Below are 72,089 nucleotides of genomic sequence, written 5' to 3' on the forward strand. Positions count from 1 at the left end.
GATATCTGTAAGGACCATGTCTTAACAAACAGGGCAAAATTACAAAGTTCTAAGCCCAGACCAAAAGAACCCATTTGGTTTACTGTTCCCCCAATGAAACTTGGGTACTTACCCCATTTTCATCGGAAGAACAGGTACGGGTCCAAGGCCCTAACCTAGGTGTCGACTCTGAATTTCTCTTCCTTGCGGAATCAGGATCAGGGTCTTGAGTTCGCAAGAAACGCAGAAAACCTAACACTCTTAGAGAACCCAATGTGGTGATCCCCTGCCCGCTCGCGAGCGTGGGAAAAAACCGGCTCATGAAAAAAAATTTCTGTTAAAAAATATTTTTCTTGCAATCTAAATAGAAATCCGAGTCCTCTTAATAAAATTGTCCAATTGGTACGGGACCATATCTAGGGATGATCTCCCAATAACCCATAAGATGAACGGTTTGGGTCACTTGCCCTTGTGCCTTATTCTCACACTAGTGAGACCAACCGTGAGATGCACGGTATTGACGTAAATTAAGATGTAAAGATTGAAAGCTGATTAAATAACAAAAATGTTTGGAGCAAAATGAGTTTTGTATTTGGATAGGGTAATTGTAAGCGAAAAATAAAGAAGAAAATTTTTTCTACCATATAATTAGATTAAATATAACAATTTATCGAGATGAAGAAGAAAAAGAATAAATATTAACCACTTCAAAACAAAACAAAACAAAACAACACTTACAACACTTGAGCAAGAGAAAATGTCAAAAAATCTGCATCAAGATTTTCAGTACAACTTAACCAGAATTGTTGCCCCAAAACACAAAACACAGGAAGAACCTGCAAAAACCAAATCAATATATCACAATCAGTAGGGTTGAGAAGATATTTGTGGGTTTTACACACAATGAAGCATGCAGTATATAACAGATAATAGGTTCACCGGAAATTGCAAAATGATTATTTGCAACTTAGAAAAAATATCCATTATAAAACGCTGAGGTTATAACATAAAATTAAAGAATCCCTTTGACTTAGAACCACCATGAAATCCCCTCGACTGAAACACACGAAGCAAGGCTCATTTCATCAGTCAAGCGATAGAGACCACAGAAACCATATATAACTTAACCAATCGGAAGAGAATTTTTTCCCATGATGACTAGCGCCTTCTCTACTTCTTGCATGACTGCTCCCCATGGGTTTTTTATTGGTATGCCAATTCCAACTTGAAGCCGAATGTTAGTGATCAGGAGTTGATCGATCATATATATCATCAACTTTGCATAATCCTTTGAAGCCCCTAAATCTATTTTGATGTCTACAACACATTTTTTTTTATCAGACAATTGTTTTTTATTGAAATGGTAATAGACATTTGTAATTCCAATGCTTCCTAACACCTCCTTAGAATGGATATAGATCGGAAATGAATCCACATCTTCATACACAAACACTAAGATGACAAATTGGAAGTGGGAGAGTGAGGGAAAAACAATGTGGTGCCAGTGTATTTTTTATTTTTCTATGATGTGGCTTAGAATCACACCTTAGTAAATAGGTTGAGAAGAACCACCTGAGAAATATCACATAGGACTCGTTGAAATTGAGGTGTCAATGAGGTGGCATTATATTAAAATCCATTGTATAATTTTTTTGATTTCTCCTCTTATTTTTTGTAATTCATATTCATCATCAGGATAAATTAACATTGGTTCTTTTTCTATGTTAACTTTTGCACATTTGAAAATCAACTTATGGATTTATGTTGTCCATTTTTTTATTAATTGAGTTAGTAGTTTTTTCTCCATGCAGTGGGATGAAGATTCGATTGAGTCCTCGTCAAAAAATTCACCAAATCGTTCGAGGGAAATTTGTTTGCCTAGTCCAAAGAACAATGCAATTTCTCCATTGAAGAAGGGAGGTGGGACGAGATATAGGAGAAAAAATAAGAGGTGGAGTTTACAAGAAGAAGAGGCTTTAAGAGATGCTGTGCAAAAGTAGGTAGCTGTTTGGGCTAGGAAAAATAGTATCCTAAAATTCCAGTTTATTTTCTATTATTTTTTAATAATTATTGTTAATTATAGTTTTTGTGTCCATTATAAAGTCATTTCGGAAGTTTACCATCCCTACCTTGACATGATTGTGTCTATTATTAGAACACAACAAATAAAAAGAGGGGTTGGGCATCTAGCTCACTGGGTAAGGCTTTGTTCTTTAACTTTGAGGTCGGAGGTTCAATCTCAGCTTACCTACCAAAAAAAAAAGTGATTGTGTCTATTATGTTCAATTGTCTCAAGTTCTCTATCTATTGCTTTGTCTTCTCATTTTCCTGAATAGATTGATGAGGGTAAACCTTTGTACGCACTCATGTTATCTTTATTCCTGTGAAGGCATGGCACGGGAAGATGGGCATTCATTTTGAATCGCTATACTGAAAACTTCGAGGGGAGAACACCGGTAATTATGATGTCATATGCTCATTTAAAATCTCTTATGCTGTTTTGTATTCTCGATGGAGGTGGATTTGATAATCAAAGCTCGCATTGCACAAATTGATTTGAAGGACAAGTGGTGAAATATGGTGCATTAGCTTATTTGATATGCATTTTGTGGTCCTTCAACTTATGAGGTACATTGTCTATTTGTCGTATTCATTTGTGCATTCTCACTTTTCGTATGCTGGCTGTATGCTAAAGTCCTATTATTGCTAAAAAAGTTATTATAAGTATTTTTGGAATTGGCCAAACTTCTTATTATCTTTTGGAATCTTTTGCTCTGTAAATGCTCACTTCCTCATTTTTGATTGGTTAACATGCAATCCCTTAAATGCATCTGTAATTTAGGAAGTTACCAAGACATCAATTTGTTAGTCCTACGTAAATCGGTGAGGTTAATCTATTAGTCTTGCTTTTGGTTCTCTTGGTTGCGTCTTTGTGTGTTGATGCAATTGTTTAACACCTTGAAGAAGTAAGCGTTGACATCTCTCTCTTTTCCTTTTTGTTCTTAAGGGGGTGGGGTGGGGGTGTTTCTTTTAGTTTCGTGGGTTTTGGATTTTTCTTCATGTTGGTTTTGGGTTTTTCATCATGTTTCTGACATTTTCGTTTGTAATGACTTAAGATGGTGGGGACCATGCACTTCAGTCAACACCTTATAACTTAAGTGATGCATTAAGTTATATGTGGTGGCGACCATCATTTTAAGTAGTTTTATTATGTTAGTCACTTAAGAAGGATTGTACAGTTATATTAGAATAGGTTGAAGGTTATTTGAGTATTAGAAGGGGTTTCGTGTTGTAAACTGATTAATTTTTTACAGTATTGAAATTTGTGAATGAGCTTTTTCTGCACTAAGATGCTGCACAAACAGTAGCAACGACACTCTTGGTGATTTCAATCTCTCTCTCTCTCTCTCTCTCTCTCTCTCTCTCTCTCTCTCTCTCTCTCTCTCTCTCGCTATTGCCCTTGCAAAGCTTGAGGAGAGCTCTCGATTCGCTCAGTCGAACTACTCGAAAGAGTAGTTCTGACTTAGCTTTGCTCAAGAGACACTTCCCTTTGAGCCATAAATATTCACTTTTTCCTTCTAGTTGGATCGTCCTTTATGCCTGCCCCTGCGTTGTTGGCCCCACAATACTTCCTTCGCTCGGCAAATGAATGAATTATTTATTAGTGGTGCGCCCACTTAGAGCTGATTCCGTTTCGTGGACTTTTCTTTTGGGTTTTTTCCTATTAATCTTTTTGATCGGATTTGTTCAGATCTATTCCTTTTGCCTTTTTCGGCATCAAGTTAGTATTGTAACCTTAATAGATATGAGATTTGTGATGGCAATCTGGCATCCACAAATGCCAAGGCAAAGCCATGTCGAACGACGTGAGATGTTGGAGATGCGAATAATGATTGAGGTACTGAATCTAAGGCTAGAACTGAGGAAGAGTCTATCGGTCATTATCGAACACCTAGGTGTCTTTAATAAAGGGACCCTACAAGTGTTTGAGTTGTGAGTTTTGACACCAAATTGGTGCAAACCTTGGGTTCGCAGGTTGATTTCTGAGAATCTAGGTGCACGAATATGGTGTTCTAATTTAATATGGCAGCAAATTATATTTTCAAAAATAGATTAAACATCATATAAAAACTAATTACAACTAGGTATCGTAGGAAAGCAGAGCCTTGGAAATTCTTTCATCAAATAGTAAATAATTCAACCCCATTGTACATCAAATCTATAAACATAACAACGAGCTACCGGAAATACGGAAGATATCAAATAATGTATGATAAGATTCAGATATATGAAATATTCTAATATATATATATTTAAATGAATATGAAATAATCCAATATATGCCTCAAATAATACCTAAGGGTGGCTAGGTTCTGGCAATAAGCAATGAGTCAGGGGAAGGTGAGGGGAAAAGTAATCGGATCTGGGAGGGGGATGTAAGAAAAAGATGAGAACGGTTCAAGGGGTAGAGAATGTAGGGTTGGTTTATTGAAAATAAATTGAATGTGATATGTACCTTGTCGGTCTTCGTGCCTCGATCGTCCGCTGCAAGTAATGTCCAAGAGGAGGAAGAGAGAGCTAGAGAGAGAGAGAGGAGGTAAGAAGAGAAAGAAAAGAATCAGTTGCACGAGGCCAATAGGGATAGAAGAGGAGAGGAGGAAATAAAGAAGAAAAAGGGGGCAAAAAAGAGGGGAGGTGCTCTATGCAAGGGTGCATTTTCTTTCCTCAATTCAAAATTAGGGTTTATAGGAAGGAGTTGGCTTTTAAATAGAGCGGTAAGGATAAGTGGTGGGATGAAGGATGCAAGACTAAACGCTGAAGTTGAGGATCCCAGAGGGAGACTCTTGGCCTCGGAAGGGGAGGGACCATTGAGGTGGTTCCTTCACACTTGGCCAGTGAGGCAGGTGCTTTGCTGAGCGAACTCTTTAAATAGCCGAAGCTAGCTTGAGTAGAGCTGAGGCAAGACATAGGAAATTGAGGCGAATCTAGCTCTCCAAAGAGCTAGGACACGAGTAGAGGCTATCAATGTTATTTCATACTATTTGTTGCATCAGAATAATCAAAAGAAGTTCTGTTTATACACCATATTTGGATTCCGCCAATTGGATGCAATCAAGTGTAATCTGGTGCAACGGAAAAAAAAAATCAAATCTGCTCTCATTTTCTGTTGAGTAGTAGTTCGAGTAAGTCTTGAATGAGCCCCTCGAAAGGTTGATGCAAATAAACGAATTTTTGGTCGACGTCTCTGAGCTATATATCCTCGCCTAACACTGGTCATTGAATCAAATGAAACTTTGATGAATAACTAATTGATTTCTTTTCTTTCAGTCATTCTTTCCCCCTCCCCAAGTTTATTAGTAACAAAACGGATTCTTCTGATGTATAAAATAAAAATTCCAATGGCTTTTGCTATATGACCTTCCCAACCACGATTTTTTTAATCTCTTTTTTAGTTCCTATCCATGGAGTCTTTGTAAAGTCATACGATTCTAGTCCTTCCATTTCTTTGTTCCGAACCATTCTTTCAATTCTTCGCTCTTTCTCTTCTATATCCTTAACTTCATATGTTTATTCATTCAATCCACAGCCAAAGATGAAACAGAAGGACTTCCATTGGAATCCATCTAACTTCAGTGGGATGAGAAATAATATATATGGATAGTCCATATATAACTCGTGAATATCTAATATCACATATACATATGTTTCTTCCATAAAGGAAGAAAATACACGGCAAGAAATAAATGAAAGTAACAAATGTTCTAGGAGGGATTACTCGTCTTACTAATCTTCCACACAAGAAAAGGAATTTTTCACCATTTTCTTGTGTGGAAATAGAGTAATAATAAGTAATACAATTATTTCTAACTATCCATTATTTCTAATCCAAGTCAGTACTTCATTTACTATCTTGTATGCTCTTGAACAGCCTGTCCTAGACCCACATTTCTATTTCTGTTCTCCCTCTATTAATTCTCTGTCCTGGCCCCTGTGAACATCTTTCCTTAATGTATTAAAGAGGGCCTCTCTAACCGGTGAAAAGTGGTGGGTGTCCACCAACGGTCATTCATGTCTCGGCTTCGATAACGCAATTCCGGGAGAAGCCGGATGATGAAAAATTATCATGTCTGATTCCCTCGGGGGATGGGTCCATAAGAATTCACCTATCCCAATAACAAAGAAACCTAACTTGAATGATCCTGTATTAAGAGTTTAATTGGCTAAAGGGATGGTGCATAATTATTACGGTGAACCTGCATGGCCCAATGATCTTTTATATATTTTTCCAACCACTATCACCCCCAAAAAACTTAACTCTGCCTTACATAAAGTTGCCAGAGTACGATTAACCTCTGGATTTGAAATCACCGCTTATATACCTGGTATTGACCATAATTTACAAGAACATTCTGGAGTCTTAGTAAGAGGAGGAAGGGTTAAGGATTTATCTGGTGTGAGTTATCACATTGTTAGAGGAACCCTAGATGCTATCGGAGTAAAGGATCGCCACCAAGGGCCCGCCAATGAGTTTTTTTTATTTGAGAAAAAGAAGAAGACTATGCCTTCGCCATATGGAATACGAATAATAAGTAATAATAGCATGGCACTTCGAGTTCGATATGAGCAAATTATGATTGTTTTTTTTTTTCATAACATAACATGAAATTATATATCGAGATAGTAGTATGAAACAAAGGTTATTTCCGATCTGATTTTATGTATCAGGGGTCCATTTCAGCGTCACGAACCTTTTTTTTTTACTTTCACACCAGAAGCCTCTTTTCGATATTTATGTTATGAAAGAGTACGTAAATGAAGAAAAAAAAGGATCATTTTTCCTTATTTGATCGGATCATAAAGAAACTTTGGGATTGCTGAAACACAGACGAGATAAATATATAAAGCAACGGAACCATCGTAGTATTTTTTGAGTCCTCCGAAAGGAAGGATGGTAAATGGATCATTCAACGGTTTGGGTTTGATGGATTCTATTTCTCTTTCTTCGATGGAAGGGAAAAGGAAACGGTGCCTTACGTAAAGTTGCCAGAGTACGATTAACCTCTGGATTTGAAATCATTGCTTATATACCTGGTATTGGCCATAATTTACAGAATATTCTGTAGTCTTAGTAAGAGGAGGAAGGGTTAAGGATTTACCCTGTGTGAGATATCACATTGTTCGAGGAACCCTAGATGCTGTCGAAGTAAAGGATCATCAACAAGGGCGTTCTAGTGCGTTGTAGATTCTTATCCAAGACTTGCATCATTTGGTGATGCATTGTGAATCGCTAGAAACATGTGAAATGTATGGCTAACCTAATCACGAAAGTTTCATAAGGGGACTGGAGCAGGCTACCATGGAGAATGTGGTTAGAAGTCCATAATAGAGTCCGACCACAATGACCGAATTGATTATCTTCATGCATAAGGATAATAGATTACCTAGTCGTAGACCACCTGAAAAGGAATATTTATTATTCGATTCATATCCTAACATAAGAAGTCCAATAGGAGCAATACTGGAAATGGCGATCCATAAAAAAGCACCTATACTGAGATTGGCTAGTACAGGAGATAGCCAAAAGGAATTACTGAATAACTTAGTAGAATTTGATATGACCCCTATGGATGGCCCGATACTGAATAAACGAATATCTCCTCCAGTAAAACGGAAGAATTATAAATCTCCAAAATAATAGATAGGAATATCCCATCTAGGGGCTACTTTACCATATTCCGAATTGAATGGTTTCAATAAATTCCCTGTAATAGTTTGTCTTGGCCTAGATCTAGAACCCATCGACCCTAACAAGAGGAAGGGGGCCTTGGACTTTATGGCATTCCGTATGAAGCTGGAATGGAAACGTCTTTATAGAGCCAAAGGGAAGGAGTCTCTGTCTGGAGGGGCTCATTTTTTCCTAAGAAAGTATGCTAATAATCTGCACTTATGCTTGGCCCATGAAGTTTATGGGAGCCATAGGTTGATGTGGACACCCTCCCACGTCTAGGACTAATAAAACATGAATTAAAGTACTAAATAATTATTACATAAAGGAAAAATAAAGAAGCTGTATTACTATTCTAAATCACATCACTTAGACTTGAAATAACTAGTAAAAAAGGCACGTGCATTTGCACGTGCGACTAAGAGTCTTAGCAAACAAGATAATACTGCATATGAATTTTAATTCATACTATGCTAACATAACAATCACTATGGAGCCCACTTGGCAACTTCTGAAAAGCAAGACAGAAAGAAAAGCAAGATGAAGATGCTCCGAGCATGAGGTACCACAAATGCGTAGTTGCATATCAATTGATTGATGAAGTGGTAGAAGAGCAATGACTAATAGCCAGGCTCCCTAAAATGAGCATAAAATTTGTTTTACAAACCTTAAAAATGGGCATAAAATTTGTTTTACGTACAATTTTGCGTGGAAAGAAAAGGTAAAAAGATAAAAGTTTTTTTATTATCAGTTTGGTTAAAAAAAGCACAGTGAATAAGGAAAAGTAATTTGACCTTTTCATGAAAAAAAAGTGTCTTTCGTTGTTTATTTCAATTTGTTTATTTCATCGTATTAACAAGAAGTTTGTACAAAGACTTTGAAATCCATTTTCTATTCGACGAGCACTTTGGCAATTCATTTTTTTAAAATGATAGCCAACTTTATTGCAAAAAAAAAGGGGATGAGATGGTCCGAATACAGAAAACAAATCACAAGGTGGAGAGCCACATAGTCTTCAAAGCTTTCAACTATATGGGATTGAATCTACTTGTCTAGAATAGGAGAGATAGTTGTGAATTTTAAGGTAAAACAAGAAGTTTGTACAAAAACTTCGGAATCCATTTTCTATTCGACGGGCACTTTAGCAATTCATTTTTTTTGTCCTTCTAACTCCTCCATGAAAAGTAATGGAATAGATAGGTCATCCCTTATGAAATGTCAAGTGGTGAGTAATAATTATTTTTTGTTGGTATCGTATGCATGTGGCATTATAAATGGTTTCAGACATTGCCTAACGTGATTGATCTTCTTAGAGGGAAGATCAATCCTCTTGGTTCCTAAGTGTCTTTCGTTGTTTCGTAAGGGCTGACCTACTCTAATCCATTACTTTTATGACCAGTTTTTTTCGTTGTTTGGAAAAAAAGTGTCTTTCGTAATATCAAACTTTTTGTAATTTGACCCTCACATACTGAATAAGGAAAAGTAGTTTTTTTCGTCATCGTTAGGGGTGTAACTCGGGTCGGGTTGGGTCGGGTTGAGGTCAACCCTACCCAACCCGAGGAACCCATTTTTCTAACCCAACCCGACCCAACCCGATGTCCAACCCGGCTGGGTTCAACCCAACCCAACCCGATTTGTAATTTCCTCAACCCGAACCAACCTGATTTCCAATTCGGGCTGGGTTGGGTCGGGTTGACCCGATTTGATATGGTACCAATTGTTGACCACCTCAACTCAACAATTTAGGGGCATTTTGGTAATACTTTCAAAGCCCAAAATCTAGCCGTTTTAACTCCAACGGATAGAAATCTAGCCGTTGGCAGTCAAATGGGCTCGACCAGTCGGCTGGCCCATAGGGTCTGGTGGCTATATATAAAAAATCTTATATAGCCAATCCAGTCGACTGGGGTGACTAGTCGGCTAGCCCAAACCTGGACCGAACCTGTTTTCCAAACAGAACCTTATCGGCAGTCGGCTGGAGACCTCCAGTCGGCTGGCCCGAAATGAAAAACAATATGTTTGAAAAACAGCTCAAATGGGCAGTCGACTGGGGAGCTCCAGTCGGCTGGCCCTGCCAATATTGCACTTTTTAAGGCTAAATGATATTCAATTTTGGGGTGTGTTCTCTTGGTCTTGTCCCACTTAGTTTATCATGTTTAGGAATTATTTTAACCTATGATTAGTGCCTCAAACAACCATAACAAGAATGGACAAATACATTCTAATTTTGACTTCAACTAGATCTTCACTTTATCTTCAAGTCCACCATGCTTCTTGGATCTTCCTAGCTTTGGGGCACACCAAAATCTCTCCAATTTAGCTTCAATGCCTTGATCCAAGATTCCTTGATTGCACACTAATGAGATCTACAACTTAGACAACCAAAAGCACATTAGTAATATTAAATCACTTGTGTATGGAATCATCAAAACAAGAAGGTAATGCCAAGGTGGGAACCATTTGGGCTTACATAAATCTTGTGTGCTTTTCTTGTGGTGTGGCTTGCACTTTATTTATTTGTTCTTGCAAATCTACTTTTGGAACGTTGCATAGAATTTATACACAATACCGGAAACACACTTTCGTATTTCGACTGTTAACTTGTCACTACGGAGGGGTATTTTGAGCCCCAATTCCGCAACAGAATTTTCATTATTCTATTTAAGTGTTTTATTTTTTCACTTTGAAGATTTATCCTGAAAGTCGTTAAATATATACTTTAGAGCTCCTTGGTGGTAACTTTGTAACTTTGTACTGAAATTAGGGCCCGTTTGGATACCTTATATTTCGTATTTGGATTTGGAATTGAGTTTTGAATACAAAATGAATAGATCCGCCAATTCATGTTGAGGGAGACAGAGAGGGAAGGGGGTACTTTCTACTGGAGGGGAGAGGTTGAGGAGCAAAGAGGGTGAAGGAAACTGCCAGATCTGTAGATCTCCGATTACTTATTCCCACAGCATATTTGGAGATCTAGTTTTTTTCACTGTCAGACGCTGATTTGGAAATCCAAGGATTTGATCCAGATCCAAATCACAACGCCAAAAAGGCTCCAAATGTGAGAAATCCAAATCAAAATATTTTCGGCATCCAAACGGTGGTAGGTTTTTAATCATTGAACGCCTCTGAGCTACGAATGCAACAGAACAATTAGACATCTCTTTGCAGGAATGTTTCCTATCTAATGTGGACTTTTTGGCATTTATTCCTTTGCCATCATTTGTTAGGGAGACTTTAGGCCGTGGTCCACTACAGTAAGGCCCATGTGGACCTGATTGGGTTAGTAGATCCAGTCATTTCCGGCCCCACCTTCATCGGGATTATCTTTACATCTTGATCTGTAGGTTTCTATGAAACAGTTTTCAGTGAATAAAATCCTAAAAATTGTGGCTGTTGAGCTTATTCCTAATTGTCAATCTCTGGCTGAAATTATTGTGAGGACACGATTAAAAATAATATATTATTTCCTATAAGGAAACAATGCTATATAATTAAAAATTTTGAGATTTCTGGGTTTAATTTCTCGCAATTTTGGATGAAATTACAAAAAACCAAAATTTCGGCCGAAATCCAGTACCGTTTCGGGTTTAGGCAATTTAGGTTTCGGTGTTGACCGAAATCCGAAATTTAAAACCTTGGTCTTATCTATGTGATCAGATCCGTTGGACTGGAGATCATAACTTCAACCATATGATCCCCAGAACTCTTTGATCGGACAATTCTAGGTTCTTGATCCATCTGCCATCCTCTATCATCAAAATGTTCTACAAGATCAACTGTCATGGTTGAACATTTATGTCACCATCGACATTGGGTCCCACTGGATTGACATGGTGAAACATCCATACCACACAGCCATTAAGTTTGATTCATGTTCGATCACTTCCCTTGATCTGCTCCCATTCCCATATTGATTGGATGATCTGATCAAGGTATTGATCAATGGCTCACAATCAACCACTAGATCGACGGAACAATTAATATAAAACTTTTCCATTATATATGAGGCCCTTACATATTTAATGTTAGTTGAGAAAGGGTGATTATCCAAAATTTAGGAGATTTCTTGTTGATATGTTTTAGCAGATTTTGCTAATCATCTAAACTTTAGGAGATTTCTTCTTAATGAACTACATTAAAGATGGCTTTTAATACAAATAAAAAATTGCAACCAATAATGTCTTATTTCTACAATTTAAAAAAAATAAAAATTGGTGTCTAAAAAATTAAAACCTTTATTATATTGTTTAAAGGTTCGAGTCACGTAAACATCCTCTCTGCAAAGCATGGGTAAGGTTGCGTACATCTAGCCCTCCCCAAACCCTGCAATGGCGGGAGCCTCGTGCACTGGGCTGACCTTATTATACTGTTTAAAAGGGAGATTGTAGTAACATTTATTATCTCGGTTGTATTAATGCTTTTTTTTTAAACCGTAAAAAACCATATTTTAATTAGGAAATGATATCAGCACAGCCATTCTTTCATAATTGCACAAACACAGCTTGTTTGTTTCTTTTTAATTGCTTTGTAAGATCTTGTTGGGAAATGTAATAACCCCTTGACAAGATTTATTTTAATCAATTTAAAAAAAAAGAGAGAACAGAGAAGAAAAAAGAACTATTGCTTCCTTGTCCTTTTTTATTCTCCTATATATGCTCCTTGGCCCACCCATAAACTCTATAGAATTGATTTGGAAAATTGGAAGAGAGACATTAAAGAACATTCAACGAAGAATTATTGATTCTTTGTCTTCCTTTCTTTCTTTTTAAATTTTATTTTGTCTTATTCTCCTTGGCCGTCCATAATAGGATTGATTTGAAAAATTGGAAGAGAGATTAAGGGACGTTCGAAGAAGAATTATTGATGCTTTATATATTTTTTGGCTTGTCCTTGGCCGGCCATAAACTGTATAGAATTGATTTGGAAAATTGAAATAGAGATCAATGAATATCCAAAGAAGAATTGTTGATTCTTTATATATATTTTTTGTCTTGATGCTCCTTGGCCGGCCATATATCATATAGAATTGATTTGGAAGATTGGAATCTAGAGATCAAACAAAATCTGAAGAAGAATTATTGATTTTTTGTCTTATGCTCCTTGGCTTGCCATAAACTGTACAGAATTGATTTGGGAAATTGTTACAGATATCAAAGAGCATTCGAAGAAGCACTATTTTCTGCAATCAAACTTGATTTTCTTGCTGCGGAGCAAAAATTGAGTCTTAAGAAAAAAACATCTCTGCAACTGTTGCCGGTTCTTCACTTTTATACAGAAAGAACGTATGAGTAAGATGGAACTATTACTATCTCCCATTGTTGATAAACTTGTCGGAAACTTGAAGGGAGTAATAAAAGAGATTAAATTACTGTGGGGTGTTGATGAGGAGATAAAAAAAACTCTCAAGCACATTATTTACCATTCAAGCTGTGCTTCTGTAACTACCCGAAATACGCTCCCTCCAAAATTCGTTCCCCTCTTTAAGTAAGGGGCTTTTTTGCCTTTTCAAGGTTAGAATTAGATTAGGGTTTTGAAGAAAGCCTATAAATACATCATTATGGGAGATTAAGAAATCCTAAACCATCTTTGCAGCCCCAAGAGGAGATCTTCGTGGAGAAAGCGAGGAAGAGCGCGATTCAGGAAGAGAGATCGCGAACCGAGGTAAGATTAATAATCTCTATTGATGAATCGAATAAAAAGAACCATAAGCTAAGGATTTGATGTGAAAAGAGATGTGATTAGAGTTTTGATTTTTAATCTATGGCGGACTTCACGGTAGATATTGGATTCCTTGTGAATCGTTTTGTGTTGAATTCGCAAGGAACTTAAGATCAATCATTCATGTTCATAGAAACCTTGATGTTGGAGGTTTTGACCTATAGTTCGGTGGTAATTTTGATAATTGAGAAAAGTGAGCCGGATCGCGAAATTGAATCCATTGGATTCCTCTGGATTATACGATTCTAATGGATTTGACCTCGTGTATTTCGGAGTTCGGATGGAAAAGTCATGGAGCATTAAAGATATGAGAAAATCGGGAAGAAGGCAAGTTTCTCAAGGGGCAGCCGACAGGCACGACCAGTCGACTAGCTCGCCCTGGGTTTGGCTTCTGTTTTGAAACAGTTGTTCGGGGCAGTCGACTGGCCTAGACCAGTCGACTGGCGTTCCCCAAAATTTGGTACTCTTTTGGGACAGTAGTTTTGGGGAGTCGACTGGCTTTTTTTCCAGTCGATTGGAGATGGATCCGCCGAAAAATTTGTCTTTGCGGACCAGCCGACTGGGGACACCAGTCGAGTGGAGCGCCTAAGAGGAATTTTTTAAAAATGAGGACAGTAGCCTTTGGTCAACCGACTGGTGGGTCCCAGTCAACTTGCAATGACATGAAATTTGTAATTTTAATTGGGAATTTCCAATTCATTTTGGTATGTTTTGCCTTAACTCTTAGACCCTTCTGAGACGTTAATGAACTATTTGAATTAGGAATTTGACCTCCGAACAAAGGAAAAAAGAAAGTGATTCGGTATTGAGGTACATAATTTCGTACTACCTTAGTGTTGGAATTGCCTTTTAATACTATGACATTGTTGACTGTGAACCCCAACTTTCTGAATTGTGAAGCTATTGATAAACTCTAGATCTTTATTTGGATCTTTCATGCTCACCCCTTTTGTTTTCTCAAATATATGAACCTTTAGAATATTGATTTATCTTTATTGTGAAACTATTTTGGAATTCAATGGAAACACTTGCCTTGAACTTTGAACACCTTCTTTCGAACTATGTGAACTTTGAACGCCAATGGGGGATATATGTTGGCCCTATCGACAGGTATGTGAACTTAGGAACTAGTTTCGGCACCGTGGGCGGTCGGTGTAAGCAATAACTCGCTTTTTGGACCCATTAGCAGTCGAGGTGACAATAGCTTGCTTTTTGAACTAAGCCGATGATCTCAGGGTGGTTACGAATCCATATTGATCCCCTCCAGTGATCCCTTGAACAATGTGACCTTTGATGTGACATTTGACCTATGCTCCTGTATACCTTTGTTCCCTATTGAACTTGTGACAATTGCTTCATTTGTGACTGATACCTTTCACTCTCCTTTTTAGCATGCAATGATCCCGCTTTTGTAGTATGTTATTATGTACTGAGCTTTTCAGCTGACAGTGGTTTATCATTTTCAGAGTTTGACCCTCGTGGAATCGGCGAGGAGGCGCAAGAGTGATACTAGTTTTTGTCTATCGTTATTTTTAGTACTTTTACATTTATTAGACGGTGAGTATTGTTGGGACTTACTGAGAATATGTTATTTGATTTCGTTACTTTGATTATTATTGGGATAATGGGTTAGAAGAGAGGATTTGAGATATGATTATTGGATTAATGTAAGACCTTTGAATTTAGTTATTTAGATTATTTAGATTATTGCAGATGGTTTGATTATTGCTTGGCTAGCCTTGTATACATGTGAAGCTTGCTTTGCAGGTGTACGGCGTTGTCGCACCCCTAAGCCTTGTCTTAAGAATATGATTATGTGTGTGTGGCTTGGGGGCGTGACAGAAAAGTGGCATCAGAGCCTAGGCTTTAGGTCCTAGGTAGAATATTTGAACAAAGAACCTTGATTGTGAGATTTGGGGATTTAGGCAAGGAGCAAATTAGGAAGCGCTTGATAGATTTATGTGTTCCAGGGACGCCTGGGAACACATAAGTCAGTCGCGCAACCAGGGTCTACATATAAATTCAAATGCATCTGAGGACGCTTGGGAAGCATGCGAGTTTGTAATTGGATAAGAATTGTGAGAAGCTCAATTGATAGATAATAGCTCCATGGGGTATTTTGATATATAGTGTGAATATTTATGAAATATGTAACATATGACAAATGACTAATTGAGTGTTATATGAAATTTTAGAATGGCAAGAGGAAGAACTCGTAGGAATCAAATTCGGCCATAAATGATATCATTGGAGGGAATCAGAATGAAGCTCATGACGAGCCTATTAATCAAGAACCTCAGAATTTAGGTGATCAAGTTCAGAATGAGAATCAAGAACAGAATGTGAATCAAGCTCAAGATGTGAATTTGGGTCAGAATGTGAATCCTCAAGTTCCCCCACCTGTGGCCCCTCAAAATGATATCGAACAAGAGCGGACTGAAATGAGAAACTTTATGAGAGCCTTTGTTGGGATGGCAAACCAATATCAGCAACAGCCTCAGGGGGCAGGGGAACAACATCAGATGAATGGCATATCAGAATTCATGAGATTGGCATCGAAACCTTTCAAGGAATCCACTTCGGCGGATGACGCCGAGTCGTGGTTAGAAAATGTAGAGAAGGCCTTCACGGCAATGAGATGCAACGGAGATGATGACAAGGTCGCTTTCGCGACATACATGTTAGAAGGGGGAGCCCTCCATTGGTGGAAGGGGATCAAGCGTAAGTATGAGCACCATCAAGGCCCTATTACTTGGGTTATGTTCCGTACCGAATTTCTTACCAAGTATTTTCCGTGGAGTACCTTATACAGAATGCAAAGGGATTTCTCTAACTTGGTGCAAGGAAATATGGCCGTCGATGAATATGAAACATAATTTGATAGACTTGCTCGGCATGTCCCGACGATGGTACCCGATGAAAATGCTAAGAGGGACAAGTTTGAACATGGGTTTGCCATGTATATCCAGAAGGGCATTGCTGGCTCTAATACCCCAGAGACCTATGCTGAGTTAGTAGATCGAGCTAAGAAGCTCGAGGCAGTGCATGCTGAAGCTAGAGAGCTCACCCAAGCAAACCAAAGGAAAAGAGGAAGAGATGATAATGTTAGAGGAGCACAAACTTCCAAGGGATCAGCCACATATAAGCCATCAGGGAAGCAACAGTCATTCCAAGAATCCCGTGGCCAGCCAAGAAATTTTGGAACTCAGAAGAATCAAGATAACCGTCAGACAAAGTCAGAACCTAGTAAGACTTCGGTAATCAGATGTGAATGTTATGGGAAGAATCACCCTACTGAGACATGTAGGTGGACATTAGGTGCATGCTTTAGACGTGGTGAGAAATGCCACAAGATGCGGAGTGCCCCATGATGGTGGGCAACTCTCAATCAGTTTAGTGAACTCCAGCTCAGACCAGACTAGCTCAGTCCCAGACCATCCAGAATCGTGTAGCTCCTGTTTTTCCTGCAGCACAACCGAGGACTGATCGACCTCGCATTCCTGGCTTGGCCTCTTGCACGCCCTTACTCACCAGGATGCTTAGAATGCTGGCACCATGGTTTCAAGTACCTTGCCAGTTGCCTCTTCATATGCTTACGTGTTATTTGACTCTGGAGCTACTTATTCGTTTGTTTCTTCATCGTACGCTATGCTGCATTCGTTATCTGTTATGCCTATGAATCATGACTTGTGTGTTAGTACACCAGTAGGAAGTGATCTTGTAGCCAATAGTGTTAGCAAGATCTGTCCTATCAGGATTCACGATAAGGAGTTAGTGGCAGACTTGATACTCTTAGACCTTTATGACTTTGATGTGATCCTGGGTATGTATTGGCTATCAGCCCATCATGCCCTTGTGGATTGTAATAAGAAAATAGTGAACTTTGAAATCCCTGGAGAGGAAAGATTCTATTTTGAAGGGAGTGGAGCTCGCTCTACCCCTATGTTCTTGTCTGCAATGCAGGCATGTCGGTTGCTTAGACAAGGCTGTGAAGCCTTTCTAGCATCAGTAGAGGAAGTTGGAAGTAATGATGTAAGAATTGAAGATATCCCTGTGGTCAGTAAATTTGGAGACATTTTTCCTGAAGACCTTCCGGGTCTACTCCCAGGCAGAGAGGTAGATTTACTGTGGATTTGGCACCGGGATCGGCACCTATTTCTAAGGCCCCGTACCTGATGGCCCCTGTGGAAATAGGGAGTTGAAAGATCAGTTAGAAGAGCTTCTAGAGAAAGGTTTTGTGCAACCCACTGTTTTGTCATGGGGAGCACCAGTCTTGTTTGTTAAAAAGAAAGATGGTAGTATGCGTCTTTGCATATACTATCGAGAGTTGGCTAAGAGAATCCGATCAAGGTGGGCTCAAAATGTGTTTGTCACAAAATAGCCTCACAGTCACCGTCATAATTATTCTTCCAAGAGAAGTTAAACCGTTGTTATTTTTTTTAAGGCCGTAATTGTGTGGATTGGATGTTTGTTGGGTGGACCATCTAATAATGGCCAACCAAATCAACGGTCTTGATTACAAAAACATGTTATGGTTACACTTTAGATTTCAATCCTCGGGAGCCTATCTCTTGTGGCAAAAGAAAAGACCCGTATTTCAACATCCTTGATTTGGAAAATTGTCAGCGAGATCAAAGAATATTGAAAGAAGAATTATTAATTCTTTAAGTTTCTTGTTTTGTCTTATGCTCTTGGCCTGCCATAAACCATACTAGTAAAAAAAACCCGTGCTACGCACGGCAGGGAAACACGTGCATCAGGGTGATAAAAAAATATCTAAGTCTCAAGAACAAAGACAATACAAAAATGAAAACGTACAAACTATAAGACTGGAAAGAAAAAAAAATATAAACATAACAAAGCAAATAAAAAGAAGCACCATTGGTATCTTGGTATCAAAGTACAAAATATTACAACATTTGCAACCGCTATTGTAATTTTCACTACCTTGTGTGCAGGTTTTTAGAGATTGTAAAGGAAAAAATGTGTTTTCAATGTATAGAAGTAAAACCCTTAAAAAGGAATCATAATGAGAAGTAGGGGATGGAATATTCATAGGTCAAGTGTCCTGATGAAGGCACTATGAAAGTAACCAAAAAGCATGGATGTAGATTTGTACGTATCACAGGAAATCAAAAGAAAACATATAAAAACCACAAACATGCATGTGTAGGGAGATGAAATTTTCATCACATCACCGATATTTCCACTAACCTTTATTTGTCTTTTCATGAAAATAAAACTATTTCTAGAAAAAAGGTCAATAGTAGGGGGTGGAATGGAAGTCACTTTTAAGAAAATGATGGCATAGAGCCCTCAGTTCACTGCATAAGGCCCTGTTCGATTATGATTATGACAGCAAATTGTGAATTCCAAAATAATAATTGGACTCATGATTATGTATACATTTGAGTCCATCAATCTGTCTGGCACTCACAATCGGTTTGTCATAATATTTTACGAACCGGGCATAAGGCATATAGCAATCACCAATGTGAAAGTAAAAACCTAAAGAAATACATTTCTTCCAGCCATGAGTTCTCTGAGTTCCATTTACATTATTAACTTCATAAAAAGCAAGCAGAACATCGTGGTTACGACAACCAAAATCATAGCAGCCCAAATTTGAAACCCAGGAACTGTGTTTTCCCACAAAATGAAAGAAAACAATTGTCATGTCCTTAGCTGATGCATCAATACATCCAAGAAATTGGTTGAATTCAATATAAACTTAGTACAGATAGATAAATTGACACAATGCGCGCTGGAAAGAACACAGTTGTCACAGGCTTCTAATAAAGAAAATGTAATACAAAGCTTTGAAATTATATCTTGGAAATTCAGGGATGGCACAACTATCATAAATTTCTTAAGCATGAAGGTACCAAACAAATAGTTACAAAGGTTAAGAGATTCCTCATGTGTAGAAGATCTAGTCAGCCTAAAAGTATCAAGGACCAAGAATTTAACAGTTCGAATGAGTTGAACCTGTGGTTTTCTATAATAAGGCGCACCCAAATGTGACCATTGCCGGCAGCTTCTCCTACTATGAGCACATGGAATAAATACATACCGATATTGAAAAAGATAGAGAAAACAATGAAGAAGAATACACAAAGATTAAAGAAGAAGAAGAAGCGTACGCAGTTCGCTATCTTCATATCCAAGAAATTCCAAATGAACTGCAGACCACCAAAAGCAACTCTATGTCATCATAAAATCATTATAAGCGTCAAAGAACAAAAAAAAACAATAGTAAATATTATGAAGAATAAAACTGATTATTTGACTCAAATTTTTGTTTGATTTTGAGTCCAATAATCAGTTTCGAAGTCTTCAACAACTAAGAATGAATGCAATGTAAATGCGTACCCTAGGCTAAAAACTTAAAATAAAATTGTGTAACAAAATTTTAAGTACATACAGTAGAAAGAGTAGATAGGAGTATGGAGAATTTTCAAACCCCATATAAGTTACATTTACTTCTCTGCTAATTTCAGAGTCCAAGGAGCCCAGTTGGAAACATGCAATAAAACTCATGAATTTCACCTAGTGTTGAAGCAGAATTGATGAGATTAGCCTGGAAAATAACCATCGAAAGCCGATCCAAATAAAGACGGAGATCCATTGGGCCAATATCGAAGAAGGGTTAAAATCGGATAATCCGCATCAGAAAAATCAAGATTCGAAGGGTTTTCAACTCAAAATTACAATATTCAAAAGTTCTTTTGAATGACGAATGTTTATATGGGAAGAAAATGATTAGGTGACTCAGGGTGATTGAAACACCGAGTCATTTCACAGTTATAGCATTGATTTAAATACAGGAATTGTTTCAGATTTAAATAAATGTTATGCATGCAAAACTGTTTCAAAATTAAAAGAATGCTGTAAAAAGATGCGTTGTCATAGGCCTGTGACACGTAAAATTTGATTATAGTGTGTTTGATGAAATTCCTATGAATCGTGATGCAAAGACTATGCTTTAAACAAAATGCCCATAAAATGAAATCAAAAGGCCCATAAAACGAAATGTGATTTTGGATCCTTCACCTGGTGAATAAAGTACAGACACTAACATTGGAAAGGACTGATGGAAGCAATCCAAGGACAATTGGTGCACCATCAGAAATTGATTTTTTGGAAAACATGCAACACAAAATAGTTTATAAAGTATCATAGTAAAATTAAACGGAGGAGAAATACTCCTAAATTAGAACCCCAAATGAAACCTGGAAAGAACATCAAATGAAAGGGAAAACCCTAAATCAGAACCCCAAGTAGGTTTTGTATTTACGTTTTAGAATTGAGGAAAGATTAAAAAAACCGCTCCGTTTGGTTGCCGGATTTTTTTTGGTTCTTGGGACTTTTGTGGGAAAAAGGTAGGAGACAAGGGAGGGGAAAAGCATTAATTAGACATCTTTGTTATTATGAGTGGAGAGAGAAAGAAGAGAGAGAAATAGAGAGCACCATTCCCTAGAAAGGAAAAGCTGATGTCACCAAGGAAAAGCTGATGTGACCACTAAATATTCTCCCACAAGAATCCTAGGGATTTTTTTACTAGCAACCAAACGGAGATCTGTTGAGGTACCTACAAATAACATCAAAATAAAAAACACGGATAATACCAATGAAAGAAAATATGGAATCCAGTTAAGAGAAAAAAAACTAATACATACCATGTAAAGAGAAAAGGCCTGGAAGATCTCTCTAAAATTCTTCTGCATGTAGTGCAAAAAAGGATCGAACAGAAGCCCTAAATCCCTAGAACATTATACCTGGTTTAGAGAAAATCCTGAAACACCAAAGAATGAAGAAAAAAGTAATCTGTGAAATCCATTTCTGGAAAGGAAAAGCAGAGGAAGAAGAAGAAGAGAACTGCATACCTGGTAGAGACAAAAGGGTTGGAAGATTGAAAAAACTGTGGTTCACGAAATCAAACAAAAACCCTAAAAATAATACTACACAAAACCCACATCCAATCGAAATAAAATGATTAGAAAATCAATCCTTGAAAACAGAATAAAGATTAGATCTTCCTTTAAGATCCGAAACCAAAACCTGAGAAAGGAAATAGCTAAAGCCCTAAGAACCAAAACCAAATCTCTAGAAAACTGGAAAACCCTATTGAAATATAATGAAAAAACATGAGGGAAATATAAAGGAAATAGCTGACACCAAAAGACCCAAAGAAAAATCTCCAGGAAACTGTAAAACCCTCATGAAATCTCATGAAAAAACCAAAAAAACCTGGGGAAGCCCAGAAAAGTATAGGAGATTCCGGTTAGAGTGAGATTTTTTACCAATGTTGCCAAGGTCGGCAATATCGGTGCTTGAGATGCAATCGCTCCTTTTCTCCTCTAGTTGAGAGAGAGGGAGAGGATACATAGACCGAGAGAGAGGGAGAGGATACATAGACCGAGAGAGAGGACTACCAGATACATATTTGATGAATCCTTCTCAACAATGTAGATTAGAAAGAGGAGACGTATTATTTTTTTTCTAATGGGTTAAAGAGGAGACGTATTAGAAACAACTTCGTTAGAGAATATAGAAATGGGGATGCCGATCTTACATGAGAGAGATATGTTACCGAAAGAGGTGACCCAAAAGTCAGCTAAAAAATCTCTGATAGATAACTACGGAAGGACCATCTTACCCTTGCATATTGCATGGTTAGATAGAGCAGCTAAGGTTTTAAGGGTGAAATTGTAGAGCTTTTCTGGTCGGAGACGTGAGAGATAGAGAGAGAGAGAGAGAGAGAGAGAGAGAGAGAGAGAGAGAGAGAGTTTAAAAGAGTCTTAAAGAAAAGGTATCTAATGTCAAAAATATCTGACGCCAAAAAAATATCTCTGACCCGTGTTAAATGGGGAACAGAAGGAAATATGAATTTTTTTTAGGGTTCGGCTGGAAAGAAGTGACCAAAAAAGCCCACAAAATTACACGTAGGAAATTAAAAAAAAAAAAAAGAAGCCTGACTTTCATCCCGGCTTATTATAGTAGATAGAATTGATTTGCAAAATTGGAAGAGAGCCAAGAATATCCATAGAAGAAAACACACACATATATAGGGAAATGATATGAGCACTGCAATGTTATAATAACATGCACGAAGTATGCTGTCGTTTAGTATTTAAAGGGCTTGAAAGAGCTTTTTTGAGAACCGTAATATTGTTCTGATTGCCCTTTAAAATAATACTTCCACCCTACTTCTTTGTCTTTTTGTTGGAAATAATGTTTGATGAGTTTTTATTTGATGTTTGCAGCGTGTTTTTATTTGTTTGATCAAAACAATTCATTTGTTTGGCTCAACTTATGTGGGCCTCACCTAAAACTCATCTCCATTAGATGATCCAAACTCTCGAATCGGTATTAATTTAATATGGCCAACATAAAATAGGATCCTCGAAGGTTAGGATCATCTTTTTACGAGTATGATTTTTTGGGAAGGGCCTATTTAATTCATGCCCAACAAATGAATGGTTTGGCCCAACCAATGGGTCCCAAAACTTTTTGGGGGCACTGATCACGTTTCTTTGCTCTATCTTTCATTTTCTTTCCATGAAAAAATTATTGGAAAACAATTTTTTTATCCCTCATGTTCTATTTTCATAGGTTGGGGCCAAATTTGTCCTATGGAGAAGTTATGAAATGAGTTGTTTTGGGTAATCATATGATCATTGTGGGAATGTATGTGCTATTGCAGTTTTTGCCCGGCCTTTTGAGTTATTCATGGAAATGATGGCCGAAATGATATTTCCACTGTCACGCCCCAAACCCCATCCTGGACGTAGGATGTGGCAGCACCATACACCCACAAGATAAATCCCACAAGCATAGAAGGCTACAAAGCAATAACAGACACAAACATGGCATTTCATAACTAGAATATCAAATTCTCAAATAATGTGGACCCAACATAGCCAAATCAAATCTCAACTCTCCCATAAATCAAAATAGATAAGCATAGGCGTAGTCTTGCACATTTGTTTACTAATACTCACTGTCTGAAACAAAAGCAATTAAGTTAAATAAAATCTCCAAGCTCCTACGGTTCCAAAACTAAGCTTCTTCTTCCTCGTTCACCTCACGAGGATCAAACTCTAAAATTGTTAATATAACCACAGTCAGCTAAAAAGCTCAGTACATAATAACGCACTACAAAAGTGGAGTCAAAGCATGTTTCAAAGAGGGAATCAAGAGGTAAACGAAGATGGCAAAAGCTACACATGAAGTGCTTGGTACAAATACAATACTTGAGAAACAAAGTCCACAAAGTCGTATTTCAAAGAGTCACATAAAAGAGAGTCACAATAAAGGGAAACTACAAAGTCTCAAAAGCTAATTGAAAGCAATCGAAAAAGTTCAAAACCACCCAAAGGTCATCGGCTTAGCCCAAAAAGCAAGTTATTTTACCCGACTGTCCGCGGTTCGAAACTAGTTTCTAAGTTCATATGCCTGTCGACAGGGTCAGCGAATAGCACCCACTAGCGGGACACAAAAAGCCAACGAACAATCCCCATTGGTACGGGCCCTTATAGTTCACATATAACCTAAGCCTCCACAAAAGGTATTCACATATACAAAAATTCCAAATAATGCGGGTGCTTAAGAGGGAAGAAGAAGAGAAATTAGAAATCAAGAACACAACTTAGAGAAGAATAAAATGGGAGTAAAGCTCAACCCAATTGATATTCCATCAATTACATAAGTTAATCAACATCCAAAATCCACTTCAAAGATGGTTTCTAACTCTTTAAATAAAAGAAAACCAAAGCAAATTCGTTCAACCTCCTCCACTAGCTAGCTTAGGGACTAACATAACATAAATTGCATTGAAACTAATTAACTTTGACTGTTTTGGGAACCCACAAACACAGTCCACAAAAACTGCCATAACTTTCTACTCTCTTGTCTAATTTTCGAGCACAAATACTTGTTGGAAAGATCTCAAAGAGACCTACAACTTTGTAGTTTAGCACTTTCTATGATTCTTTCATTTAAAAGCCCAAAAATCAGGTTCAAAATGGTCCAGCAACATTAATGCGGGAATGCACCTTGGAACTCCACCAAAACCACCTAAGCATGACTTGGCTGCCATGTTGGCACTGCATCATTATCTCCGGGTGAGAAAGAACTCGCCCACGAGTTCTTATCAAACTTTCCATGATAAGTTGTCAAGTCTTTAACATTGAAGTTGGGAGAGTGTTGATATTTGGAGGGAGCTCAATCTTGTGTGTATTGTCACTAATTTTCTTAAGCACTCGAAAAGGGTCATCCACGCGATCTTGAAATTTGCCAAACTTCCTTGGTTTCAGAAAACTCTACCTCGAGTTTTGAAGTATAGAAGAATGCTCATCATTTGAAACTTCCGAAGATAAAACTCTGCTCCATAATCTCTACGACGAAGTGATAATTTGTCTAGATTTTGAACATGTTTGAATACGTAAATATCCACTATGAGCTTCAATGTCGGATCGAATAAAAACGGATCGATGTAATTGGATGAATAAATTGATGTAATATTATTCCATTCACCCATCACTTCAACATCAATCGGTTCACCTAATATGCAATTGGATCCAATTTCTTTGGTGCCGAATTCATTCAATTGTTGTTGAAGTTCCCCGTGTTCCTCATTAGATTCAACAATAAGTAGAGCATCGATATACCATTATCCTTGGTCTCTTGATCAAATTTGTTATTGGAAAGAAAAAAATTACTCACCTTCCCTTGAACCATGTGATCCGATAGGGCTTTGGATGTGGTTCGATTTTGAGCTTGAGCTTGTTCACCATTTCATGAGATACGATGTTCTCACAACTCCCACCATCGATCACAATGGAGCAAACCTTGTCATGAGATTCGCATCGAGTCTTGAAAATATCGGAACAAAGCCAATCATCATCGGATTCAACCTTTGGTGTAGCAAGTGCTCTTTGGATCACCAAGCTTTCTCCTTCTTTGGGTTCGATTCTTCATGTTGTATGTCATCTTCCTCATCATATATGGGCTGATTTGAATCATCAACAAAATTATCATCATTTTCTTCTTCACTGAAGGCCACTACTTGCCTCTTTGGACAATCTTTGAAAAGATGGCCAACTTGACCACACTTGAAACAAGCATTTGAATTATTGGGGCGATTGGACTGATTTCCAACTTGATGTGTAGGGGCTGATTTTGTAGAATTTTTGTTGAAATATTCGGACCTTGACTTTGGATCTCCACCATGTGAAGATTCACCTTTAGAAGAAGGATAGAGACTACGAACATCCACATACTTTTTAGCACCACGACGAGAAAACTTAGCCTCCACCTTCAAGGCTAGTTGATAAGCATCATTGACGCTCAATGATCGGTGCATTTCCACCTCATCACGAATGGAAAACTTTAAACCATCAACATACCTTGCCACAAGTTGATCTTCACCCTCTTGAATATCATTACGAGCCATGAGTTTGTAGAATTCTTCGGTGTAGTCCAACACACTCTTGGATTCTTGGCGTAGGTTGTTGAATTGAGAAAAGATAATTTGGAAAAAATCCAACGGAAGAAATTTCTCCTTAAGCCTTGACTTCATTTTGTCCCAAGAAGAAATCTTACGCTTTCCTTTCCTGATTCTCATTTCTTGAACTTTATCCCACCATATTGAAGCATAGCCACGAAGCCTTGTAGCCACAAGCTTGACACGTTGGCTTTCGGGTGTCTCCTTGTAATCAAAGAACTTCTCAATGGCACTAAGCCATTCAAGAAACTCTTCGGGTTGTAGACGACTATGAAACTCCGGCAAGTCAATCTTGACGGTGTCGAAATCACGATAGAACCTTCCCAGCCTAGCCTCCTCACGAGTATTGGCGAAGGGATTAACATCGGATTCATCACTAGAACCTCCACGGGTTGATCCACCACGCTCACTACGAGCCTCTCGGCGTTCAATACGCATGGTAAGTTGCTCAACTTGTCTTCAAAGCGCTTGAAGTTCATCATCTCTTTCTGTAGACACCCCATTTTGACCGTGCCCTGCACCTCCATGTTTTATGCTTAACCTCGTCAAATCAGTGAGTTGGGATCAAAAATTAAACCCTGAGGTAGCTTAGGGTCCCACCGAGGTCCCCGTAATGTTTCAGCAAAATCTGCCGAGAAATGGCAGATAGGGCGAGCCAGGAAAGAGGCGTGGTTCGAATGTATAAGGGGGGGTGAGCTATCTACAGAGGGGGCTGTCCATGAAGTAGTGGGTGTGAGAATTTATCATTTTCCTTATAAATACCAAACAAACTAGGGTTTAGAAAAAAAAAAAAAAGAAAGGGAGAGGAGGGCAGCCGCATAGCAAAAGCAGAGGGAGGAAGAGCATCGCCTCCACCTCCGGTAAGCCACCCACCGACCGGCCACCGCCTCCATCACCCCCCCCTCTCTCAGCCACCACTTCCACCCTCCTCAATCCATCTACCATCATCTTCTTCTCTAAAACCCAATATCCCAAACCCCTTTGTTTTCTTCAACCCCAAAACCCAGCCGAGCTTTACCCATCGCCACCACCACAGAGCCGTCGGCCAATCACCCTCCCTTCAACCTCCTCCGGTGACCCGCCACCAAGCTACCTCCAAACCCCTATTTCTCCTAAACCCATTCTCATCTCCTTCACAGCCACCCCATACCCACCTTCATCTGCACCACCACCACCATCACCGGAATCCGAGCCACCTTCATCCTCCGGCCTTCTTCCACCACCCAAACCCTCTCTTCCTCTCCACCGACCCATTCCCGCCGGCCAACCCCATCCACCTTGAAACCCATTTTCATCGGTCGAAAGAAAAAAAAAGGGAGAAAAATAGAGAGGAGAGAGAGATAGCAGAGAGAAAGAGAGAAGGGTTTGCCTTCTTCTCTGGCAAATCCGTCGGGTCCCTAATCCAAACCCCATTGATTCCGGCAACCCTTGCCGGAATCCGGTCATCTTCTCCGTACCCTCTCCATCTCCCATCGGGATTCTGGCCGAACCGATATCTTCTTCTTCCACTATTATCTCCTTCAGCCACCGGAATTTCGGTCATCCATTTCAGCCATAACCCCAAATCCACTACCCCCTCTCACAAACCCACCCACATCCGAGCCTCACCTCATGTCCGGCAGCCAAAAAAATAAAAAAATAAAAATCAAACCCACTTCAATTTTCCTCTACTTCCGCCAACATAAACCCCTTTTAATAACCCACCCAGATCTATTCCCATCTACGTCAACCTACTCCACTTTAATCCAAATCCATATCTGCAAATCCTCTTTTCAAATCCTCCACCGATATTCAAACCAAAATCCCTTCCTAATTAGGTATCTCAGCTATCGCAGACCTCAAATTCCGATCGTCTGCTGCCGCCGGTCATCCTGTACTCGCTTATTACGATCATCAATCTCGATATCTCTCGGGAGGAGAAGAAGAGGGACTCATGGCTCGGGGCACGTTTTAAAATTTCGGAGAAGAAGAGGTCTAGAAGAGAGGACAGAGCCAGGAGATAGTCATTCAAGTATTGGAAGACAAATCCGAGTCATATATATCTTACAGCTTGGGATCATACTGGTATTATTTCCCCATCTCTAATGGCCCTTGTTATTGGTCTGCCCTCTTCCATGTTTTTTTGGTTTAGATCCCTTAATGCCCGTCCTTCTTTATGTTGCTCTCTACGCTATCACTATCCTTGGATGTATGCATAGGGTTGAATTTAAATGTGCTTAAGATGTTGTCCTATGAAGTTCAAGTTTAGAGCATGCTAATTGATTTCTTAATGTAGGGCTTATTTTTGCTTCGGTGCGGCATTGGGATTCTCGGATCTTGATTAATCTTTCATCTTGCTGATTGTATCCATTTGGTTTGAAAAGCATCATCTGGTTTATATTCTCATTGTTATTCTTGTAGTCGGTATGGGTTCTTTTGGCCCAACCTTATCACTTCTATTGCTTAAAGGTTTTGTTGATATGATCATGCCTCTCAAACAAATGTCATATAATCCAAATTCCTAGAAGTCTTAGGTTTCGATGTATTATGGTTGAAAGCTTCCTTGCATTCTTTTACCTCCATCTATGTTTACATGAGGTTATACCTGTTAAATGTCTCCAAGAGCATAACTGAATATGATTTCCATCAAGCCACCTGTGTTTAAGCTGCCGCATTTGCTCTTCGGCCATTGGTTTCCGTGGCTTCGTATATACGTACAGCAAGCATAACTCCTTCATTTCTTTTTTGTTGTGATCCTTTCTTCGGGATTTCCTCCCTCTCCGGGTACAGTCTCTTCAAGTTCCTAAGGATACTCTTTGCATTTTAGGATTCCATTGATTTTGGGCATATCATCCTTGGATAATTCTCCTGGCGATGACGGAATATTTCTTGAGCCAACCCCTTGCCCTTCTTATCATTTTCTCCTTCTTAGGGTCTTCACAGGGTTTGAGGGGTTTTCATTTCTTTTGGGAGTATTCTTTGCACGTTCTTCGGGATCCTTTTCGAGTTTCGGGATTCCATCAATTTTGGGAACACTTCTCTTGGGTTTGGCAACGATGGAACGTTTCTTGAGCCAACCTCTTCCCTTCCTGCCTTAGAGTTCTCGCAGGTTAAGGGATTTCCTTCTCTCAGAGTATTTAACTAGTTAGAACCCTTCTCTGGGTAATGATAAGGTTACTTGGAGCCCGTCTTTGTGTTTCTGTGGCTCACCATTTTCGCACTAAAAATCTGTCCACTTTTCAGATATGTTTTGCACTAAATTTTTTATAAATTGGGAATATCATTGAATATATTTGTATAATCTGTTGATATTTTTAATACTCTTCTTATCTTAAGCCTTGAGTTAGGTTCTAAAGGTGGTTATGAATGGACTGTTCATGTGAGATTATTTTGAATTTTATCATATTTGTTTAAATTTTATTTAAATAAATTGTTTTAGGAAAGAAGGAGATCATATGACTACTCTATTCGATATTATCGACATGAGTACTGTCTGATTTCAAGGCGGGATTAGAAATATTATCATGTGTATTATGATATCAGATGATTACTTTAGCATCATCTGATTTCATCCCCATATTGGGGTGGTGTTTGTGGTTGGGCATAGAAGTGTTTGATATTGTTTTTTTTTTGCTTTCTTAGGCTATCCAGCGGCTGGTCTGGACTAATTAATGTTGTTTATCTTTTTATGATTGTTATAGATTGTGTATTTTTTTTTATTGAAAATTCTTCTTTGCTTAGCACTTGTTTTATTTTTTATAAGAATAGAATGGGTTTGCGATTATCTGGTAGCCTTTTCTTCTCTCTTTGATAGACTAACACAGTCTTATAGATTTCTGTTAAATTTCTTTAGATACTAGAGTCCCCTCTCATTGCGAGGGCGATGAAGGCGCTAGCCCAAGCCCATCCTTAGGGGACTTGCTCAGTCCAAGTAGCATACCCCTCCTTTGTATATAGGAGACTTGCCCAGTCTCATTCTCTTGCTAAACCTCCTCTTTGTGCGTCGTTTGGTTTTGGGAGAACACCCTACTCGGCTTGGCAGCATACCCCTACCCTTATGGGTATTGGGTTGCACATTTGTTGCACCCTAGGGCTAGGCAGCTGTCCGGCCCGGCTGGGTGTTTTACCTTTGCCAAATATGCACAGGGTCTCTTATTCCTTTTTACGTCATTTGTGTCTCGGAGACAAGCCTTGTCTCATGTAGAGAGTTTCCCCTTTAGGAGGCTTACCTAGCCTCATGTTAGAGTGGCCTCCTCTTTTAGAGTGAGTCTTTGACTCGGTAGTGTTATTAGAGAGTCTTTGACTCATTTGTTCCCCTCTTTAGTGTTGTTAGTTCGGAGTTTCTCCTTTAGAGTTGATTACTTCGCTTTGATTAGAGGCTAACTCAGTCTTATTAGAGCTTTGCTTGCTTGGGATCTTGGATCGTTTTCTCTCTTCTTGGGACGCTATCTTTCTTGTTGTGGTTCGTCTCTTTGAGGCGTTAGTTGCTTGTTTGGGGTTTCCCCTTTTTGCTTTAGGGCTTTGCCCTAGTTTATGGTTATGTTTGTTTGTTCTCTGTAAGAGTGAATTCATCTGAAGGTCCTGAGCATTGGAAAAGCTTTAAAATCCAAAAACATTAGAAATTTAAAACTCAAAAACATTTGAAAACTTTAAAAATATCAAAAACATTTGAAAATATAAAAAACCTTAAAAAATCTGAAGTGTGAGTGTTTCTTTTAGAAGCGTAGTTTGAGAGTTCGTTTCGAACTACGTTGGTTTGATCCTCTTCCACGAGGTACGTAGTGCAGCTTGGGATCTTTATCCCAAGTCCAGCCAAACTTTGTAAATAAATGCTTTGACCCTTTTTCTTCAAAACCTTGTTTTCAACAAGATCTTCCTCTAGAGTTAGGAGTTTGTCCTAGATAGAGAGTTTTAGAGTTAGGAGTTTGTCTTGGATTTGTTGTGTGCTTGTTTGTATTTGTGTTAGAGTTAGGAGTTTGTCCTAGCTAGGAGCGCCTCCGTCTGGTCAGTTGGCGATTCACATCGCCGACTGATGACTAGGTCTAGGATGCGTTAGTGATCCCATTGTTTTCCTTAGGACACACAGCCTAGTTACACATAGGTTGTAGGAACCACCTGCATTAGCCTAGGGCTAATCTGCATTTAGTTAGGGCATATAGGGTGTCCTAAAATCCACAATTCACTGGAATTTAAATAATTATATAATAAACTTTAATAACTAGTCCGGTCTTTTAGATCGAGTCTAGGATAGAGGTCTAGGTGTCTTAGGCATCATAGCTTAGAATAGGCGCGAAGAACTACGTTGCCTTGATTCTCGTGGAGGCGGGGATACGTAGGCTTCTTTGGATGAATACAAGATCATCCGAGGACTCAGGCTAATAATTTAGAGTCTTAGGATTTGTTGTGTAGTTATTGTATGATTTGATATGTTTTCTCATTTTCTTTGTACTGATCTCATACCTTTAGCTATAGCTTGCATGTGTTTGCACATCAGAACTTAGACACCCATTAGGCTTGTCACTCATAACCTAGCTATGCTTAGGTGGCACATCTTTCATTTTATTTTATATGTGCTTATTATTTTTATCCTCAGGAAATGCATGCTTAGGTAGGTTTGTTCCCATTTCACATGATTTTTATTCAAACTTCTTTGGAGTTACTAAAAATGGCATAAGAGACCAAGTGCTTGCACTCGGACGAATTGGGGGTGCTCTCAGACCTTCCCCATTCGTAACCAGGCACGAACCCATATATATTTCTGGTTATCTATTGCACAGAGGATTTGATTTTAGGGTTCCATGGCATATCCATGGATGGCGACTCTGAGTTTATTTCAGGTATGTCTTGGTTTTGAGCCTTGGCTCCGGATCGAGACATATCTCTTTCTTTTTATATCGCCACTCGTGCTATGCTATGAGGGTGGCATCCGTTTTGAGAGTTCCTTGGTAGAGCTCTCCTTCACACGTGGATGATCCAGAGGGTGTTAGGGACCCGTTCCCTCGCCGCCTATCTCGGATCGGGGTCCACACTTTCATCTCTCAAATCTTCCATCATTTGGTTACTACGCCTTCCTCTACCTCTTCGTGCCGCCATGAAAATCAAATCGAACCTAGCCCAAGAGAGTAATGTTGGCTCTGATACCAGATAATGCGGGTGCTTAAGAGGGAAGAAGAAGAGAAATTAGAAATCAATAACACAACTTAGAGAAGAAGAAAATGGGAGCAAAGCTCAACCCAATTGATATTCCATCAATTACATAAGTTAATCAACATCCAAAATCCACTTCAAAGATGGTTTCTAACTCTTTAAATAAAAGAAAACCAAAGCAAATTCGTTCAACCTCCTCCACTAGCTAGCTTAGGGACTAACATAACATAAATTGCATTGAAACTCATTAACTTTGACTGTTTTGGGAACCCACAAACACAGTCCACAAAAACTGCTATAACTTTCTACCCTCTTGTCCACTTTTCGAGCAGAAATACTTGTTGGAAAGATCTCAAAGAGACCTACAACTTTGTAGTTCAGCACTTTCTATGATTCTTCCATTTAAAAGCCCAAAAATCAGGTTCAAAACGGTCCAGCAACATTAATGCGGGAATGCACCTTGGAACTCCACCAAAACCACCTAAGCATGACTTGGCTGCCATGTTGGCACTGCATTACCAAAGGTACGTAGAAAGTTCCAAAGATTGTGGTTTATTTTGGATCCACAAGGTTTTTCAAAATAATTGGGTATACAATGATTAAAAGGTTTTTATGTCAGAGAGAGTCACATGTTCAATACGAAATCATAGGTTATCAATGAGTACAAAATTCATTGGGTTGTAATTAATGAGGGGTAAGCATGCAAGACCCAAATCAAAGTCTAAGACTATCAAATGTTTCATATATTCGAAAAGATTAGAGAATCGAAATAAAAAAGGAATATCATTCAATGGCGAATCATATCACTGAAGTAGTACGAAATTACGTTCCTTGATGAAGAAAACTTTTCCTTTTCTTAATCACCTTAGTTACCTACGATCAAGAGTATGAATATTCTCTATGAGTTTCATCATTGATTTCACTCCTATCAGGCATATATATCCTCCTACTGACACAAGACACCCTTTGGTGCTCAATCGGAAAAGAATCGGTAAACCGTCCTAAACCGACCGAGGGTTCTTTTTAGTATTTTAGAATTATTATCACTATAGAGTCTCCAAAAAATTTTGAAACTATTTTTAACAGAAAGTACGAGTTTCTGGCATGTCCGTAAAGTACAAGAGCGTAAAAAAAGGACAAGAAACGAAGAAGTTATGAATTTTCGAAGTTAAAACTGTCGAGGAAAAAACTACCTTGCCGTAAGTCCGGGAAATTTGCCGGATGTCCGGGAACTAACTTTTCAATTTGTTCAACTTCACACAGTCGGACGTCCACCATTTTTTGTCGGTCGTTCGTCCTTGTGCGGATCCAGTTTTCCTCAAAATGCGATTTTTCACCCTTTTTTACACTAAAACAACCATAACTCATTCGTTTGAACTCCAAATAGCTCGTGGTCAGATCTGTTGGACTCATATCTATAAGAGGAATCCATAAAACCCAATTTCACACTCTGAAATCCTCAAATATAATTACCTTATTTATTCTAAGCTTTTAGGGCATAACTCAAACCTAGATTCTTAGAATTTCAAAACTCAACTCTTAGTTTCTTAGGGATCCATAAATTCATCCCTAAATTCTTATACAATTCTTTACACCAAACCTAATCATCTAGATCATAATAACAAGTTTCATTAGATCCTAGTTTTAGGGTTCTTAACATTCCAAATCTTATGTAGAACATAGATTTTACCCTGATTCGTGTTTTCTCCTTCCAAATCGCGATTTCCTCCTTCTCCTTCACGGATTTCCTCTCTTGGGGCTGACCAAAACTTCTAGGGCTTGTTTAGATCCCTAATTTCCATAAGAGGTTGTATTTATAGGCTTTCTTAAAAGAGCCCTAATCTAATTCTAACACTTAATGACAAAAATGCCCCTCTTTAACAAGGGGAAACAAAATTTTTACTAAGTGGTATTTTCGGGTATTTACATCTACCCCTTCTTGCACCTCATGTTTCAGTGGGGTGGGGTCCAACATTTTACACCCATGCTACACCCATGCATAGCATGGGCCTGGAATACTACTGATATATACTAAGCCTGTAAGATTTCAAAATGTCATTCACTTTTTTCTGGAAGTTTATGGCGCGGTCCTCTTGTGGCTCTAGGAGGGTTTTTTGTGGTGATACAAAAACCAGGATTTCTCTTCTTCTTTTCAGTTAATCAAGGTGGTTATTTGTTACTCAAAGTGAGAGGAGAAAATCTAGGGCATTGTGGTTACCCATGATCTTGGTTCTAAATAGTGGATTGTGTGTTGCCTTGTCCGTGGAGTAGCCCAATGTGGTGAACCACATATATTCTTGTCTTCTTGTGGATGTTTGTTTTGGTTCCCGTTGGTGGTTGTGGTTTGTTGGCATATATTTTCTCCATCTTGTTTGTGCATGATCTTGGGTATTTCTATGTGTTCGCCGGTGGTAGATTGGTGGGTATTATTAGAGATAGGTTTTGACCACTACAGCATTTATCTCAATCAACAATGAGACAAGCCTTAGATTATCCTGGAACTTACCTATAAAATAGTAGTAAGTAGTTTTGGTTGTCAACTACATGGAGCAGTGGTTAGGGGTTTCATTACCAATATTGAAACAGAGAGAGCATCATTCCTTGAGAAATCCAAGCAAAAACCACTTTTTTGTAGTTTTTAACTTGGAATTTGTTGGTAGGAGACAAGTGGCATGCCATCAGATAAGGAGGATTCATTAGTCTAATGCCAACCAAACAGAACATCTAATAATATCTAAGTAAAACAGAATCCTGCACGTTGGGCCAAACATTTTTATATAAGTAAAACCCTCTTTCTTTTGAAACGACATTTGCTCTTTCCTTTAAAATAACTTTTAATAGTCCATTAATTTGGCAGTTAACTCCCAAAAAATTCTATCTAAACCGTTTCACTCTCTAAATCTCAATGGGTGCCAACGTTTCAACTTCACCAGATATATATCCTTCATGTTTTTCTCTCTAAATCATAGTTAGCAAACGGTGATACGGCAAAAAAAGGGGATAGGAAAAATTCGGGTTTAATACGGTTTTGGATAAAAAACGTAGTCAATAAAACGGTCAAATAAACGGAAATGCCAAAAACATGTTTAATGAAAAAAACGAGTTTAATATGTTTTGCTTTAAAAAAAACAGATTAAAAAAAGCGGGTGTGTCCATGACTCAAAAAAGGTAGAATTTGGTCTCCTTCTTTTTCTCTGTTCAGTTCTTTTTGCAAACCCTAAAAAAGAAAAGATCTAGATCTCTCTTTTCTCCCTATCAAGTTTTTCTCTGAAATGAAAGAGAGAGACAAGATAACCCTAATATGAGGTGAGGCCACAATGTGAGGAACATAAACACATTATCATAATATATAATAAAATATTCAAAAATCGAGCCTCGACCAGAACCTTCACAGATTAGCATATACCCAGGAAGACCTAAATATTGGATTAAGTTCTGTTAAAATCCAGCTCATCATACAAGAGAAATAATAACAAAATCCAAAAGCACCTCTGCGCATAGAAACCCACTTCAGTAAACCATGTATCAAAAGCAATCTAGATAGCTCGACATCCATGTTCGACAAATCATTGCAAACCCTTAACAGGATCTCTCTTAAAAAAAAGATCATGTTCATCTCTCTTTTCTCCTCTGTTTTTCTTTTTTCTTTTCTAGAGGGTTTGATGGTGGAGGTGGAAGTGGCTGAGATGATTGACAAGAGGCGGTGGAGATGGATGAAGATGAAAGGGGTTTGATGGACATGGCTGGCGGTGATGAAGATTGTTGTCGGGAGTGACGGCCGTCGGAACTGGTTGGAGTGGTGGTTAAAATCCAGTTCATCATACAAGAGAAATAATAACAATATCCAAAAGCACCTCCACGCATAGAAACCCACTTCAATAAACCATGTATCAAAAGCAATCCAGATAGCTCGACATCCATGTTCGACAAATCATTGCAAACCCTTGACAGGATCTCTCTTAAAAAAAGATCATGTTTCATCTCTCTTTTCTCCTCTGTTTTTCTTTTTCTTTTTTTCTAGAGGTTTGATGGTGGAGGTGGAGGTGGAAGTGACTGAGATGATTGACGAGAGGCTGTGGGGTTTGATGGACATGGCCGGTGGCGATGAAGATTGTTTCCGGAAGTGACGGCCACCGGAACTTGTTGGAGTGGTGGCAGAGGTGAAAGGGACCTAAGGCAGCATTGGTGGTGGCTAGAAAGGGGAAGCTCTGTTATCCTCCTTCTCTTCTCTCTTCTCTGTTCCCGTCTTATTTCCCAAACCCTAATTGAAAACTCCTCTGTAAAACCCTCAAAAACGAGAACAAAAATACAAACCTCCCCTTGACTCAAACCCTCTTTTATTGTGCAAACCCTAAACGAAAATCAAAGAACTCCTCTCCTCCCAATAGATCTCTTCAACCCTAGGAAACCTCTTCTCTTCGTTCTCTGTTTTCCCAAACCCTGAAAATCTAAGAAAGGATTGAATAATGAAGCAAAAACTTGGAAGAAAGGGCAAAGGATAAACTTGGAAAAAAGAAGGAAAAAAGTGAAAAAAAGTCCATACGCATTTTATTCGCGTTTTATACGATTTCTTAAAAAAATTACCGTTTTAAACGATGGGCTGTTCAAAACGCCGTTTTATACGGGAACTGAATAAAATGATTTTAAAATAAAAAACGTTGTTTTAAATGGCGTTTTGCTAACTATGCTCTAAATCTCAGTTGGTGCCAACGTTTCAACTTCACCGGATATATATATATATATATATATATATATATATATATATCCTTCAAACTAAAATTACATCAATTTGTATCCTATGGGATTCATCACGCCGTTTACACTTTTCTTTACAAAGACTTTTAATTGTCCATTAATCTAGCAGTTATCACACAAAAATATATCTAATGGATTTTAATATTCCTTAAATTTAGCATTTAAATCCCAAAAAATTCTCTATTAAGCGTGTCCCTCTCTTACAATGTTTGGACTTCGGCCACTATATTTATCCTTCAACCAGAAAAATCCTTCCTTTGGATTGAATAATCATATCCTCTACAGGTAAGGTTTCAGGTTTGCGGATGATTTTGTTGTGTTGATATTGAAGTTTGTAAATGTTATCTCTTGATTTTTCTATTTGTTATGACACTCAAAATATTACCTATATTTTATAAGAGCACATCATACATATGTGTGTGTGTGGGCTTTTCGTGAATTTTCTCATATGTATGCTGTGATGCATTTGCTTATAACACTTGTGCTTATTCTATGCTTCTTTTCAAATACTCCTCTCCTATTTTCTATATTCCTTTGTATTTCATGCTAACCTTGCTTTTCAAGTTGGAAAGGCCTTAATAACAAACCTTTTATTGTAGGCATACAGTTTGGGCAGATCAATTTGAACTATTCATCTGTGATCATGGACTTGCTAATCCATTCTCTGAATTAAAATATCGCATGGATCAGGTAAACTCTAAAGTAATGTTTTTTAATTTGTCTGTAAGAAAGCATTTATGTTCATTCATATTAAATGAAACACTGTTTTTCATTCCTGTGTAACATTGTTTATATCGAAGTTTTGAGGTGAAATGTTGTTTTTCATTCCTGTGCAAGGCACGGCTGCAACTAGTATTAATGATGTGGCAATCAAAACTCAAGTAAAACCAGACGATACAAAAAGCTAGGCTTTTGTGCAACCAAACAGAGCCGAACCACTTCATTCCTATTTTACTAGGAGACCACTTGACCACTACTCTACCAAGACACATATAATTAAAACAAGGGATTTTTGCTGATTAGTCCCTACATGTCAAAATAATTGCTTATTAGTCCCTAGGAAAAGCAAATTATCTTTGTAGTCCTACTTTTAGAAAATATTTGCTAAAAGGTCCCTAAAACTCACCTACGTCAATTTTCTCCTCTAAAAATTCTAATATCGCAAATTTACCCCCAATCCATTTAATCGGTAAATTTATCCCCCAACCCATTTAATCGGTTTTAGCATTTTTTATTTCCTTTTCATTATTTTAGGGAAAAAACTAGGAAATGAGCAAAATATTATCTCTTCCAATATTCTCTTCGAAAATCCTTCAACAAAAAAATCATTTTAGGAATTAGATAAATTGAAAATCTCTCTAAAATAAATTAAATAGGGTAGGAATAAAGTAAGAAATTTTAGGAATATTTTTCGTTTCTAACTTTTTCAAGAAATTCCTGTCTTGGTTGGATTGCAAGAAAATAACTCCGATGGAAAATTATTTCTATGAATATTTTTTTCATTCAGTGATTTAAGAGGGGAATTATGTTGGATTAATTTAGAGGGATCACATCATAAACCGAAGGTCCCTAACTGAAAAATTGAATAGGGTTAGTTTACCTTATCTTTTTTATGTGTAAGAAATACGAAATTTTAGATTTTTTTTCCTTTCTGAACTTTTCCAATAAAATTCCTACAATCCAATGGGGCCTAAGTGGAAGGCATTTTGTAAGAGAAGCACTAATCCATCTTGTATTTAAAGAGCTGCTACAGTTACCAAAAACCTCTTACAAACCAATCGATCACGGCCACCAGTTTCAATTCAATTGGGTTTTAGTTTTTTTGGGGAATAAGAACTAGGGTTTAGCTTCTATTCTTAGGAGAAGAAGAAGGGAGAATGTCAAAGGAAAGTCAAAACGGGCTAAAACGTTACAACTTTGAAAGATTTTACAAGATTTTCGAAGACAATATTGGAAGAGATAATATTTTGCTTATTTCCTAGTTTTTTTCCGAAAATAATGGAAGGAAATCAAAAAACGCTAAAACTGATTAAATGGGTTGGGGGGTAAATTTGCCATATTAGAATTTTTAAGGGAGAAAATTGACGTAGGTGAGTTTTAGAGACCTTTTAGAAAATATTTTCTAAAAGTAGGACTGCTAAGATAGTGTATGCTTTTCTTAGGGACTAATAAGCAATTATTTTGCCATGTAGGGACTAATCAGCAAAAATCCCTTAAAACAAATAAACGCGATTCATGCAAAAATAGTGTTTGATTGTTTCTACGTCGAAACAGGACACCGGATCCACCTAATAGCCTGGACAAACTAAGCTAAATTAATTGGGCGTAGTTGACGGGTCCTAATGGGCCCACTTTCTGTCATGATGTGCCACAATCCATAAACAAAGATGATCCCATACAACCAGAGAATTGACTCCGACTCTCCCAATTGGACCCTCGAAAATAAGTTCTCTAACAATTGACTGACTCATTTTCCATGATTTTGTATTGTAAAATTTGAAATTTTCTTTGCTTTTGATGAAAATTTAGGACATGTTTGGTAAGCATGGAAAATTGTTCCTTGGATTGGTTTTTTGTTTTTGCTGATATTTATGAGCTTTTCCATATGTCCCTACTGCCCTTGTAGACTTTGGATACATAAACTATCAAGATTAATTTTATAACCAAAATCAGGTCACATATGGGGATTTGCTTCTATTATCTGAAGGGCCACAAGGCTATCGGCCCATGGTCATGGTCTCATGCCAAACAGTAAGATTAGGGCCTAAAAAATCAACCACTTAGCTTTTCTTGCAAAGCCCTAAACATGATTGATTTGAAAAAAAAACGGGTGCAACCAATATCATGTTGTAGAGGAGCTATTTTCTTAGTCCTAAACTCGTTCTTGGATTTTCTCCATTTGATTCCAGTATTGATCCAAGTTTTGCCTAGTTATTTAATGTTGCAAGGGATGAAACTCGTACTAAGATTTTTTTTATCTTTCTTCAAGTGAGCCCTCCACCTTAGCTTTTTTCTAATGTGTGGTGCTAGCTGGCTTGAGCATGTGAATGGGTTAGATGCATCTTTGACTTTTAATGGAGTGTTGGCACAATCAAACTTTGTTTTTTAATGTGGGTTGGTATTGTTTGATGCTCCTTGTAGGCCACATGGAACAATGAATGGGCCCCATTTGATTAGTAGAAATCTCCTCACTACTGCTATACTATCATTTGAGATGGACGACTAGTGTGATCCCATCAGAGCATGGAGATCCAAAGCAAGGCCTCATAAATCTCAAAGATGAATTATTGCATCTTTTTCTTTTTGGTCTGGCACTCACAATCAAACCGGTGTAAACTTTGTTTTACACCCATTTTACGTCAAAAGAATGATCCACTAGTCTTTCCCCACTGCAAGAGGCTCTCTGTGCTAAAAAACAGAGGCGTTTTTAGTTCATAGTGATCTAATCTTTTTTTTTTGAAGCACAATTTGTCAGTTCGTTGCTGCTTTCTCTGGTTTTTCTCTCTCCAATACAGGAAGAAGGTATGGCAGATCTATTAGTGGAGACCTCTTGTTGATACAATCGTTGGCAAATTGATGGATTCAGTCATACAAGAGCTTACATTAAAAGCTTTTCCGTATGTCCCAACCTTGTAGACTTTGGATACTCATTTTCCATGATTTTGTTTTGTAAAATTTGAAATCTTCTTTGCTTTTGTTGAAAATTTAGGATATGTTTGGTAGGAATGGAAATTTAGGACGTGGTTGGTAAGCATTGAATTTTTTTTGTTTTTTATGATATTTAAAAGCTTTTCCGTATGTCCCAACTGCCCTTGTAGACTTTGGATACATAAACTATCAAGATTAATATTATAATCAAAATCAAGTCACATATGAGGACTTGCTTCTATTATCTGAAGGGCCACAAGGCTATAGGCCCTATGGTCATGGTCACATGCCATACAGTAAGATTAAGGCCTAAAAAATAAACGACTTAGCTTTTCCTGGAAAACTCTAAACGGTTTAGATCAAAGATGAATCATGGCATCTTTTTCTTTTTGGTGTGGCAGTCACAATCAAACTTACTTTTTTGCCTCTGTAAAATTTGTTTTACACCCATTTTACGTCAAAAGAATGATCCATTACCTGTTTTTCCCCACTGCAAGAGGCTCTCTGTGCTAGAAAAAACAGAGGCGTTTTGAGTTCATAGTGATCTAATCTTGCTTTTTCTGAAGCACAATTTGTTAGCTCGTTGCTTCTTTCTCTGGTTCTTCTCTCCACTACAGGAAGAAGGTATGGCAGATCTATTCCTGTCCCCTCTTGTTGATACAATCGTTGGCAAATTGATGGATTTGATCATACAAGAGATTAAATTACTATGGGGTGTTGATGAAGAGGTCCAAAACCTATCCACCACATTGTCTGCAATTCAAGCTGTGCTTCAAGATGCTGAAGAACAGCAAGTAAGCAGTAATGCAGTGAAAGATTGGCTTCGGAAGCTTAAGGATGTTGCTTACGATGCAGATGATGTAGTGGACGAGTTTACAACTGAAGTGCTCCGATCAAAATTGGAAGGAAATATCCAAACCAGTAACAGGAAGCAGGTGCGCAGCTTATGCTTCTCTTGTTTTACTTCCAACCCAGTTAAGTTTCGACATGAGATAGGAAGTAAGATAAAAGAAATTCGGGAGAGATTGGATAAGATTGGACAGGATAGGCATCACTTTCATCTGAAACAAGGAGATGGAGCGAGGCGGCGTGAACTAAAAAGGCAACCACAGATGAGCTCGTTAGTAGATGAATCAAAAATATGCGGTCGGGTTAACGATAAAGAGGAGATAGTAAAATTGTTGTTGGATGAATTTGCATCATCATCGTCGTCGTCGTCATCCAAGGATATCTCTGTTATTCCGATTGTCGGCATTGGGGGCCTCGGAAAGACAACTCTCGCCCAGTTTATTTACAGCGATAAACTGGTGGGAGATCATTTTCCAGTTCGAGGATGGGTCTGCGTCTCTGAAGATTTTGATATGTGCAGAATAACAAAAGCAATTGTGGAATCAGTGACAAAAAAACCTTGTGATCTTAACGGAATCGATCCACTTCAAGTTAGACTCAAGGAAGAATTGAGTGGCAAGAGATTTCTACTCGTTCTAGACGATGTATGGCATGACAATCCTAATGACTTGCAGAGGCTACAGCCCCCATTCAGTTTCGGGGCAAAAGGGAGCAGAATTATAGTTACTACGCGGAGCTCTAGAGTTTCTAGAATCATGGGCACAATCCCCGCCTATAATTTGGGTTGTTTAGACGAGGATGACGGCTGGTCCCTGTTTACACAACGGGCATTCATAGTGGGAAGCTCAGATGTATCTCCGAACTTAGTAGCAATTGGAAAAGAGATTGTGAAAAAGTGCAATGGATTGCCTTTGGCAATAGAAGCTCTTGGAGGTCTCCTAGGTTCAAATACTGATGAGAAAAAGTGGAAGAATATCCTTGAAAGTGATATGTGGGAAATATCAGAGATGAAAGATGATATTATTCCAATACTAAAGGTTAGCTATGATCACTTACCTGCATGTCTGAAACAATGCTTTGTGTATTGCTCGTTGTTTCAAAAGGATTATGAATTTGACAAGGACACTCTAATCCAACTATGGATTGCAGAAGGATTTATCCAACCTGAAGGAAGGAAGCGATTGGAAGACATTGGTTCTGAGTATTTTGATGACTTGACATGGAGGTCGTTCTTTAAATATTCTGGAGGGTCTTACAAGATGCATGACTTGATTCATGACCTTGCACGATCCATTTCCGGTGACGAATACTTTAGAATGGAAACTAGTAATCATAAATTGGAGGACGTTGAGTGTTGGAATGTCCCTGCAAAGGTTCGTCGTACATCGGTATGGCAATGCGATGAAGGCTCACTAATTTTTGAGTCCTTTAATGAATCCGAGAGATTACGCACATTTCTGCTGTTGCAAAAACACCAAACACTCACTAAGCAAGTTGCTCATGATTTCTTCCTAAAATTGAGATGCTTACGGGCGTTAGATTTGAGCAGTACTTTTATCAGAGAATTGCCGGATTGTATTGGCAAATTAAAATATTTGAGGTACCTTGATCTCTCTTATACGAAAATTGCAACCTTGCCTGAATCAATAACTAGCCTCTATAATCTGCAAACACTGAAACTCTGTTATTGCAGGCAACTTGCTGAGTTACCAAAGAAAACCAGCAACCTGATTAACTTACGACATCTCGCTTTGAAGGGTTGTAAAATTTCTACGCCGCCGGAACTTGGGAAATTAATAAGTCTTCAAACTTTGACTATATTTGTTGTGGGCCAAGAGAGTGGATGTGGAATAAGGGAGTTAAAGAACTTGACAGAGTTGAGGGGAAATACTCACATTTCAAATTTAGAGAATGTGATAGATAAGAAGGAAGGCAAGGATGCCAATTTGAAGAAGAAAGAGCACATTGACGAGTTGACGTTGGAATGGAGCAATAATAATCCACGACATGTTGCAGTTGATGAGGAGGTACTTGAAGGCCTCGAACCTCACACCAACATCAAAACCCTAAAGATTTTATCATATGGTGGTGTTAGTTTCCCCAGGTGGATGATGAACAATAATCTGATGAATCTGAGCACTGTTAGTCTCATTCAATGTCTCAATTGCCAACAGCTTCCACCCCTTGGGCAGCTACCTTTCCTCAAGAAGCTCGAGATTAATGGAATGGATGGGTTGAAACATATTGAAGGTGAGTTTATTGGTGGATCCAATAAGGTTATTAAGGGTTTTCCATCATTGGAGAAGTTAGAGTTGGTAGACATGCCGAATTTGGAGGAATGGTGTGGAGCAAGGGAAGGGGACATGCCATGCCTTGGTACACTAAAAATATCCAATTGTCCTAAGCTGCAAAGTCTTCCCCACCTCCCACCATTAATAGTTTGGAATTACGAGACTGTAATGAGATGGTATTGGCCTCGGTTTCTTGCCCCACTACTCTAAAGTCGTTACTAATTTGCTCTATTAAAGGCTTGATATCCTTACCCCCTGGATTTCTTCAACCCTTAACCGCACTTGAGAAATTGGAGGTCTCTTACTGTAATGAGTTGGTGTCTTGGTCAAAGGAGGTCGGGTTGCATAACCTTCCTTCTCTCCAAGATTTAAAAATTCAGGGGTGTCGTAAACTCGAGTCATTGGGAGACGATGAGGAAGGCCTTCCCATCACACTTAGATCTCTGGAGATATCCAACGGTTGTGATAGCCTCAAGTGTTTGCCTACAAGGGGGCTAGGAAAACTGAGCTCCCTCCAACGTCTGGACTTGGTTACTCAATGCCCATTCTTGCTAGAGGAGGAACTGCCCATCTCTCTTCAATCCCTTAAGATATTCTCATGTTCTAATCTTAAATCCATGCCCAGAGGGATTTTCAGCAACCTTACATCCCTCAAAGAATTGAAAATTAGCAATTGTCCGCAATTAGAGTCATTGGCAGGCGAGGAGGAGCTACCCACCGCGCTTACATCTCTCTGGATCATCAACTGTCCTAATCTCAAGTCCCTATCCAAGGGGATGCGTAATAACCTCACCTCCCTCGAACAATTATATATTACTAACTGTCCACAACTAGAGTCATTGCCAAACATCATCGGCCTTCGTAGAATGACAGTTAGAAAGTGCCCTCTAATGCAGCAGTTTCCAGAGGGAATGCTCGACATGCTTACATTTCTCTCAGTTGAGAATGTTGAAATTTTTTCTAACAACCTTACGTCCCTCCAAACCTTGAATATTTCTGAATGTTCACAACTCGAATTCTCTCCAAGCATGCTACTGCCCCCCACGCTTAAAACCCTCGATATCAAATGGTGTGATAATCTGAAATCCCTGCCCAAGGGGATGTTGAAGAACCTCACCTCCCTCGAAAAATTGGCCATTGGTAATTGTCCTCAACTCCTTTCCTTGCCGGAGGATGGGCTGCCCACCATGCTTCAGCAATTAGTAATTAGTGGCTGTCCGGAAGTAGAGAATCAGTGTCAAAAGGACGCAGGCCAATATTGGCCCAATATCTCACACATCCCCAGAATATGGATAAATGACTCGTGGGTTTGAAGACTACTCTGGAGAAGGTACACGACTGTCTCTCCTCTTGGCTTTTGTTTTATTTTATTTTTGGTATGTAAGATGGGATTGAACCTCCGACCTCCAGGTTGATGAAAAAGCCTTAACCATTGAGCTAGAGGTTCAATCCGAAATTAGGGCTCTTGGATTTTATTAATCATATGAATAGATTTCAATCCATTATTTATTTTAAAGAATAGTAAACCTCAATTTCTCTCTATCTCTTTTCATTTCCTCATTTTCTCTCTTTCACTTTCTTACAAAACAAAGGAAACAGTTAATTTTACTGGAATTCCAGGCTCATAAAGAAAGGACACTCATACGAGATTTTTTTTTCAGGTTCTTTAATTTTTCATTATATCTCAAAATTTCTTGTCTTAGTCTTGCCATACAGTAGATTATGACTTGTTTAAGACAAAAGGAACCCTAACTAGGATGAATTTACCTTACATGCTTCATTGAATTTATGCTCTGTTTTGAACTCTATGGTATCATTCATATTAATTGATCTTGTACCAACTCTTCAAATCTTCTTTCTTTTTATTAAGTGTTGGTTTGCTTTAAATGTTATTTGATTCATGATTTCATTTGCAATTGTTTACATTCCCTATACTTATAAGAAGATGAAATCATGTCTAAACTCTAAAGGTTTCCCTCTTGAATTTATTATACCAACTTCTGTTAGAACTGAGCATCAAAACTCTGTTAATTTTTCATCTTGTGTGTACCTCTCACACACACACGGACACATTTTATTGGAATTTCAAGTTCTTATAAACAAAAAGACAAAGCAGAAATTCCAGGACCTTCTTCTCCAACCCAAACATACTGATTTTCTCTTTAAATCTCAAAAATTACTTACTAATATCTCAGCCCCTCTTTTCTTCTCATTTTTTTATAACAATGGACAAAAATGATTTTAAGCCCAAATGTTGTATGGGCTCAATTTTTTCTAATTTTCTTTTCTTTTTTTCTGATTTTCTGAGAAAAGAGATACATTTCATTGCATTGAATTTTGAAAGAAGAAAATATTTTAGTCTCCACAAGTTTGGGTTATATGTCCTACACATAATTAAGTTAGTTTCACTAATGCATAAGTATTTTAAAGTTAGGAGGTGCTAAGTCAGTTACCATAGACAACTTCCATCTGCTAATGTTTAGGGATATCAGGCTTGGCTATTTGTTGATCCCGAGATATACAATTATTGTTCATGCATTTTGGTATTGTGTATATTAGAAGCCTTTTTCATTTACACTTCTTTTACTCCTAACATTCAAATTAGTAATGCTTAAGAACCTCAAAAGAGATTAAAAAAATGAATGCTTTGATACAATGCATACATCTATTACTTACAGTCATTAAACAGAAACAAAAATTCGAAAACTCTCTAATCTAGTTTCTTTTAGCTTAGTATGGAACACCATGATAGTGGCAAACACATCTCTACTCAAAGAAGTTATAGTTCCAAAACAAAATCATGTTTTACATAGTTCAAAGCAGGTTTAGATGCTTTTTTTATGGGTAAGATGGGGTTAGGCGGGACTCCGACCAGAAGGTTTAGATGCTTTATTTGTTAGTATGTCTAGGTTGAGATATTTTAATCTAAAATCAAATTCCATATTAGTCGATGTGATGCTAGTAGAATGCTCTTTGTTCTAGCTCTATAGATTAGGATAGAGCAACATGATGCTGGAAAAAACATCTACTCAAAGAAAGTCTAGATGCCATTACAAAATTCTGTCTTACATGGTTCAAAGTAGGTTAAATGTTTTTCTTTGTTGTATTTCTGGGTTGAATTTGTCTTCTCTAAAATCAAATCTGACATTAGTTGATATGATGCTAGTAGAGTGGTTCTTACATTTTTTCTTCATTAATTTTCAAATTACTTACCTAGTAGTCTACAATAAATTGTTACCTTTTTTGTAGCAAAAAAAATCCAACTGGGATGAATTTACCGAGTACCCATCGCTGAATTTAAGCCCTGTTCAGACTGCTTTGGTTCTTATGTGATTTTCTTTTCTTTTCCTTTATTATTGGCTTCTTCCTTTGGTGCAGTATTTGTTTCATTTTTCTCTGTTCTCCTTTTTCAATTAGTTTCAGTTTCTCTAGAAGAAAAGAATTGTATGTATTAAGAATTTGATCAATGTGTGTACCTAAGATCTTTGCACAATTAACTTTATCAATATCAAACATGCCACCATGGATTTTTATTGAGCTTTCTATTCATTGGTCGTTCCTTGTTATCATTTCTTTGTATCTTTTTTATTAGTGATTTGATTTGTAAATAGTTACATTCCATATGCTTATAAGAAGATGGAGTGGTGTCTAAAGGTTTCTCTTTTGCATTTATGACACCAACTTCTATTAGAACTTAGCATCAACATTGAATTAATTTTCCAACTTGCTATACTTCTTTAGGACTCATTTCATAGAAGAGTGGCAAATTTTTATGGCCGGCTGCCAACCTGACGCCAACCCTCCTCCTTTATCATGGCTTGGGAAAGGCTGTGAAAAACACAGGCGTTCTGTGCGACCGTAAAATCCCTACCAAGTTGAGGGGAAAGTTTTATAAGATAGTTGTGAGGCCAATCATGCTGTACGACTCAGAATGTTGGGTCACCAAGAAGCAGCATGTGCATAAGATGAGTGTAGCGGAGATGCGAATGCTTAGATGGATGTGTGGCCACACAAGGTTAGATAGAATTAAAAATAAAGACATTCGTAAAAAAGGTGGGGGTGGCACCAATTGAGGAGAAGATGAGAGAGCACCGCTTAAGATGGTTTGGACATTCCAATATAGGCCTTTGGATGTTCCGGTGGGAAGCGGTGACTCGTGCCAAATTGATAGAGTAAAAAGAGGTAGGGGCAGACCGAAAACAAATTGGGTAGAAACAGTGAGGAAAGACTTGACAGCTAGGAACATAACATAGAACATGACCTTGGATAGGATAGAATGGAAGAAAATGATCCACGTAGAAGAACCCAACTAGAGCCGGCGTTAGAGCCGGGTAGATTCCTTTCACCTTCTTCATGAAGTTTTTCTAAAGGATTCATTTAGCCGACCCCAACTAGTTTGGGACAAAGGCTTTGTTGAGTTGAGTTGAGTTGAGTTGAGTTCTTGCCTATACCTCTGTCTTTATCTCTCCCTCTTTCTCACACGCGCGCACACATGTTGAATTTTTTTGATAAATAAGAAAAATTAAAAACACAGACATGCAAACACACTGACATATTGACTTCTTTTTTGTTAGATAAGAAAGAGTTAAAAAAACACACACATACATGTTAACTTAAAATGCTCCATTGGACCTTTCTTAGTTGCAACTTTTTATTGCCCTAAACTTTCTCCAATTTCTTTCAAATCCTCATCTACTCTTTTAGTTTAGGCCTACCAAATAAAGAATGATAAAGAAGTTGGAGGTTACATCCTAGCTTACCTACCCCAAAAAAAAAAGAATGATCCCTGCCTGTTTCCATATGTTTCCCCTTCTCCGTCATTTTTGGATGCCTTTATCCATCCACCGAGGTTAGTCAAAAGTCTCAGTTGGGACTAAATGTGATTTGAAAGACTGTTTCCATGATTTCTTGTACAAAAATAGGATAAATGGGGGATTTTGGTTTCTGGATTCAGAATTAATACAATATAGTAGACAACAAAAAGTTAACCTTTTACTTCTTCTTTGTAAAGAATTTCCTTTTGGGTGCCTATTTATGAAACAATATTATGTTAGAATAGGCTTGTTATTTCCTTTAATATAAACCCAATCCTATATTAGGCAGTTTCTATAGAGTGAACATGTTCTCAAGCCAATTTGGTTGGGAAGAGTTCATTTCATTGGCATCATACTAAGGTTCTATATAGGGATTTCAGTCAAATGACCAATTTGCTTTTGTAAAATCACATGCAAGGTTGTTTTGGATTTTTCTTGATCCTGAACTATCAACCACCCTATCCAATAATGTCAAGTCATCTTGCAACATCTAGAGAAAATTGTCTTTCTTCCATCATAGTACCTCCATATCCAGACTAGATTAAATTTCCTTGAAGCAGAGATCAGACAATTTTCATAAAGAAGGAAATATTCCTTTATTCAAACCTCCAAATGCCCATACTATCTTCTCCTTTTTGGTTCACAGGGATGACCCTTTGGCTTACCCAATAGGAATATCCTTGTTGCATTTTGTTATTTCTACTACTATTAGAATCAAAACCTTGGCTTCTAACTATAATTTACCTTTTGGAAGGAGGATTATAGCATGATCCATATTCATAAATAGAGTTCATCTTACATGACAAAATATAAAAATTAAGCTTCATTGGAAGGGACTGATCGTTCCTTTTTCCATATTTGTCTATTGATCTCAGCCTTAATGTATAAAAATTAATCCCTGTTGATTCATGCCAATCCTCCAGAGCCCAATATGAAAACATGATTGCTGGAACTTCAGACAGTTATTAGGAACATGCATATCTAGTAGTCATGATTAATGTATAACTGACATAAATCAAAAGTAAAGACAACATGAATTGGAAGATTTTTTTAATGTATGAAGAGAAACCAATGCTGCAGCCATCTATTTGTCAAAAACATGCTGCCCAAGGGGATGAACATCCCTCTCCCCATCATCCCCTCGAACCTTTTCATAATGTATCCATTGATAGATCAAGAGAGCATTATATACGATTATAATACTTTTCTTTCATAAATTCCCTGGTAGGAGTCCCCCAAACCCCAGCTTACCCACCCAAAAAACTTGAATCGGAATAATGAAGTAGTGAGATAGAAAATTTTAGTGATTCCTATAGAGATTTCCTAATAAATAAAAAAAATCCAAAATCATGAACTTTTTTTTCATAGAAGCAATAATAAAGATCCTTTAAAATTAGCAATCATGAATTGTTTGTGAATAAAATGTTCCATTGAAGGGAATAATCATAAACTTTTCCATTGAAAGCTTACCATAATTATGTGGAGAGTCCTTGTACAAAAAGCTTCTTCTAATGTCTACACCATAAGTTTCTAATCCTAGACTGATAGTACTTTCTAAATGAACCCCAAAAAATGTCTCCTTGGTACGCTATAACTATTGAAACTTAAGTAACTAATAATATTCTTTGCTTAGAAAACTCAGAAAAAGCAATTTCTAAACTATAAAAAAACTACTAAATTTTGATTTACCTACTTTCGAGAAACAAACGATGACTATTTCTCCTATTACATGTTTGACGAAAATTCAAAGCTATCCAAATACAAATAGATAGAACATAGGTACAAATCGCAAAGAAGGATGTGGAGGACATAGGTACAAATCACATATCATTTAACATCAACCAGAAGTTGAAGGGAAGAAAGGCTGCTCGTCAATTCTATTTTCATCAAAATTACCAGCTTTCAATCTTACGAGTATAAATGTCATACCAATCAAAAGTTCCATACATGAACCAACTCCCTTATCTGATATAGGCTATCATTAAAGACTTCAAACAACTTATAAGGAGTAGCAAACTATGAAAGGTAAAGTTATGCAACCTACAATGCATGGAAAATTCAAATACTAACTGCATTCATCCTAGAAACAATCTACAATGCATATAGGTCAACGATTGACAACTCATAACTACCATTTGGACCCGCAATATGTGGTCACAGTAGATTGACCATCATTGTTTTCTCTATTCAAATTCCTTCTTTTTATGTTTTTTTTTTTTTAAAGTTTAACAGTTTTTTTTATTGCTGTAAGAGTAAATACAAGAGAGGGTACGTGACATCCCACAAGTGTAAAAAACCATACAGCCTGTAGCCTGAAACTTCTAGTCCACCCTTAATCATACCAACTGACAGCAGACTTGCCAATATGCCTCCTTTTTATGTTAACTTCCTTTTCTACTCTTTCTTTTCAACTCAACTCAACAAAGCCTTTTCTACTCTTTTTTTTATTCTTTTTAATTTCGTCCACTTTTATCATGGTAAATGGCAAAGATGCCCTCCTCCTTGTGAACCATGTGACTTCTATTCTTTGGATGACTGCATTCTCCTCCGCTTGGAAAGAAAGTCGCCATTGGGTTTTCATTCAAGTCACCATTTTAGAACGCCACACAAGTGAACATCTTGCCAAAAACCAAAACTAGATTGCATCAAAAGCCATCCAATGAGATTATCTTTTTTACCTTGAATGTGGTCTTTCCATTCATCACTTTGGATGACATCATTCTCCCCCTGCTTGGAAAGAAAGTCGCCATTGACTTGATTCGGATTTGATCTAGCCACTTCTTAGTTTGACTTTGTTGAACATTCTGCACTAGCGAACATTTCAAACATGTCATCTATCTCTGCCTATCCCTGCATGTTAATTTCTGTTTATTATGGTATTTCAATTTTTTGGTAAATTCTTTCATGGAAAATTCATTGTCAAGCTCATTAATAGAACAAAGAGAAACATATTATTCTTCCCTGTGAAGGATCTCTCTCTCTCTCTCTCTCTCTCTCTCTCTCTCTCTCTCTCTCTCACACACACACACACACACACACACATGACTATAGAAGATATTACACCATTACATAGCATAGGGATCAAGTTCTCGTAACAAGGGATTTAGTTTAACCTCCTATTAGATGCACATTTTTCCTTCTTACACCCTTTGAAGCCATAGATCCTTCCTCCTCTTCTATATAGTTCTCAATTCTATCTTCTTTTCAAAAATCTAATCCATCTCTCTCCAAAAAATGGAAATGCCACACAGATCATACTGTCCTCTTTCAAAAATTTTACTCAAAAATTTTGTTGTTGTCTCACTCTAGACTCTTCCAACAAATTATAATTTTGAGTACAAGGTCATTCAGTTCTTTATTATTCAGTTACGTTTTTGTGAATACCCATTATTGTTTGAATTATTTACTTGTTTAGATGTTGCTTTAGTTGAACATGACAGTGAAAAGAATTTTCATCCTGTTATTTTTCTACAATTTTACATTCCATGACTTTATTTCTCTCAAAATTGTTATGTTTTTGTACTCCATCTAAGCAATAAATCAAATTCGCACCAAATTGACGTGAAGTTCAAGTAATATATATATGTCAACTTACATGCTTATCTTTTCATTTCAGGTTAAGCAAATTCAGGGCACCATTCTCTCATGCAACAATAGAAATGGCATATTATCTAAATATGCAGTCTGGAACGGATCTTGAACATCATGTAAGTATAGAATGTAATAACCAATACGTACCTCCGTACAAAGAAAGTTATGCTTGGTTACTATGAAATTCATGATTTGCTCCTTACCAACCACAAAGATAAATCTGCATACATTTTGATGCTGACAAACTATTTTTCGCTGTCTATGTAATAAGTGAAGAACACAGCATCTTCCATTAGCACGTTGTCCTTTCCTTTTGTATTGTTATATTGGTTTGAAGCTTCAGGATTTCCTAAAGGAGCCTCATGAATTGTCTTTTGACCGAATATGTGGTTCGTTTTTTAGAATAACAAAAACAAGAAGAAGAAACAAGTCCAGAGAGTTGAATTGCAATATTCTTAATAGCTACCACAAATTCAAATAGCCAATAATGAAATCTCCATTACCAATTCTATGTAAAATGCCTCTAGATGCACAGCCAAAATTGTTTTTTGAAGCTCTGTCATTGTTAACAATTTTTCTTTGCTTTGCTAGTGTGTATTCTAAAGCACAACTGTAGTATGCATTTCAACACCTAAACCATGTTTTGAAAGACTGATGCTTCAGATGCAACAGAGCAACGGTAGTATGCTTTTCAACACCAAAACCATGTTTTGTCCAGCCCTAGAAATCTTACTAGTTGAGCCCTTTTGGATTCTTCATCTGTTGAGCCCTACCACCAATTTATCTTCAATTGTGCATATTGGATGGTATGAATTTAAAGTTTGCATCATTTTATTGGAGGCTTTGGTCCCCCCTAGATGAATAGGAGTTGTAGAAATCTGACAGGTGCCCATAAAAAAAAAAGAAATCTGACAGGCCTAATTCTATCTCACGTACAAAAGGAAACAAAAAAGTAATATAATGAAAACACAAGTGTTTTATGCGGTTTGAAAATGGTGCTATGGGAGAGATGACAATTTTCTATTATATGAAAAACAGATAAACAAAGATTACAATTGATTAATGAAGTAGAACTCTTGGCGGCTCTTTGTATCTTCAAGCAAGAACTATTTGGAAATCTTATAGTCAAAGATGATCCATGCAATTGATGTAGTAGAAGAATGTCCTATGGACCTTGGAGATTAGCAAAAAGGCTGTTAGAATTCTATCTATACAAATTTAGTCCAACATTCTTCAACTAGATTTCGACATCTGCAAATAGGAACCAAAGGAGAGAGCGTGGAGAGCTCTTTGCAGAGCATTGAGAACACCCTCCCATTGCAGTAGTTCGTGGTACACGTCAGAGGTGTTGCTGTTCCTGTCCTCATCCTGCTACAGATATCCACGCAACGAAAGTTTCATCCATTTTGTGTTGCTGTTTTGTTTCAGGCACTGTTTTCATGATGGCAGGTTCTTTGAAATTTAGTTTTTTCTTAGGCATAGTGGTTGGGTTATAGAGTTGTTAATCTTTGTAGTCACCTGCTTGGTACCTTCTTTCTTGGGACATCTCGTTCCATTTTGCTGTACCACAGGGTTTTATTTTCAAATGTTATATTTTTATCTTTAAAAATAATAATGTAGCCTAGGCGTGTGGTTGTATTCAGAAAGCTTACCAGGTTTTAGTCATGGCCTTGAGTTGAGTTGACATGGCCAGTCACCCTACTGAATAAAATGGTTGCAAGACATTCTAAAGTATTGGATAAAACTTATTTTACTTGGAGTAAAATAGGACAATAAATTCAAATACTCAATAAATTATTTTTTGATTTTTAGTTTTGGAAACTTGGGGCCCGATAACCCCATGTTCTCCAAGCCTCAAACAAAAACATGGTCTGGAGCAACTGGCGAAGGTGTTGGGACCACTCTTCACAACCCTATCAAGCAGTATGAATCCCAACTGTTCCAATACTCGGGTATATGGGTGTGTTGTACTATGAGTGCATGGAGCTGGCATTCACTTTGTAACTTCTAATAATTCTTTGATACTGGCCTTACATTGAAGGAAACATTACTGTACTAACAGAGAATCCATATGATATACTTAAAAAAAATAGTGAGAGACTGCAAATTTTAGCAAATACCAAAATAATTTACTGACATTCATATTATTGTTAACCTACCACTAAATAACAGTGTAAGTAGTGAACCAATTTGATTGTGTCGCTTGCAATGTAACACTGAAATGTATTGACAATCTCGCCTTCATGTATACGAGAGCAGAGCAATATATTAAAACACTGTCCATGATTACTTATATTATTAGGTTGCATCAGTAAACAGAATTGGAAGTTCAAAACGTTAAGAATTTGCTAATAAAAATCTCTACATATTGGCCTATACCAATGTCCTACTAACACATAGAAAAACTAAACTAAAGAAATCTAGATGCCAAACAAGCACCCCTTAAGAATTTAGTTCTTTTCTTTCCTCTTCTGAGACTGAAAAAATATGAACAATCTTGCAAAATTTGTATCTATCCTTGAGAGAGTAAATCTCTCAGAAATGTGCATGTCCATGGAGATTAAACAGTATGCGCAAATTCTATCATCTTATTATAATTCTCAACGTTCCAAGAGAAGTATGTCATCTTGCTCATATTCTAGCCATAGATCTATGTCCACTGGGTGGTCAATCAAATCAATTGGTGAAACTGTTGCTGGTCGGATAGATTTGCTCAACCTTTGTTGGATATTATCAAGGACATGAAGAAAAAGTACAGAAGGCCATATATTGTTTTAATCTTCACTAAATAATAGTGGGGCCAAATAAGTTTCTTATCAGCAGCCTAACTGCCATTGCAAGTGTACTAGTGTATAACTTATTTTGAATCAAGATTGGTGGTGATTAAATTCATTTTAATGTTGTTTCTCTATTGGGTACTTTCTTAAATATTCAGTTACCGTTCCATTAAATACTCATTACTTTTTGAATTTGTCACTTGTTTGGATGTTGCTTCAGTTGAACATGAGGTAAGGAACTTGTCGTACTGTAGTTTTTTCTCCAACTTTACATTCCATGGAGTTATTTCTCTGGAAATTCTATGTTTATGTAATATAGCTATGCAACAAATCAGGGATGTATCAATTTGAGCTAAAATTCAAGTAATATAAATTCAACTTACATGTTAATCTTTCCATCTCAGGTTAGCGAATCTTTCCATTTCAGGTTAGCGAATTCTGTCGGCACCCTTCTCTAGTTGGAAAAAAGTACAAAATGTCAGATTATGTGTATCTGCGGCCCTCTGTCCAGAAGGTAATAATGTATGGTTATGTTATCTCCCCACAAACTTAGCTATGATTGGTTTGCATGCAATTCATGATTGCAATATAAATATGTATGTTGTTATTCTTTTTGTACTGTCATATTGGTTTTATGCTTAAAGGAGACTCATAGATTGGCCTGTGATTGAATTTATGAAATGAAAGAGCATGTTGTTCTTGTTTTTTAGCATAGAAAAAAGTCTAGACGGTTGCATTACAGTATTCTTAATAGCAACAAAAAAATCCAAAGGGCCAACAATGAAATTTCCATTAGCAATTCTATTTTGAATGCCTTTGGATGCACAACCTAATTTTTTTTTCAAGCTCCATCTATATGAATATTTTTTCTTTCCTTACTAGTGGGCAGCGTTGATATCTTTGAATAAAAGTTAGAACATTGTTTGATCTTTTAGTCTTTTTCTTTCTCTGAGGTATACAGGCATGGATTGAACCCAAACTTTGTAGTTGCAACACAAAGCCACAGTCTCATGCCCTAAGTCCTACAATCATTGAAAGATTAAGCCTTGTGAAAATCAATCTTTAAACTTCTGTTGGGGAAATCCTAAAGGAGGCCTAATAAGTCAATTGGCTAAGATCATCCAATGAAGGTGGTCTGAACAACAATAGGGTGGATATGTACACGGTCGGATGAATGTATCTTTTCACATCAACGAGGCACATGTAGGGCTCAAAATGTGGTTGTTGTAAATAGAAGAGTCCAATAGACAGTTTTTTATTAAAAAAAAAGAGTAAGAGTCCAATAGTCAATTTTTAATTAAAAAAAAATGAGTCCTACAGACAGGAATTTTTTTTTTTTTTGAACGATAGTCCAAGAGACTATCTTAGCAACTTTCTATCCTGTCATCGTAGTTCTATATCACTGTGTCCAATCTATTTGAGAATATTTCAAAACTTCCTGATGGTAGATATATCGGGACCTTCAAATCTTTGTCACAATATAGTGGTGATCAAACCTTTGTTACAATACAGTCGGCCTGCCTCCACGTGATGGACATTCTCTCACCTCATTGGATTACTTGAAATGAATGATTGGATGTATCTCCCTTTCGGACGAAGCTGTTCGCATTGCTCATTCTGTGATAGCTATGCCTATTTAGAGATTTTTTATTTTCTTCCCCATGACTTGGTTATGCTTAATATTTTTTTATCTTTATTTTGGGGTTTACTCAGATATTCTCAGTATATAGGTTTATCCTTTCCCTTTTCTGTTTAATAAAAGTTATCCTGCCATTAAAAAAAAGCATATGGTGTTAACTATCTCACAATAAAAACCAGAGAGAAAACTCCATTCACTTCCTATAATATGGGGAGTGAACTCCATTAGAATCCATTCAAATGGGAACGAGATTGTAGGAGGGAAATAGGAAAGAAAATACCTAATTGGAAGAGGATTCATAGTCGACAATTATGGATTAGCGCATGAAAAGATAGATTTACAGAACTTTGTAAATATATGTGGGAGGGCAAGAGTGGGAACGCGAGAGGAGAGAGAAGAAGAGAGGCAGAAGAGAGAGAAAGAGAGAAGAAAAGGGTTTCTTCTTGGGTGTTTTCTTGGATTCTTGGGTTCTCGGGGTTTTTTTCTCTTGTTACTCTTGGAGTACGGTCTTGGGTGAGAGAAGCAAGGAAAGGAATTGGCCTAACCATGTAAAATCTCAATGTTCATCTTGTGGCTTGTTTTCTTATTTTACTTTTCTGTTAATTTGTGCACGATCGGATCAGATTTACCTAGCGGATTTTCTCAACATCAAACCGGGTCTAGCATGTCTTGTTGAAAGATTTTCCATTTTTTGCTTCGCATGTCTTGACAACATGATTTTACATGTATTGCTGTGCATGTCTTGAAAAAGGATTTCTAACTATTGTGTTATCAAGATTTCTACTATTTGGAAATAACTTGAGACCTGGATATTTTATTCATGAAAATACCAAAATATGTTTTGTGACAAATTGTTATCTATATTAAATTCTAGCATGTTTTTTGAGATTCTAATTTCTTATTTATGATAAGCTTCGGATATGTTTTATGACCATGATTGGGGAAAGTATTTAGTTTGGATTTCATGTTATATCTCACAGAGGCTATGATCTGATATCCCGCCAATGAGAAGTAGTACGTTGGCCCTGTCGACTTGTATTATGAGAAACCGGTTCTTTAACCATCCTATTGATTCCCATTCTTGACATCAGAATCATTTTTTATTCTTTGGAATTCTTTCTAGAATCATAATCATGTTTCTCAACTCATTTCTGAGAATTATTATTTTAATTTTTTAGAATCAAATCATCTTCTCTGGTAATGAAAAAAAATTATTCTAGAGTATAATTTGTGACAAACCTAATTTTATAGAATGAAAACATAAACTTTATAATTATGAAAGGGAAATGGTATCAGCACTACTATAATGATCGGAGGGTTGGGATCAACCTATGGAAATAATTTTTGGGGCACAACCTATTTAGGCTGTGGCCCATCTAATGGACAGTTTGGATCATCCAATAGTGCGGACCATAACGTACTTTTAATAAAGTGAGGAGTGCCCTCATCAATATACATAGTGCTGATAACATTTCCCTTATGAAAATAGAAAATAGGTGCCAATATCAATTCAAATATTTAAGAAATAATTACAATTGTAGTTATCAAAACGTGTGACAATTTATGAGTTTATAAATAAAAAAGGAGAAAACGGTTTCTACACACTAGTGTAGGTAAGTTAATGATGCAGTTCCAACATGGCAGCCATGTCATGCCTAGGTGGTTTTGGTGGAGTTCCAAGGTGCATTCCTGCAGTAATGTTGCTGGCCCATTTTTGAACCTCTTTTTTGGACCTCTAAATGGCAAAATTATGGAAAGTAGTAAACTACAAAGTTGTAGGTATCTTTGAGATCTTTCCAACATGTATTTGTGCTCAAAAATTGGACAAGAGGGTAGAAAGTTATGGCAGTTTTAGGACTGTGTCTGTGGGTTCCCAAAACAGTCAAAGTTAGTGAGTTCCAATGCAATTAATGTTATGTTAGTCCCTAAGCTAACTAGTGGAGGAGCTTGAACGAATTTGTTTTAGTTTTATTTTATTTAAAGAGTTAGAAACCATCTTTAAAGGGGATTTTGGATGTTGATAAACTTATGTAATTGATGGAATATCAATTGGGTTGAGCTTTGCTCCCATTTTCCATCTTCTTCTCTAAGTTGTGTTCTTGATTTCTAATTTCTCTTCTTCTTCCCTCTTAAGCACCCGCATTATCTGGTATCAAAGCCAACAATACTCTCTTGGGCTAGCTTCGATTTGATTTTCATGGCGGCACGAAGAGGTAGAGGAAGGCGTGGTAACCAAATGATGAAAGATTTGAGAGATGAAAGAGATGATGAACTTCAAGTGCTTCAAAGAAAAGTTGAACAACTTACCATGCGTCTTGAATGCCGAGAGGCTCGTAGCGAGCTTAGTGGATCAAGCCGTGGAGGTTCTAGTGATGAATCCGATGTGAATCCCTTCGCCAATACTCGTGAGGAGGCTAGGTTGGGAAGGTTCTGTCGTGATTTCGACACCGTCAAGATTGACTTGCTAGAGTTTCATGGTCGTCTACAACCCGAAGAGTTTCTTGAATGGCTTAGTGCCATTGAGAAGTTCTTTGATTACAAGAAGGCACCCAAAAGCCAACGTATCAAGCTTGTGGCTACAAGGCTTCATGGCTACGCTTCAATATGGTGGGATAAAGTTCAAGAAATGAGAATCCGGAAAGGAAAGCGTAAGATTTCTTCTTGGGACAAAATGAAGTCAAGGCTTAAGGAGAAATTTCTTCTGTTGGATTTTTCCCAAATTATCTTTTCTTAATTCAACAACCTACGCCAAGAATTCAAGAGTGTGTTGGACTACACCGAAGAATTCTACAAACTCATGGCTCGTAATGATATTCAAGAGGGTGAAGATCAACTTGTGGCAAGTTATGTTGATGGTTTGAAGTTTTCCATTCGTGATGAGGTGGAAATGCACCAATCATTGAGCGTCAATGATGCTTATCGACTACCCTTGAAGGTGGAGGCTAAGCTTTCTCGTCGTGGTGCTAAAAAGTATGTGGATGTTCGTAGTCTTTATCCTTCTTTCAAAGGTGAATCTTCACATGGTGGAGGTACAAAGTCAAGGTCCGAATATTTCAACAAAAATTCTACAAAATCAGCCCCTACACATCAAGTTGGAAATCAACCCAATCGTCCCAACAATTCAAATACTTGTTTCAAGTGTGGTCAAGTTGGCCATCGTTTCAAAGATTGTCCAAAGAGGCAAGTAGTTGCCTTCGGTGATGAAGAAAATGATGAGAATCTTCTTGATGATTCAAATCAGCCCATATATGATGAGAATCATATTGACTATTCAAATCAACCCATATATGTTGAGGAAGATGGCATACAAAATGAAGAAATCGAACCTGAAAAAGGAGAAAGTTTGGTGATCTAAAGAGCACTTGCTACACCAAAGGTTGAATCCGATGATGATTGGCTTCGTTCCGATATTTTCAAGACTCGATGCGAATCTCATGACAAGGCTTGCTCCATTGTGATCGATGGTGGGAGTTGTGAGAACATCGTATCTCATAAAATGGTGAACATGCACAAGCTCAAAACTGAACAACATCCAAAGCCGTATCGGATTGCATGGTTCAAGAAATGGTATGGGAGTAACTTTTTTTTTCCAAGAACGAATTTGATCAAGAGACCAATGATAATGGTAAATTCGATGCTCTACTTGTTGAAACTAACGAGGAGTACAAGAAACTTCAACGGCAATTCAATGAATTCATCACCAAAGAAATTGGATCCGATTGCATATTAGGTGAACCAATAGATATTGAAGTGATGGGTGAATGGAAAAATATTACATCGATTTTTTCATCCAATTACATCAATCCATTTTTATTTGATCCTACATTGAAGCTCACAGTTGATATTTATATATTCAAACATGTTCAAAATCTAGACAAATTATCACTTCTTCATGGATATTATGAAGCGGAGTTTGATCTTGGGAAGTTTCAATTGATGATCAATCTTTGATACTTCAAGTTTCGAGGGCGAGTTTTCTTGAACCAAGAAAGTTTAGCAAATTTCAAGATCGTATGGATGCCCCTTTTTCAAGTGCTTAAGAAAATTGGGGATAATGCATTCAAGGTTGAGCTCCCTCCAAATATCAATACTCACCCAACTTCAATGTTAAAGACTTGACAACTTATCATGGAGAGCTTGACGAGAACTCGTGGGCGAGTTCTTTCTCACCCGGAGATTGCCGACATGGCAGCCATGTCATGCCTAGGTGGTTTTGGTGGAGTTCGTTGCTGGCCCGTTTTTTAACCTCTTTTTTTACCTCTAAATTTAAGAATTATGGAAAGTAGTAAACTACAAAGTTGTAGGTATCTTTGAGATCTATCCAACAAGTAATTGTGTTCGAAAATTGGACAAGAGGGTAGAAAGTTATGGCAGTTTTAGTGGACTGTGTCTGTGGGTTCCCAAAACAGTCAAAGTTAGTGAGTTCCAATGCAATTAATGTTATGTTAGTCCCTAAGCTAACTAGTGGAGGAGCTTGAACGAATTTGCTTTGGTTTTCTTTTATTTAAAGAGTTAGAAACCATCTTTAGAGGGAATTTTGGATGTTGATAAATTTATGTAATTGATGGAATATCAATTGGGTTGAGCTTTGCTCCCATTTTCATCTTCTTTTCTAAGTTGTGTTCTTGATTTGTAATTTCTCTTCTTCTTGCCTCTTAAGCACCCACATTAGTTATCTACACACTAGCTTAAAATACAATGGGGGCGCACATTGTTTGGGTGATCCAAAGCATTCATTTGATGGGCCCTCACATAGATAGGGTGTGCCCAAAAAATCAGCTTCATAGGATTATCCTAACCCTTCGAACCGTGGAAGCAAAAAATGGACAGATTTGTGAAGGTTTATACACGTCCATTTTACCTCCACAAATTATAGGGTTGGGATGATCCTATGGAGCTGATTTTTTGTGGACACCCTATCTATGTGAGGGCCAATCAAATGAATGGTTTGGATCACCCAAAAAATATGCCATCCACTGTATTTTAAGCTAGTGTAGTGTGTAGAAAACGTTTTCTCATAAAAAAGTGGGTTTTATCGAAACAACATAATGCTAACTTTACCGGGTTGAGTCTAGGAGCCCTAAGGCCCTGTTCCTTTCAACATAATGCTTGAAAACTCCTGTCTCCCCCATGTCATCAAAGTCCGGACCTAAAGGCTAATCGGACTCAAAATTTACTGGAGAAATGATATATTCACCCTTTTTTTACTAGGGAAATAAAAAAAGGGTGAATATATCACTTCTCAATTTTTCTCTAAAATTTCTTTTGCATTTTGCATTGGAAACAATTATTAGAATAAAACGGGTTTCTACCTTCTGCCCTGTTCGTTTTAGATTCTGAAAACCGATTGTGCGCCTCAAACCGATTATTAGACTTAATTTTGATTCCAATAATCGATTTGGAGCCCACAATCGGTTGTCACAATCTCAAACAAACCGGGTGTTAGGGTTTTTATTCAAATATTAATTAATTTCCTTTTTTTCATTCCTATTCCGTTGAGGAATTATAAACTGAAGGGTGCCCTTGCAAAAAATCATCTACAAAGGCACTTCCATTGGTCCATTTTAACAAACTGCAGTTAATTCTATATTTGTTTGAACGGTTTGATAGTTTTCCATGTGATTATAAATGCACTTTGTGAGTTCAAAACTGTTTTTTGGCACCTTGGACTGGTCCAAAGAATTGCCTTCTTTGGAGACCCCTATAAGTAAAGGCGCGTACCGCTTGACCAAAAGACTTTATTCTGTACCTTCTGATCGGTATGAGTTGCCTGGTTTCTCTAAATAAATCAATCCATCCCCTCTGTTTTAGCTTACCGGATTAGCTCAAAATTAAACATAAATTTTAGCCCAACAATCAGTTTTGGAATGACAGCCAATTCTCATAATCCAAAACAAACAGGGCCTAAATGTTCAAGTAAGAATATGTTTTGGTGGAATTGAAAGAGATTTCATGCCCTGTTTGGAATGCAAGAAAAATATTTCCAACGGAATAAAAAATTTTGCACGATTTTTTCTCTCCATGATTTAGAAAGAAATGATACGCTTATGGTTAATTTATGGAGATATCATCATAGAAGTGAGGGTCCCTCTAAATGAAAATTGAATAGGGTTTGTTCAAGAAGAAATTATATGCTGGGCGACCGTGAAGTCCCGTCAAGATGGTACGTGAGACGTACCACCCTTGATATTTTATCCAACAGCAGCCTCTTAAAATTACTCAAAAAGTTTGCTGCTGTTGGATCAAATATCAAGGGTGGTACCATTTTAACAGTACTTGACTGTTGGGCACCATATAAAAACTCTAGTTCAAGTTATCTTTTTTTTTTCATATGTAAAAGTGGTAGGAAATTTTAGAAATACTTTTCCTTTCCAAACTTTTCCAAAAAAAATCTGCAATCCAATTCTTCAACAATTCTGGAGATTTTCATTCTAAAAATTAGAATTAATCTTTTTCTTTTACAGTCCTTTGGAATCAGAATTGTGTTTTTCTAATTTAGGGATAATTACATTTACACCCCTTCAACTATGGCCAAATTCCACTTCTGACCCCGTGGTATCGACTTCACCAACGACACCTCCGAGGTTTCAATGGGATTTTTAATGTGACGGAGTGGACAGAGAGGAAGAAATGACTCTAATGCCCTCATCTTCCCTAACAAATAATTAGGGTTTTCATACATGAAAACTGAAAATTAGGTTTTCATTCAAACCCTTATTTCTTTATCAACATAAACCCTCGATGTAGGAGTTTTATTTGTCTTCATTCACATTATTATCATGATTAGCACAGAAACCCTAATATTTTAGGGCTTTTTTTGTTTTTATCCGTATTTTTTCTGCAACCCCGTGCGATACACGGGCCGACAAAGAACTGTACGGGCCACATAGGTTGATCCAAACCGTCCATGTGCTGGAACACAACATAAATAGGTTGTGCCCCAAAATCATTTCCATAGGCTGATCCTAGCCTTCCAATCTATAGAGGTTTCCACAATATGTTGTTCCTCTTAAATCGGATGGTTAAGATCACCCTATAGATTTTTTTATTAAAAAAGTATAAATGAGTGGGGTAGGATTGAAGTTATGTGGCTTTAATGGGTGCCTTTGTTAAAAAGCATAAAGAAGGGTGTAGGACATTATAGGTTGATCCAAACCGTCCATGTGATGGAACACAACATAGATAGGTTGTGCCCCAAAAATCATTTCCATAGGCTGATCCTAGCCGTCCAATCTATAGAGGTTTCCATAATATGTTGTTCCTCTTAAATCGTATGGTTAAGATCACCCTATAGATTTTTTATTAAAAAAGCATAAAGGAGGTCGGTAGGGTTGAAATTATGTGGCTTTAATGGGTGCCTTTGTTAAAAAGTATAGAGGGAGTAGGATTGAAAATATGTGGGTTGAATGGGTGCCTTTGTTATAAAAAAAACAATAGAAAAAAGTGATGTGTAATTTTCATAGAATTTTTAAATAATTAAAAAAATTCATTCATTTTCTCCATTTGATGGAACACAACATCAATAGGTTGTGCCCGTAAAATTGATGGAACAGAACATCAATAGTTTGGATGGTTAAGATCATCAAGGGGGGTAAGATTGAAATTATGTGGCTTTAATGGGTGCCTTTGTTAAAAAGTATAAAGTATCTTCTCTGTATTTAATCTTTTTTATTTGAACACCCTTGATTCACTTACAAATGCCGCTGAAAACATCCAGAAATTATTATTGGACTCAAATTTACATTTAGGCCCTACTTGTATTCGATCTTGAGTGCTGATTGTGACTCCACGAGTGATTATTTGACTTAAATTTAAGCATAAATTTAAGTCCAGCTTGGTGGTCCATTAAGATAAGCTAAGGCCATGTTTGTTTGGATTTTGAGAATCAATTGTGAGTACAAAATTGACTGTTGGACTAAAATTTATGTTTAAGCCCTGTTTGGTTTTTTGGACTTTGAGAACTGCGTATGAGTCCAAAACATATTATAATTCAAGTCCAATAATCAGTTTTGGACACAATCCGTTCTCAAAATCCACAACAAACAAGGCCTTGATTTTGAGTCCAATAATAAGTTTTGGACTCACAATCGGTTATCAAAATCCATTAAATAGGGCCGTTGTAGCTTGAGTACTGATTGTTAGTCTAAAGTTATTATTGGACTCAAAATTAAGGCAGTACCAATTGTGAGTCCAAAACTGATTATTGGACTCAAAATTAAGGCCCTGTTTCTTTTTTATTTTGATTTTTATTTTGACAACTGATTATGAGTCTAAAATTGATCTGAACCCTCCAATCGATAGATGGTTATAGGTTGATCCAAACCGTCCATGTGATGGAACACAACATCAATCGGCTGTGCCCATAAAATCATTTCCATAGGTTGATCGTAGCCCTCCAATCGATATAGGATGATCTTAGCCCTCCAATCCATAGAGGTTTCCATAATTGTTGTTCCTCTTCAGGTGACCGGAATCCGTCAATATTTTGGAAGTGTCCTGCATGAGTAATAGAAAGTAGTTCTTCCATCATTGTCATATGTCTTTACCTCTTCTTGGTAGTTTTTCCTCGTAATTGTCATAGACAGATACCCTGTGTCGGTACTTTTCGTATGTAGATTACGATTTTACCCTCAAATAATTTCTCATAGAGTTAGATGTTAGATATCAGCAAAGGAGTTAATGGTAAAAGAGTAATGCTGACGTGGGGTCAACATGATCGTGAGAAAGGAGGAGATATTTTGGTGAAATGTATGAAATGTCTATTTTACCCTCACATACATAGTATGTACATATATGTGGAGAGGACAAAAAACGGTAAAATTCACCCAAATTGACATGTTAAACGGACAATAATTCTCCCTTTTCTCTTCTGCTATATATATATATGGGGAAAGTGACTGTGAGCGGCCCCTCATATAAGCTTATATGAGGTGACCGCTAAAAACATGGCAGGCCCACATTTTTGGGGTGATCCGAGCCGGTCATTTGATAGGCCCTGACGTAGATAAGGGGTGCCCAAAAAATCAGCTCCATAGGATCATCCCAACCCTTCGTACTGTGAAGGTGAAAGAGGGGAAAATGGACGGGTAAGTGGGCAAATTTATACCCACCCATTTCCCCCTCTTTCACCTCCACAGTTAGTAGGGTTGGGATGATCCTATGGAGCTGATTTTTTGGGCACCCCCTATCTACGTCAAGGCCTATCAAATGACCGGCTCGGATCACCCCAAAAATGTGGGCCTGCCATGTTTTTAGCGGTCACCTCATATAAGCTTATATGAGGGGCCGCTCACAGTCACTTTCCCCAATATGGGGAAAGTGACTGTGAGCGGCCCCTCATATAAGCTTATATGAGGTGACCGCTAAAAACATGGCAGGCCCACATTTTTGGGGTGATCCGAGCCGGTCATTTGATAGGCCTTGACGTAGATAGGGGGTGCCCAAAAAATCAGCTCCATAGGATCATCCCAACCCTTCGTACTGTGAAGGTGAAAGAGGGGAAAATGGACGGGTAAGTGGGCAAATTTATACCCACCCATTTCCCCCTCTTTCACCTCCACAGTTAGTAGGGTTGGGATGATCCTATGGAGCTGATTTTTTGGGCACCCCCTATCTACGTCAAGGCCTAATATTTTAGGGCTTTTTTTGTTTTTATCAGTATTTTTTCTGGAAATGTGGGTTTGATGTAGCCATGGAGTGGAGTTTCATTGTCGGTGGTGGATGTGTCTTGAATAAGAGAATATCTCTCTCTCTCTCTCTCTCTCTCTCTCTCTCTCTATATATATATATATATATATATATATATATATATATATATATATATATATATGGAGTTAAGTGAAGCTACACATACGTGTAGCTAACTTAGCTACACCGACGGCTTAGAATACAATGGGCCCACATTGTTTGGGTGATCCAAACCATTCATGTGATAGGCCCTCACATTGATAGGGTGTGCCCAAAAAATCAGCTCCATTGGATGATCCCAACCTTTCAAACTGTGGAGGCAAAAATGGACAGATTTGTGAAGGTCTTTACACGTCCATTTTTGCCTCCACAAATCGTAGGGTTGGGATGATCCTATAGAGCTGATTTTTTGGGCAAACCCTATCTATGTGAGGGCCCATCAAAATGAATGGTTTGCATCACCGAAACATTGTGGGGCCCATTGTATTTTAAGGCGTCCGTGTAGCTAACTTAGCTACACATATGTGTAGCTACACTTTTGTCATATGAATATATGTATGTATATATATATATATATATATATATATATATATATATATGAGAAAACATTTCCTACACACTTGTGTAGGTAAGTTACCTACGCACTACCTTAAAATACAGTGGGGGCCCACATTGTTTGGGTGATCCAAACAATTCATTTGAATGGTCCTCACATAGATAGGGTGTCCACAAAAAATCAGATCCATAGGATCATCCCAACCCTACGATTTGTGGAGGTAAAATGGACGTGTATAAACCTTCACAAATTAGTCCATTTTTTGCCTCCATAGTTTGAATGGTTAGAATGAACCTATGGATCTGATTTTTTGTGGACACCCTATCTATGTGAGGACCATTGAAATGAATTGTTTGGATCACCCAAACAATGTGGGCCCCCACTGTATTTTAAGGTAGTGCGTAGGTAACTTACCTACACAAGTGTGTAGGAAATGTTCTTCTCTCTCTCTCTCTCTCTCTCTCTCTATATATATATATATATATATATGAGGGCGTGGTTTCTGAGCTCTAGCTCAGGCTGAGCTAGAGCATAGAATACACCATCTCCCATAGTAGTTTCACTCATCCCACCCATTCATTTTACACTACCTCACATAGATTGGGTGTTCCTAACAAACTAGCTCCATAACATAATCCTAACCATCCGATCTATAGGACCATAATTTCTAACCATGCATTCTAAACCTCCACAAATCATAACCCTAACCATAACCCATAACCTTAGCATAACCTATAAACTAAATGGGTTGGATGACTCAACCAACTATGGGAGTAGTAGTTTCTATGCTCTAGCTCAGAACCCACCCCCCCCCCCCCCACACACACACACTTTTGTTTTTGTGTTTCAGAAATGGGTCATGGGTGGAAGAAAGAGGGTTTCAAAAATGAGCGAGATGGAGACGATGATGGTGGTCGAAGATGGCAACGGCAGTGGTGGCCGGAGATGGCGATGGCGATGGCGGCAGTGGCCGTGATGAAGGAAATGGTGTAACCCTAATCCCTCTGCAAATTGCTTAAAACCAGTGGCGAAGGTATTTATGTCTTCAAAATATTAACCATGGTTAATTTAAGTAATTCCGGCAGGTTAAACTAACGGACCATCAATGGAAGGGGTCTACTTAAAAATGTAAGAAAGATGAGGGGGTGTCTTTGGTGAAGTCGATACCACCGGGTCAGAAGTGGAATTTGGCCAAAGTTGAGGGGGTGTAAATGTAATTGTCACTTTAATTTATCTTTAAAAATTCTCGATTTTGTGTGGCAGGAGACGTGGAAAATGTGGTTTCACCTTAAAAAGATGGAGTGGACTTGTTTCACACTAGACGTTGAGAGTGGAGAGAGAGGGGAAGATCATGACATAGCGCCCAATTCTCTCTGAAGCTAAAACTTTTGCTCCATAAAATAATTTCTAAAAATTAGGATGAATTCTTAGACCAGTTGTTGAAATTCCTAAAGAACGGAATTCTCATTGTTTAGGCTAAAACAATTGAAAATCGTTCTAAAAGAATGTTAAAGAACGCACCCTTAGTTTCCTCAATTGCATTAGTTAACTATGTTTTCCAATTAGATTCAAATGTGAGACGACGGAATCTTATCGACATGGATTCAAATAGGGGTGAAGCTCGGTTCAATGTTTGGGAATTTGGGTTGAGCTTTTATCATAAAGTCGGGTCAAGTTTGGGTTAATTCTCATTCATTTTTTCAAGCAAGCAAAACCTCAAGCCGACTGATGCAAACTGCACCACTAGATTTAAATAATACTCCAAGTTTCACTACTCCAGTCAGAGCATACAGCTTTGCCTAGTAGCACGATGCTTGTATTGCTCTCCCAATGTGACAAAATCATTGATTGGATTGTTTTGTGAAGGAAACCCAAAGATCTCTGATTTTTTCCCTCAATGTTTTGACTCTTTTTAAAGTGGCACTATGTGTAACGAACCCGGAAGACTCACCAGTTGTAAGGAGAGTCTGTACTAGAAAGAGGGAAGTGCCCACAAGGCGTAAAGATTAGTTGCAACTAACCGATTCTGTTGGACAGACTGGAAAAGCAGTTAATGACAGTTAGCATCTCAACAGCTGAATAAAATAGACAAGAGGAGGAAATACAGGGCTTGTTTTTTGTGTAGAACAGGAGGTACTGGTGCCTCGAAGCCAGCTAAATTTCAACTTTTCTTTCAGCAATTCAAGATTCTTCTTCTTCTTCTTCAGTTCTGACTTTAATTTCTACAACTACATCTAAGTTCCTAACAATGGTGCTTTCATTGACTTCTCACCTTATGGCTGAGAATACAAGATTGAAGAGTTTAGGTGATGCAATCAAGAAATTGATTGAGACTACATCTCTCCAAGAAACTCGTTTACAGAATTACCAGGAACTAGCCATGGAGCAAAGAGATTTCTTGCTTCAGATCTCCAATAAAATTACAATTTTAGATGGCCGGGTAACCAATTTAACACGAAGGGTTGAACAGGGAGAAACTCTTACTGGAACTGGAACTGGAACGAGAGATGGTACTCAAGGAGGAGTGCGAGATGGTACGAATCTTGGGGGTTTTCTGCAAGACAATTGCGATTAGAATTTTCCCAATTTGAGGGCACTGATCCAGCAGCTTGGATCTCGAAGGCTAAGAAGTTTTTTTGTTTTCAACACACTTCTGAAGAACTAAAGCTGGAAATAGCTTCTTTCCATCTCGATGGTAAAACATATGATTGGTTTCAAGCAATGGAAAGGGAATAACCATTTGATTCATGGGAAAGACTCTTTGTAGCTTTACAAATTAGGTTTGGACCATCCATTTATGATAACCCTCAGGGCAAAGTAGCTAAATTGATTCAACACTCTACTGTTGGAGATTACCAAGCTCAATTTGACACTTTGGCCAATCGTACCAGTGATCTTCCTTCTCAATTTCTGGTAGATTGTTTTGTTTCTGGTTTAAAACCAGAGATCCGAAACGAGGTACAAATTCACTTACCAAATTCATTATCAAAAGCTGTAGGATTGGCTACAATGATCGAAGACAAGATTGATGATGCAAGAAAAATGACTTGCAAAGGCAATTATAAGAATCCATTGCCTTCCATACCACGATATGGAGCTGAAAATTCTTCTATGGCTTCTTCTTCAATGACTAACAAATTGCCTCAACAGGGCACTCCATTCAAGAAGATGACCACAGCAGAATTGCAAGGAAAAGGGGATAAAGGATTGTGCTATACTTGTGATGAAAAATACAATCCAGATCATAAATGTAAAAACAAGCAACTCTTTTTGCTTATTAATGAGGAGTATTAAGATATAGACGTAGAGGCCATGCGTCTGATGCAAGAGGAGACATGTTTCCCTCAAGTTCTTGAAAAATGTGACAAGCAACCAAAAATTTCTTATTACGCCTTATCAAGACAAACTAATCCTAAAACCTTACGAGATCAGGCAAACATTGGTGGACGGAAAATCATTGTATTAATTGATGGTGGTAGCTCAAATAATTTTGTCCAAGAACGATTAGTACAATATTTACAAATTCCAGTTATTCATGGAATACAATTTCAAATTATGGTCAGTAATGGGGAAAGGCTAAAATGCTAAGGAATTTGCAGAAATGTCAGTTTGAGTATGCAAAATCACAAGTTCCAAGTTGATCTCTTTGTACTTCCAATCATGGGGGCTGATATTATTCTTGGAGTTCAATGGTTAGAATTGGTGGGCCCAATTATTTTTTATTATAAGCGGCTCACCATGGATTTTCACTGGCAAGCTCAGGTGATTCATTTACAAGGTGAAAGCCGAATCACAGAGGAGCCTATGCAATTACACAGTTTCAAACGTCTAGCTATAAAAGATGGGGTGGATTTTTGTTTACAATTACAACTTCTTCAATCCAAACTGAATGAAAGTTCTCTTCGAGTTAATGCCGAATTGACCAAATTACTCGATGAATTTTCTGAAGTATTTGCAGAGCCCAACTCCCTACCTCCCATCAGATCACATGACCATGCCATTCCCCTAAAATTTGGCATTGGATATGTTAAAGTAAGAGCATACAGATATCCTCATTTTCAGAAATCAGAAATTAAGAGATTGGTCAAAGAAATGTTTGACAATGGGGTTATTCAACCAAGCCATAGCCCTTTTTCGTCCCCAGTTATTTAGTAAAAAAGAAGGATGGTACATGGCGGTTTTGTGTGGACTACAGAGCCCTAAATACTGTCACAATCCCTGGTTGTTTCCCAATTACAACAGTTGAAGAGCTTCTGGATGAACTACATGGTGCCAGATATTTTTCTAAACTGGATCTCATATCAGGATACCATCAAATTCGAGTTAAGGTCGAAGATGTACCAAAAACTGCATTTAGGACTCATGATGGCTTATACGAATTCCTAGTTATGCCTTTTGGTCTTACAAATGCCCCATTCACATTTCAATCTTTGATGAATGATGTGTTTCGACCAGTTCTACGAAAATTTATTCTCATTTTCTTCGATCATATTCTGGTTTATAACAAAACTTGGGAACATCATTTAGAACATCTAAAGATGACACTACACATCTTAAAAACTAATGAATTATATACAAAACAATCAAAATGCTCTTTTGGAGCAGCATCAGTGGAATATTTAGGGCATATTGTGTCAGCTGAAGGGGTTGTTGAAATTCCAAGGGTGGTCCCGAGTACGGCAACTTATGAGGAGTGGAAAATTAGGTTTGTAACAAGTTTTAATTCTTTTGAAAACTCAAACCTAATTTTGGAAATTAAGAGATCAACAATAAAGTTCAAGCACACAAGTTAAATCTAAAGTGCAAATGCAAAATAAAGAGCAAGAGTAAGAGAGATTGCACCCGAGATTTAAAGTGGTTCGGTCCTCAAAACGCGAGGCCTACTCCACTCCACCAACAAAAACCCGTTGATGGCTTCACTATGTGATCTTCTTAACTTCGGCGAAGATCGGTGCCAATTACAAATTCCGATTGCCTTTAACCTTGGTGGCAATCTTCACCACGGAGAGTGGGCTACGCTTCTCCGAACACTCGCCCGATACAACGTTCTTGATAAGAAAGAAAGAACAAAAAATCCCTCACAAGGGTTTTCAAGAATTGTAGAAGATGTACAAATTTAGCCTATGATCCAAATCCTAAGCTTTAGAGGATGAGAGGCATAATCAAGTTTGATTCACTCTTGGGATGTTCAAGTAGAGTTTAAGAGTGTTAGGATTGATAATTTGAATGTTTGGAATACCCATATATATAGGAAAAACCAAATATGACCGTTCAATGGCATTGTTGTAATTTCTGGAAAAACACCAACGGATAGAAATCTAGCCGTTATTAGTGTTCTCGGAGTTCCGAGAATTCTCGGAGTTCCGAGAATAAATCTCGGAGTTCTGGGAATTCACACAGAAGATGGAAAAGAGTCTACTGGACC

General features: G+C 37.7%; 1 protein-coding gene and 2 pseudogenes across 3 annotated transcripts; 2 read left to right on the plus strand and 1 right to left on the minus strand.

Moving 5' to 3' along the window:
• LOC143850407 (putative mannitol dehydrogenase) overlaps positions 1–117 on the minus strand; it is an 8,487-nt pseudogene extending 8,370 nt beyond the window's left edge.
• Positions 118–12,866: 12,749 nt separating this feature from the next.
• LOC143849577 (uncharacterized) lies at positions 12,867–37,542 on the plus strand. Of its 2 annotated transcripts, none has more exons than XR_013235723.1 (4): positions 12,867–13,189; positions 13,298–13,366; positions 14,186–14,233; positions 37,412–37,542. XR_013235723.1 is itself a non-coding variant. In XM_077358641.1 (4 exons), exons 1-4 carry the CDS (start codon positions 12,990–12,992, stop codon positions 14,894–14,896), a joined length of 324 nt encoding a protein of 107 aa, XP_077214756.1. In that variant the 5' UTR covers positions 12,867–12,989; the 3' UTR covers positions 14,897–14,995. The 2 variants fall into 2 exon arrangements, 1 of the variants encoding a protein (XP_077214756.1); XM_077358641.1 differs by lacking the exon at positions 37,412–37,542 and adding an exon at positions 14,890–14,995.
• A 3,188-nt stretch (positions 37,543–40,730) lies between these two features.
• LOC143851928 (putative disease resistance protein RGA4) lies at positions 40,731–55,521 on the plus strand (annotated as a pseudogene). The gene is made up of 4 exons (XR_013236566.1): positions 40,731–42,909; positions 43,003–44,930; positions 52,031–52,121; positions 55,210–55,521. The product of XR_013236566.1 is annotated as a putative disease resistance protein RGA4 (transcript).
• The last annotated feature ends 16,568 nt before the right edge of the window (positions 55,522–72,089 follow it).

The sequence above is a fragment of the Tasmannia lanceolata genome, unplaced genomic scaffold (genome assembly GCF_043159265.1).
Source record: "Tasmannia lanceolata isolate RefF3 unplaced genomic scaffold, GAP_Taslan_0.1 ptg000018l, whole genome shotgun sequence".
NCBI lineage: Eukaryota > Viridiplantae > Streptophyta > Magnoliopsida > Canellales > Winteraceae > Tasmannia > Tasmannia lanceolata.

Bases quoted from the DNA above. Each gene is read 5' to 3' on its own strand.
- LOC143849577 (XM_077358641.1), top strand. From the start codon at position 12,990: ATGAGTAAGATGGAACTATTACTATCTCCCATTGTTGATAAACTTGTC. The intron at 13,190-13,297 runs GTAAGGGGCTTT...CCATCTTTGCAG, and splicing joins AAATTCGTTCCCCTCTTTAA to CCCCAAGAGGAGATCTTCGT. The intron at 13,367-14,185 runs GTAAGATTAATA...TATTTGAATTAG, and splicing joins AAGAGAGATCGCGAACCGAG to GAATTTGACCTCCGAACAAA.